The sequence below is a fragment of the Arachis hypogaea genome, chromosome 16 (genome assembly GCF_003086295.3).
Source record: "Arachis hypogaea cultivar Tifrunner chromosome 16, arahy.Tifrunner.gnm2.J5K5, whole genome shotgun sequence".
Lineage (NCBI taxonomy): Eukaryota > Viridiplantae > Streptophyta > Magnoliopsida > Fabales > Fabaceae > Arachis > Arachis hypogaea.
Window position 1 is genome coordinate 37,445,778 of NC_092051.1, and position 72,089 is coordinate 37,517,866.

General features: G+C 37.6%; 1 long non-coding RNA gene and 1 other non-coding gene across 2 annotated transcripts; both read left to right on the top strand.

Annotated features, from left to right (window-relative positions):
• The first annotated feature begins 18,974 nt into the window (after nt 1-18,974).
• Nucleotides 18,975-41,290, top strand: LOC112759077 (uncharacterized). Its single transcript, XR_011874200.1, has 6 exons — nt 18,975-19,228; nt 19,821-19,948; nt 40,173-40,224; nt 40,520-40,778; nt 40,872-40,946; nt 41,038-41,290. It is a non-coding gene; the product is annotated as an uncharacterized lncRNA (long non-coding RNA).
• A 29,671-nt stretch (nt 41,291-70,961) lies between these two features.
• Nucleotides 70,962-71,069, top strand: LOC112760568 (small nucleolar RNA R71). The gene has a single exon (XR_003181001.1). It is a non-coding gene; the product is annotated as a small nucleolar RNA R71 (small nucleolar RNA).
• The last annotated feature ends 1,020 nt before the right edge of the window (nt 71,070-72,089 follow it).

Genomic DNA, 72,089 nt, shown 5'->3' on the forward strand with positions numbered 1-72,089 from the left:
AAAAATGGAAGGAACATAAGACATTGAGGAGATGACCAGCGAGAAGCGACGCGGCCGCATGGACGACGCGACCGCGCGGAGAAGATCAAATCGCAGTGACGCGGCCGCATGGATGACGCGACCACGCGAAATGGAAAAGCACGAGCGACGCGGAGGCGTGGACGACGCGTCCGCGTGGGAAAGCAGAAACGCGAATGACGCATCCGCATGAGCGATGCGATCGCGTGACGTGCGCGATCTGCATAATTTACAGATTCGCTGGGGGCGATTTTGGGCCCTATTTTGACCCAGTTTTTGGCCCGAAACAGCAGACTAGAGCCAGAGAACAAGCAAAAACCAAAGAGAACATTCATTCTACACAGTTTTAGTTTTTAGATCTAGTTTTACTCCTCCTCTAGGTTTTCTCTCTATACATTCATAGCTCTTAGGATTTTTAGTTTCTCTTGCTTTTTGCATTGGGATATTGAGAAGAGTTATTACCTCATCAAGACTTCGTCATTCTAGTTCGTTTTCTTTACTTGGCTTACTCTTCCATGTTCCTTGCTTTGTTTAATTTTACCATTGAAATATTTTTAGGATTATTTAATACAAGGATCACTTTTATTTTTAATTGATTATTTTTAATTTTTATTTACAATGTCTTTCTTTAATTCCTTTTCATATGCTATGAATTTTACCTTTACAATGAGTGAGTAATTCCCTAACTTGATGGGGAGTTGATTGAAAGGAACCCTTGAGTTGGAAGGTTCAAGAGAAAGGTTGTAATTGGGTTATTGTTAGATTGCTCTCTAATTCCTGACACCAATCCTCCCCAGAGTGGATTGGGACTTGTGAATAGAACAGCACTCCAACTTGTTTTACCTTCCCTTACTTAGTAAAGGATAACTAAACGAAATAACTCTTAATTGTCAACTAATCTTAAGAATGTTCCATCAAGAATAGGGCTTCCATGTAATCAACTCCCAGTCAAGGCTTTTATTTACATTATTCAATTTCATCAATTTAATTTCCTGTTTACTCAACTCAACCCTTTTCAAAAACATCTGATTAATAAAATAGCACCCTTTCCTGCAACTCGTTGGGAGACGACCTGGGATTCATACTCCCAGTATTTTAAATTTCAATTTTCTGTGACACCTTTCTAAATTGAGCGGTGGGTTTCTGGTGAGTTAAGAACTATACTTGCAACGCATATATTCTAATAATTTTTAATTCACCAATTTCTGCCCGCATCAGTAATGTCCAGTCTGGTGCAGAAATAACTGGTGCTGTGACCAGCTTAGCTTTCAGAGTTTCAAATGCCTGCAGACACTCCGTGTCAAAGACAAATGGTGTGTCAGCAGCTAGCAGATTGCTTAGAAGTTTTGCAATTTTTGAAAAATCTTTTATAAACCTCCTATAAAATCCTACATGTCCCAAAAAGCTTCTGATTGCCTTAACATTGGCAGGTGGTGGTAATTTTTCAATTACCTCTACCTTAGCTTGATCTACCTCTATTCCCTCGTTTGAAATTTTGTGCCCGAGAACAATTCCTTCAGTTACCATAAAGTGACATTTCTCCCAGTTTAAAACCAGGTTAGTCTCTTGGCACCTTTTCAAAACAAGTGTTAGATGGTCAAGACAGGAGCTGAATGAGTCTCCAAATACTGAGAAGTCATCCATGAAGACTTCTAAAAATTTCTCTACCATATCAGAGAAGATAGAGAGCATGCACCTCTGAAAGGTTGCAGGTGCATTGCACAGACCAAATGGCATCCTTCTGTAGGCGAATACTCCAGAAGGACATGTAAATGCTATTTTTTCTTGGTCCTGAGGATCCACTGCATTTTGGTTATAACCTGAATAGCCATCCAAAAAGCAGTAGTATTCATGACCTGCCTTTCTGGTGGCTGTATTGAGTCTTCTGTAGTCAATACACATATGTCACCCTGTAACTGTTCTTGTAGGAACCAGTTCATTCTTTTCATTATGAACCACTGTCATGCCTCCCTTCTTGGGGACAACTTGGACAGGGCTCACCCAGGGGCTATCAGAAATAGGATAAATAATCCCAGCCTCTAGTAACTTAGTGACCTCTTTCTGCACCACCTCCTTCATGGTTGGATTTAGCCGCCTCTGTGGTTGAACCACTGGCTTAGCATTATCCTCCAATAGGATCTTGTGCATGCATCTTGCTGGGCTAATACCCTTAAGATCACTTATGGACCACCCAAGAGCTGTCTCGTGTGTCCTTAGCACCTGAATTAGTGCTTTCTCTTCTTGTGGATTCAAAGCAGAGCTTATGATCACCGGAAAAGTGTCACCTTCTCCCAAAAATGCATATTTTAGGGATGGTGGTAGTGGTTTGAGCTCGGGTTTAGGAGGCTTATCCTCTTCCTGAGGAATTTTCAAAGGTTCTTCTATTCTCTCTGGTTCCTCCAGATCAGGCTGAACATCCTTAAAAACGTCCTCTAGCTCTGATTCGAGATTCTTAGTCATATTGACTTCTTCCACCAAGGAATCAATAACATCTGTGCTCAGGAAGTCTTTTGGTGTGTCTGGATGCTGCATGGCTTTGACAGCATTCAACTTAAACTCATCCTCATTGACTCTCAGAGTTATCTCTCCTCTTTGGACATCAATGAGGGTTCATCCAGTTGCTAGGAAAGGTCTTCCTAAAATGAGAGTTGCACTCTTGTGCTCCTCCATTTCCAGCACTACAAATTCAGTAGGAAAGGCAAATGGCCCAACTTTGACAATCATGTCCTCAATTATGCCTGATGGGATTTTAATGGAGCCATCAACAAGTTGGAGGCATATCCGGGTTGGTTTAACTTCATCAGTCAAACTAAGCTTTTTGATAGTGGATGCAGGTATTAGGTTGATACTTGTCCCAAGATCACATAGAGTTGTCTTGGTACAAGCATCCTCTAATGTGCATGGTATCATAAAGCTTCCGGGATCTTTAAGCTTCTCTGGTAAGCTTTTCAGAATGACTGCACTGCATTCTTTAGTGAGGAAAACTTTTTTAATTTCTCTCCAATCCTTCTTATAGCTTAAGATCTCTTTCATGAACTTAGCATAAGAGGGTATTTGCTCAAGTGCCTCTGAAAATGAAATCTTTATTTCAAGAGTCCTGAGATAGTTTGTAAAACGGACAAATTGTTTATCCTGTTCCGCTTGGCGGAGTTTCTGAGGATAAGGCATCTTGGCTTTATATTCTTCAACCTTGGTTGTTGCAGGTTTATTTCCTACAGAAGTGGTTGGAGAAGCCATCTTAAGGGGGTTGTTATCAGCACTTGCAAGAGTCTGACCCCTTTATGGCATTTGAACGCCATAATTGGGGGCTGTATGGGCGTTTAACGCTAGATTGCCACCCTTTTCTGGCGTCTAGATGCCAGAATTGGCTGTCCCTTGGGCGTTTAACGCCACTTTTCCACCCTTTTCTGGCATTTGAACGCCAGAATCATTCCTCTCTGGGCTCTTACTGTCCTCAGAGGGATTTTGGGCAGTGGTTTGGTTATCCTTTATTAGCTGTTCCTTTCTTGGCTTCCTACTACCTTGGATAGATACATTCAGTATTTTCTCACTCCTTAATTGAACTGCTTGGCATTCTTCTGATCCAATTGTGCTTCCATATTTTGGTTGGCATTTTTAGTGTCTTGGAGCATCTCTTTGAATTCTGCGAACTGTTTTGTTATAATAAACAATTGCTGATTGAGTTCAGTAACTTGTTCTTGAGGACTAAGTTCAGTAGATACTGCTTTAGCCTCTTCTTTCAGGGAGGACTCACTGCTTAAATACAGATGCTGATTTCTAGCAACTGTATCAATGAGCTCTTGAGCCTCTTTGATGGTCTTTTTTATATGTATAGATGCACCAGCTGAGTGATCTAGAGATATTTGAGCTTTTTCTATAAGCCCATAGTAAAAGATGTCTAACTGCACCCATTCTGAAAATATTTCAGAGGGGCATTTCCTTAGCATCCCTCTATACCTCTCCCAGACATTAAAAAGGGATTTATCATCCTCTTGTTTAAAGCCTTGGATGTCCAGCCTTAGCTGTGTCATCCTTTTTGGAGGGTAATATTGATTCAGGAATTTGTCTGATAACTGTTTCCATGTTCTTATGCTTGCTATGGGTTGGTTATTTAACCACCCCTTAGCTTGATCTTTTACAGTAAATGGAAACAGTAATAGTCTATAGACATCCTGATCCACTTCTTTATCACGTACTGTGTCAGCAATTTGTAAAAATTGTGCCAGAAACTCAGTAGGTTCTTCTTGTGGAAGACCGGGATACTGGCAATTTTGCTGCACCATGATAATGAGCTGAGGATTTAGCTCAAAACTGCTTGCTCTGATGGGGGGTATATAGATACTACTCCCGTATGCAGTAGTAATGGGGTTAGTATATGACCCCAGAGTCCTTCTGGACTGTTCATTTCCACTTAGGTCCATGATGGAGAAAAGGAAATTGATGTGAATTGCAAATAAAATATATTTTTATTCTTATTTTATTTAATTAAAAACAAACCGAATAAATAAAAATAAAAAAATAAGATAAAATAAAATAATTAGAAATATAAATTTTGAAAACTAAAATAATTACTTAATTAAGAAGATTTGAAAAACTTTGGATAGGATTTTTGAAAAGAATTTTGAATTTTGAAATTTCAAAACTAAGATAAGATAAAATAGGAATTTTAAAATAAAAATCTGAATTTTTAAATGAAATTTTCGAAAATTCAATTAAATAAATAGAAAAGATAATTTTTTTGAATTTAATGAGGAAAGAGAAAAAAAATAAGATGACATCAAACTTAGAATTTTCAGATCAAAACAAAGAAAGCAAACAGAAAAACTTTGAGTGTCAAGATGAACACCAAAAACAAATTTTAAAAATTTTTAAGAAAATAGAAACACAAAGGACGCCAAACTTAAAAATTTTTGTATTTTGGACACTAATAATTCGAAAATGTATAAGATAAACAGCAACAAATATCAAACAAGAAATTTTAAGGATCAAATAAGAAAAATTATCAAGAACAATTTGAAGATCAATAAGGAATTAAGAACATGTAATTCGAAAAATTGAAAAAAAATAAAAATATACAATTAACACCAAACTTAAAATATGAAACTAAACTCAAACAAAAGACTAAATTATGAAGTTATTGGTTTTAAAAAATTTTTTTGAAAATAATTTAGAAAAAGAAAATAAGGATTCTAAAATTTTAACCAAAAACAATAATAGAAGACTCTAAACCAAAAAGATAAATTTTTCCTAATCTAAGCAACAAAATAAACCATAAGTTGTCCAAACTCGAACAATCCCCGGCAACGGCGCCAAAAACTGGGTGCACGAAATTGTGATTACACTTTTCACAACTTCGCACAACTAACCAGCAAGTGCACTGGGTCGTCAAAGTAATACCTTACGTGAGTAAGGGTCGATCCCACAGAGATTGTCGGCTTGAAGCAAGCTATGGTTATTTCGTAACTCTTAGTCAGGAAATTAGTAATAAAAATAATTGTGTTTATGAAGAATAAATAACATAAAATAAATGGTACTTGTAATTCAATAATGAGAAATAGGTTGAGGTTCCGGAGATGCTCTGTCATCTGAATCTCAGCTTTCCTACTGTCTGCTTCTCCAAACACGCACAGCTCTTTCCATGGCAGGCTGTATGATCCTCTCGAATGAAAAATACCAGGCACTGTCACCACACGGCTAATCATCTGTCGGTTCCCACTAGGGTCGGAATAGGACCCTTGTCCTTTTGCACACTGTCACTGCGCCCGACATTCGTAGGTTTGAAGCTCATCACAGTCATCCCCTTCCAGATCCTACTCGGAATACCACAGACAAGGTTTAGACTTTCCGGATCCCAGGAGTGCTGCCAATTGGTTGTAGCCTATACCACGAAGGTTCTAACCTCCGGATTCGGTCTGTGGATCAGAGTCCCAAGAGATACATACTCAAGCTGTCGCCCAATGACTACATTGAGCTCAAATAGAATGGGAGTGGTTGTCAGGCACGCATTCATAGATGTGAGAATAATGATGAGTGTCACGGATCATCATCTTCTCCGGATTGAAGTACGAATGAGTATCTTAGAATAGAATCAAGCGTGATTGAATGGAAAACAGTAGTAATTGCATTAATCCATTGAAACACAGTAGAGCTCCTCACCCCCAACCATGGGGTTTAGAGACTCATGCCGTCAGAAATACAATTTGAAGTGTAAAAATGTCATAAGGTGCTGAATGAATCTCTAAAAGTAGTTTTTATACTAGACTAGTAACCTAGGTTTACAGAAAATGAGTAACTAAGTGCAGATGGTGCATAATTCCACTTCTGAGACCCACTTGGTGTGTGCCTGGGCTGAGCTTTCAAGCTTTCACATTCATATGCCCAAAGTTGGTGTTAAACGCCACCCCAGGTGCCAGAATGGGCGTTTAACACCGAAAAAGGTGCCAGTTCTGGCGTTTTACACCAGACAGTTTTAGGCTGAATTTAGACGCTGGTTTGGGCCATCAAATCTCGAGCAAAGTATGGACTATTATATATTGCTGGAAAGCCCAGGATGTCTACTTTCCAACGCAATAGAGAGCGCGGCAATTGGGCTTCTGTAGCTCCAGAAAATCCACTTCGAGTGCAGGAGGGTCAGAATCCAACAGCATCTGCAGTCCTTTTGCAGCCTCTGAATCAGCCAGAAAATACCTGAAATTACAGAAAAACACACAAACTCATAGTAAAGTCCAAAAATGTGATTTTTGAATAAAAACTAATAAAAATAAAATAAAAAATAACTAAATTATACTAAAAACTACTTAAAAACACTGCCAAAAGGGTATAATTATCCGCTCATCAGGCGCCAAAAATCAAGCTATGGTTATCTTGTAATTCTTAGTCAAGAGATTCAATTGATATAATTGATTTTGTTTATGAAAAGTAAATAACATGAAATAAATGGTACTTGTGATTCAGTAATGAGGAACAGGTTGAGTTTCTGGAGATGCTCTGTCATCTGAATCTCTGCTTTCCTACTGTCTTCTTCTCCAAAAATGCATGGCTTCCTTCAATGGCAAGCTGTATGATCCTCTCGGATGAAAAATACCAGGTACGATCTTTGCACGGCTAATCATCTGTCGGTTCTCACTAGCATCGGAATAGGATCTCTCTATCCTGTTGCACACTGTCACTGCGCCCAATATTTGCGAGTTTGAAGCTCGTCACAGTCATCCCTTCCCAGATCCTACTCGGAATACCATAGACAAGGTTTAGACCTTCCGGATCCTAGGAATGCTGCCAATTGGTTCTAGCCTCTACCACGAAGGTTCTAATCCCACGGACTCGGTCCATGGATTAGAGACCCAAGAGATACGCACTCAAGCTGTTGCCCAATGACTACGTTGAGCTCAGATAGAATGAAAGTGGTTGTCAGGCACGTGTTCATAGACTTGAGAATAATGATGAGTGTAACGGATCATCAGATTCTCTATATTGAAGTACGAGTGAGTATCTTAGAATAGAATCAAGCGTGATTGAATAGAAAACGGTAGTAATTGTATTAATCCATTGAAACACAGCAGAGCTCCTCACCCCCACCTATGGGGTTTAGAGACTCATGCCGTAGAAGATACAATATGGAGTGTAAAATATCATAAGGTACAAAATAAATCTCTAAAAGTAGTTTTTATACTAGACTAGTAACTTAGGTTTACAGAAAATGAGTAACTAAGTACAGATAGTGCAGAAATCTACTTCTAGGACCCACTTGGTGAGTGTTGGGCTGAGCTTTCAAGCTTTCACGTGTATATGCCTCAAGTGGGAGTTAAACACCACCATGGGTGCCAAAATGGGCGTTTAACGCCAAGAATTATGCCAGTTCTGGCATTTTACGCCAGAAAGTTTTTGGCTGAATTTCAACGCCAGTTTGGGCCATCAAATCTCGAACAAAGTATGAACTATAATATATTGCTGGAAAGCCCACAATATCTACTTTCCAATGCAATTGAGAGCTCGCTAATTGGGCTTCTGTAGCTCCAGAAAATCTACTTCGAGTGCAGGAGGGTCATAATCCAACAGCATTTGCAGTCCTTTTTCAGCCTTTGAATTAGATTTTTGCTCAGGTCCCTCAATTTCAGCCAGAAAATACCTGAAATCACAGAAAAATACACAAACTCATAGTAAAGTCCAAAAATGTGATTTTTGAATAAAAACTAATAAAAATATAATAAAAAGTAACTAAATTATACTAAAAACTATGTAAAAACAATGCCAAAAAGGGTGTAAATTATCCGCTCATCAGTCAGCATTGTTCTTGAATGCCTCAATCATTCCTTAGAAGAGATCAATAATAATGTTGACCTGAAAGTTCGACTATTAGCCGCCCTCAATTTTTTGAACCAAAAAATTTTGACCGATGCCTTGACAACCTTAGAAACTTTCGTAGAAGATATTTACAATCATATTGACAAGGTCAACTCTGTCAAAAAAAGCTTCAACAAAGCAATTGAGACTTTGGCTACCCATGATAGACAGTTAAAGATATGCGAAATAGCCAAATCTTAAATTGAAGAAGTCTTATCAGAAGATCGAGTTAAGGAGAAGAATATAGTCACTAAAGTCGAGATTCTTGAAAAAGAGTTGGCTGAGTTGAAGGTAAGCAAAGCAAAGGTCAAAGCTACAAATGTAGATCTTAATTAGCGACTTCAGAAAATAAATCAGGTTCATGAATCCAAGACTTTAAGTCGTACTACTCTTATAGAAAATGTCAATCAATCAATCAAGGCCAAAGAGGACACTATCGAAGAAGCTGCTGCCTTAGGTCGAAAACAAGAAGATCTTAAGCTTAACTTTAAAACATTGTTCTGAATTATTGTATTTATTGGAGCTTTAAATATGAACTTTTCTTTTTCTACAGTCCTTTCATACTTCTATTAATGACAATGATATAAATTTAAATATTTACCATTTATATGCCCTATTTGTCGAGCAGTTTTTATATTTTTTAACTCATAAGCATTGCCATTAAATACCTTTCCGACATTAAAAGGTCCTTCCCATAAGGGAGACCACTTTCCTTTAATTTGCTCGGTCGGGAGGACTAATTTTAATACCAAGTCACCAACCATAAATATTTTCTTTTTTACTTTCTTGTTCTATGACTTAGCCATGTTATCATTTTGCCTCAACATAATGATCAAAAGCTGTTACTCGAGATTGGTATAATTGATCTAACTCATTAATCATGCTCGACCGATATTATTCGACCGGTAAATCATTTTGTCTCACCACTCTAACTGTTTGCAAATTTATTTCAAGTGGTAAAACTATTTTATGACCATATACTAGCTCATAGGGAGTCAATCCTGTGACTTCTCGGGGGAACATCTATAAGCCCATAATACTTGACTCGACGTATTATGCCAATTTTGAGGTTGTCTCCCTATATGCTTCTTAATCAAACTAATTAAAAATTTCACAGTTTTGACTTGGCCATTTGCTTGTCCATAATACGGGGTCAAATGTATCAATTTAATTCCTCTTGACTCTGTATATCCCTTGACTTGTCAACCTGTGAACATAGTTCCTTGGTCTGTAGAGTTTGAGGGATACCAAACCTATAGATAATCGATTCTTCAACAAAATCAATTATTTTGGATTTTGTAACTCTTTCATGGGTATAGCTTCCACTCACTTGGTGAAGTAATCGACCTTGACTAGAATGAATTTATGTCTCTTAATCGAAGGGGGATGAATCATTCCTATTAAATCTAAGGCCGATCCTCTAAATGGCCAAGGTTTAATTATAGCATGCAAATCTCTCGCAGGGACTCCTTAAATTGGTGTATTCCTTTGACATTGATCACAACATTGAGAAAAATTAATACAATCCTTCATCATTGAAGGGCAATACAGTTCTTGTCAAGCTCTAATGTAATTTTCGACCAGCTTGATGATCACCACAAATTCCTTTATGCGCTTCAGTCATAGCTAAATATGCATCTTTCACATTCAAACATTGGAGTAAAGAATCATTGACACTTTTCTTGAAATGATCACCTCCAACCAATACAACGATTAATGCTAAATATTTGGTTTCTCGATTTACTCTTTGATTAGGATTTTGATGGAAGTTAATGATCTTATATCTCCAATCATTTGGATCCAGGGTGTTTGCACAACAAACCCCTCTTACTTCTAAAGGAGTTAAGTTGGTTTTAATTTCGTTAAACTCCTTTATTAACTTGGGAGATATTATATAGCCAGAAGCCATTTGAGCTAAATCATTCGTGTCTTGATTCGACTCCCTAAATATGTGCTTAGTAGAAACTGAGTCGAACTCAACTAATAGTCGAACAACTATCACAAAATACTTGGCCAGATTCTGACTAATAACACGATAGTTTTTAGCCAATTGTTGAATCACTAACTATGAATCTCCCAGCATTATGACTGTTCTAACTTCTTTCTCAATTAAGAGTTCTTGGCCAATGATTAAAGCCTTGTATTCTACTTCATTATTTGATGATCCTGACTATAGTCGAAACATAAATTTAGTCGAAATATTATCAGGGGTGATTAAGACTATTCCCACTCCCAGTTTGTTTTGTTGTTTTGACCCATCGAAAAATAACTTCAAAGATTTGAGTTCAAGATACTCAATTTTGGGTTATTCATCAATCTCGACACAAGGATGATTTGCTAAGAAATCAGTGATTACTTGCCCTTTGATAGCCTTGGTAAGGACATAAACAAAGAATATTCAATTAATCCCAACATCTATTTGCCAATTCTTTCTCTTAATATTGGATAAGAAAGCATATTTTTGATAACTTCATATTTCGACACAACATAAACATTCCTTCTAATTAAATAACTTTTAAGTTTAGTACAAGATAAATAAAAGGCCAAAAAAGCTTTTCGACTGCACTATATCTAGTTTCTACAATAGTTAACATTCAACTCAGATAATAAACTACTTTCTTGTTTCCATCTCTGTCCTCTTGAGCCAGCATGCTCCCTGGAGTTGTATCCGATGCAGCAATATATAATTTTAGTGGTCGACCTTGTTGGTGCGGTCAAATACTTCTTTATTTGGTCGAAAGCCTTCTGGTGCTCCTCCTCCTATCTGAATTCTTCTCCTTTTTTCAATTTTAATAGAGGAGTAAATACTTTCGTTTTCACAGATAAATTTGAAATAAAGCGTCGGAGAAAATTTACTTTACCTAAGACAGAATGTAGTTCTTTCTTATGTCTAGGAGGGGACGAGTCGAAAATAGCTTGGCATTTATTGATGTCGATGGCCGCTGCCTTTTTCTGCACAATAAATGCCAGAAAATTTTCTGCATATACACCAAAAGTACATTTTAATAGGTTCATCTCGAGTCGATGATATCTCATCTCTTGAAAAGCAATATCTAAATAACACATATGAGCTTCTTTCGACTCTGATTTAACTACCACATCATCGATGTAAAATTTCATAAACTTACTAATAAAATCATGGAAGATCGAGTTCATCGCTCTCTAGTAAGTAGCTCCAGCATATTTCAAACCAAATGATATAACTAACCATTCATTAGTGGCAATGTCTCTAGGGCATCGAAAGGCTGTCTTTGACATATTTTCCTGGGATATGAATATTTGGTTATATCTTGAATATCCATTCATGAAGCTCAGAAGTTCACTTCCTGTGGCAGAGTCGATCAACATCTCTACAATTCGCATGTGATACTCGTCTTTTAGTGTAGTCTTATTCAAATTCCTGAAATCAATACAAACTCTTAACTTTCTATTTTTCTTAATAACTGGAACAATATTAGCAATTCATTTGACATACTTGGCTGTGCGGATGAAACCAGCCTGTTCGACCTCCTTGTTCTTCACCATAATTTTAGGAGCAAAACATCTAGGAGCTTGCTTAATTGGTCAATCATTCTCTACAAGAAGGAGCTTATGTTTGACTAAAGATCTGTCCAAACCAGGCATCTCTTCATATTGCCAAGTGAAACAATCTTGGTATTTCTTTAAGGCCTCAAATAAAGTCTTTCTTGAATTCAGTATCTAGGTATCGACTAATGTAAGTCACTCGTTCTTTTCCATCAATTTCGACTTCTTTGAGAGGATCTTGTACTTCAACCTTTTTATTATGCAAATCTTCAGAAATTAAATTGGACCTTTCAAACCATAAGGGATCGAGGTCATATATACAATCTAGTGTACGTTCTCCCGTGCACTCCTTCTTCTCAGCCATGTAGGCTAAGAGTCGAGCCCAATGGCTCAATAGATCCATTCAAGTAGCATGATGGCCAAGTTCTCCTTGGCCTTAGGGACCAATTTCATACCATGGGCCCTACATAGAAACCTTTGATAAGACTGGAATCAAATGTGCTCATATCAATATCTATCGGTTAGACACTGGTATGATATTCTTTGAACCTGACATTCATTTGCTCGACATAACAGGGGCTATTGTCAGCTTCAATTTCTTCGAACATCTTCATCCCATAGCACCAACTTCTGATGCAAAGTCGAGGGAATTGCCCCTACACCATGGATCTAATCGCTTCCCAAAAGCATATTAAACATTGCCTTGGTAGGTACTACTATGAACACTGTTGGTCGTTCGACGCTTCCGACTTTAACTCTAAGTGGGATCATTCCAAGAGCGGTTGTCGGCTTACCATTGAATCTAATAACAACCAAGTTTGTCTTAATCAAATCCTCGATTGTTTTCTAGAATAATGCGAGCATACTTTCAGGTAGCAAATTAATTGCTGCTTCCCCATCGACCAAGATGCGATTAATCACCAATCCTTCAACTTTTGCTTTAATATGCAATGGTTGAAGATGACCTTTGGTTATATTATTAGGACTTTCAAATAACCCCTCCTTCATCATGCTATTTTCTACAAATCGACATTAATCACCTAGAATTATGCCATCACAATCTCTTCGAGACAACTCCAAGGCCCTTCAGGATTGCCCTGGAAGTCAAAAGGGAGAATAAAAACTCTGGTAACATACCCAAAATCAGTTTATCCAAACATCACATCTAGATCATCCTCAAAACCAGAGTCAAAGTTTTCTATCACTTCCTCTTCTTCTTCTTTTCCTTTGGGGATCAACTTAATAGCCGATATCTCCTTTGACTCCTCCGTCTCCTGGTCTTTGCTCGAGGACACCTTGTCTCCTCTCTGTTCCTACTTCTGAGGTGACTTACTTTCTTTGCTCAATTTTGGATAAGGCCCATGTGTATCGGCATAAGAATTTTGCGTTTGGGCCACAGCTCTTGAAATGAAGGGAGATCTTTCTAGAAAATTGTGTCGAGAACTTCCTCGACCATTGCCCTTTTTACTTGCTCCTCATCTAGAGCCTCCTCTTTTTTGGACTCCAACCCAATTTCCAAAACCTCCCCTAGAAACATTGAAATTGTAATTCGTGGAGTAGTTTGAGGCATTGTTGTGTATCCATTTGTTGTTCAATACATTGGATGGAGGTACTCTAGTTCGACTCGACACCCCCTAGGATTTTTGGTCGACTGTCACCATTGTGTGCATCTATTGTTTGACGGGAGCAACTACAGGCTTTCGACCTTTAATACCTTGTTTCAGTCGAACTTGTCTTAATTCTTCCTGATGAACATGCTCTCTACTCTTTTTTATATTAGTCTAAAGCCTTAGCAGCTGAAGTGTCGAAAAAGGTACTACATCAAGAACATATAGCTACATTTCTTTCCTCATCCCTTTGTCTTAAGAAAAAATATAATAGGTCTTCTCCTGCCTTTGGATAAATAGACCTTTCTGCTTCAAACATGGCTAGCTTCAACTGCTCATCTTTCTTTACAAGTTCAACTAAAGCCATGTTAACTGTAAACGCCACTTCTTTTGTTTCATCAAAATTCAATGTGGCTTGGAAGGCATCGAAATCCACCTTCATTTCAGGCTTATCAGCAAACTTAAGTCAACTTTTGTCAATAGCCTTTTGTATCAAGTCCCTGAAACAAACACAATTGTTAGTATAATATCCAACATCTTGATATAATTTGCAAACTTTTTATTTCTAATTTCTAAAACAGATGGTATTCTTTTTCCTTCAAGGAGTAAAAGTTGTTTATCTTTTAACATGTCGAAGATATGTTCAACTTTTGTTAGGTCAAAAGAATAATTCTTTCCTCCTGACAAAGGAGTCTTATATTTTGCCAAATTAAGAGATCGACACAAATAAGGAGCCCATCTTTTAATTCTACAGCAAAAGCAGATTCACTGTTTGACTCTTTCTCATTCATGTAGTCAATGTAGTTCATCTTTTTATTGAAAAAAAGGTTTTTGTTTTGTTCGACTCTAGTTCTTCTTTTTCTTTATTCAATTTTTCAATTTACTGTACTATATCAGCCAACTGAGCTAAGTCAAGAAATTGTTAATTTACTAATTTCTTTCAAATATTAAAACCAAGCTCATTGATGGCTATCTTGACTATTTCAGGTTCAGAAATGGGTGTAAAATATTTATTTTTCATATTTTTCAACCAGATAAGATAGTCATCTATTGATTCAGTTTTTTCTCTCTTCACTGTGAATAAGTCGCACAAAATCAACTTCATATCTCCCTTAAAGAATTGATCATGAAAACTTTTTTAATTGAACCCAACTATGAATTGAATTAGTTTGTAAATTTGAAAACCAAGTAAAAGCATTCTTTGTTAGTGAAAAGAGAAAATATCTCATTTTTAAATATTCATTATTGGCCAGCTCGCTTATTTCGACTAAATATTGAGCAAAGTACTTTACAATCGATTTTTCACTTTCTCTAGAAAAATTTGTAAGAGATTTAGGAGTTTTGATTCCCCTGAAAAATTCAGCCTACAATACATAATCTGAAATGTGAGATATAAAATAAATTTGGTTTGTCACCCCTATATTTAACCCTGCTCTATTCAGGATTTGCTCAACAGCTTGAGTTATATTTTGGCCATAAGTTTGAGCAGCATTGTTTGCTCTGGTTTCATTTAATACCCTATTTGGATCTTTTTCCCTATTCAACATTAGAGGAGGATTATTAACGTGACTCCCAATAACTGAGTAAAAGGTTGATTAATTGTTCTTGCAATATCGCCGACTCATCGAGCATCTTGCTCTATTCTAGTATTGTTATTTTCTAACATGGAGTTTAACACCGTAGCCATCTATTGAATTAGCATATTTAATAAATCGTGATAGATGTCCTCGATTTGTTGTCTAAATACGGCCAACGATTTGACCGTATTAGTCGATGATGTCTCGACAGAAATCCGCCTCGACATCTCTGGGAATATAGAGGCACGTGTCCTTCCTCTTGGTATTCTGGGTACACCTTGTGTCGAAGTGAAATTTGACATTGTAAGAATAGGTTGTGACATGGGAACAATTCCCAAATATGGAGGGTTATTCATTAAGTGTTGATAGGCATTATAGTTTGCCATGCCAGGGTTATAATGGTATGTCCCGATGAAGAGATATCCTGGGAGTGGTGCTGGATTATACAAAAGGTTATTCTTTATGGTAGCACCTCCTGTGTTTTCCATGTTAGAATTTTCTATAGGTTGAGAATAATTTAGGGGCAACTCATATGGAAGTTATGTAATGGGTACAACTGTTGGAATCCCTTCTATTACAATTGAAGTTGTTTGTTGACTAAGGGTACTAATAGATGGAACGCCCTCTGTCTCAGGACCTCTTGTAAAATTTCCAATATCATGATTCAATGTATCTGTCGAAGTCGAGGCTCTATCAGACATTATCAATTTGCCACTGCATAATTCCATGCAAATTCTGACATATTACTTAACCCAAGATCTCACTGGCCATGTGCTAATTAGATTTTTGATGGTTTAGAATTCCTCAATAAATCCTCGTTGCAAGTATAGTATCTAAACCAACAAAGAATCCTTTCATGCAAAAAATTGTTTGTCACAAGTAACAAACCCCAATAAAAATAATAAGCAAAGTATTCAAACATCGGGTCGTCTCTCAAGGAATTGTAGGGAAGTATGTTACTATTGGTTATGGAAAAGTATATTTTTTTGGATTTTTGAAATAAGGAACAAGGAAAGTAAATGACAAGAAAGTAAACTAATAGCTAAGAAAGCTCTTGGCAAGGTATGAAAATTAGAAGTCCTATCCTCATTATCCTCCTCAATTGTGACATCAATTATCCATTGCTCCCACTTAGTTAACCTCTAATTATGAAGAAAAGTCAAGTGGATAAATCAATTTGATACCTCAAGTCCTAGTCAACTCCTAAGGAAAGACTAGCTTTAGAGGGATTCAAATCAACTAGCAACTTTCAATTATCAATCAACAAAGGAGCTTGATAACTCAAGAGTCTCCAATTACTCAATCTAAGCTAAGAACATAAAAAGCTAGTTTAAAATCCAACCAAGCATTTCATCAAACACTTGATGGGTGCAAAGTAAAAGCATAGAAAAACAATAGAGAATGTAAAAACTAAAACCAACAATTGCAAGCATCAATGATAACAAATAAAGGAAGAAGCAATAAACATGAAATACCTCAAATTGCATTAAAAGGGAAATCAAATCTAACATGAGAATTCATAAACTAAAATAGCAACATAAAGAGATCAACAAGAGAAATAGATAAACTAAAGTACTAGAACAAATAAAAGTAGAAGAGAAACTAAATTGCAATAAGATAAAATTCAGAATTTGAGAAGAACTAAACCTAAAATCCTAAAACCTAGAGAGAGGAAAGAGCCTCTCTCTCTCTCTAGAAAACTACATCTAAAACCTAAAATTATGTAAATGAATGTTATGTGAATGAATGAATGATTCCCCCACTCTTTAACCTCTAATCTGTGTTTTCTGGGCCGAAAACTGGGTCCAAAACCAGCCCAAAATCGCCCCCAGCGTCTTCTGTAATTTCTGCACGTGGCGCATGTCACGCGTACGCGTAATGCACGCATGCGTGTCACTTAACTGCTTGGAAACTATGGAAAATTGCATATCATTTTGAAGCCCCTGATGTTAGCTTTTTAACGCAACTAGAACCACCTCATTTGGACCTTTGTAGCTCAAGTTATGGTCGATTTAGTACGAAGAGGTCAGGCTTGACAGTTTAGCAATTCCTTTAATTTCTTGTATTCCTTCTACTTTTGCATGCTTCCTTTCCATCCTCTAAGCCATTCATACGCTATAAACCCTGAAAACACTTAGTAAACATATCACGGCATCGAATGGTAATAAGAGGGAATTAAAATTAGCGAGTTTAAGGCCAAAAAGCATGTTTTCAATCATAACATGAAATTAGGAAGGAAAATGTAAAACATGCGAATTATATAAATAAGTGTGAGTTTAGTGGATAAAATCCACTCAATTAAGCACAAGATAAACCCTAAAAATGGGGTTCATCACCATGCCAATTTGTTTGACTCAATCTTTGGTACTCTTGACAGAGTGTCAAATTGAGTTTGTATCAAGATCTCAGTTCGGGAAGTAGATACGACTGCTCTTAAAAAGAGTGAGCTCAACCCGAGAATTACTTAGTAACAGTGTTAAAACAAATTGCGTCGAAATACTAGTAGCAAATTTATGTCAAATAAAGTAAAATGGATAATGAAATAAATAATTAAATAAAGAAAACTTTGAATAAATGAAAGTGTAAAAATTTGAGTTTTAAGAAAACTAAAATAACAATAAAAATGTAAAGAAATGAAAGAAAATGGATTAAATAGAAAACAAAAGGAAACTAGAAGTTGGCTTTTAACACTCACATGCACTTGCACTCCATGCTCTTCTGTTGCATCGATGGGATTGGAAATTTTGGCAGAGGTTTATCTGTGATGATCTAGTATTTTTTGAAGAAGTCCCAAAACTCTTCTGAGTTTCTACTATTTATAGATCATGGAGATGGACATTTCATGGGTATGTTGTTCACTACCTTACTTCCTTCTTTTTCTCAGTCATAACTTTGCTTAATCAAGAAGAATCTTGTCCCCAAGTTTTGACACCCATGTCTTTTTTGGTCTTCAAATCCTATGTTTTCTTCAGCTTTCTCCTCAAATTTTGCACCCATGTTCTCTACTCAATCTAAAGGTCGAATAGCAAGTCTTGATGCTCAAGAAAAGGCAATAACTACCTTTCGACTTTGACTCTCTTTGTACCCTCTTTTTTCGACTTCAGCTTACCTATTTCTACTTTTATAATCGAAACACTTTTTCTGTAGTCAAAACCATCAGCAGTCGAAACGCTCCCTTATCGAAAAAAGAATTCTATTTTTTGTACCAACACAGTTATATAAATTTTATCGTCCAGGAAAAAAGCTATTATAAGTTTGAGTAAATAAAATAAGTTTAAAAACTGGCTCTTTTAAATTTTCGTTTGATTTCTGCCTCGAGGCAATACTATGGAGACAAAAATAAAAATATATTGATGAAGATTGAAGTATAGAAAAATTGGATAATCATTAGTAGAGCATAACTCTTTGTTTGAGTTTCACAAATAAAGGCCTCACATGAATTTAATGGTTTGCTTTGAAATTTTTATGTCTTTGAATGCACTAATTAAGATCAGCATAGTATTGGGTGATCCACCCTTTCATAATCTTAATTTCTGTCTTCTGTTGTTCGACCAACCAGTTTGGATCAATTTCCTTTGCACCCAGCATATCCAAGCAATGACATCCTAAAAATTGGTCATATTTAAAGTTGACAAATAAATAAAAAGGATGTGACATGAACGAAGTATATAAACCTATCTTTCTAATTATAATATTTATACCATGAAAAATTATTTTATTGCACTACTAGAATTTTAACATTTACTAACACTTTTTATGTAACACTTTTTAAAATGTTAGTTATACTAATAAAATTATACTTTTAACAACATTTATAAAATAAATGTTAGAAAATATAATTTTTTAAAAAAAGAAAAATAAACATCAGATACAAACGTTACCAAATAGGCAACGTTACTAAAGTTTTATGTTTGAACGCATCTTCTTTGCAGTTCATTTTCTTCACGATCGAGATCGAATTTCTTTCTCGTTTTCTTCTGAATCAAGTTTATCTATCCAAATCAATTTCTTTCTCGTTCTCTTCTGAATCAAGTTTATCTATCCAAATCATTAACCTCAATCGGTTCATATTCTTATTCTCGATCAAGGTTTTGCGATTTCAGTGCGATTTGAATCATTCTCGAAATTTTGATTCGCTTCTCGATTTCGATCTCAATTTTGGTAAGAATTTTCTCTTTTCGTTCATTCTATTCACTTTGTTTTCAATTTCTCATTCCTTGCTAATTTTGACTGAGATCTGAATCGTGCTTCAACCTAGTTTCTCGAATCTTTCGATCCTTATAGTTTATATTCAATTTCTTGCACTTGTTTCTCTCTTTGTTTTTTCTTTCTTAGTATTTGTTTCTGAAACTGTGTTCAATCCTCTTTAATCTTCACTTAATAATTATTAGTTGATTTAGATATTTAATTGGTTATTTAGTAGTTAGGTTTTGGATTTAGGTTTTAATTAAGTTGTTTAAGGGGTTGGCATCTAATGTGACAGGAAGAAAAGTAGTGAGGAAGAAAGGATTAAGGATTGATCTTCAAATTTGGGATAGTTTGTTTGAGGTGAACTATGAGTAGAACATGTTTGTGAATTTGTCTCAGTGAATATAGGTACACTACTGTGATTATCATTTGATTATGAAGTGAGCATGTAATAGTTACTCACCAATTTTAAATGAAAACTTGCGCATTACTATTTAGTTTATTATTATTCTAGTTTTTAAATATTTCATGACCCTCTTCCTTGCTGTCCTCTTTCGTATTCAAGCTTATGTTTGCTTCTGGCTTTGCTGGCTGAAACTCTCCTTCAATATTTGAGAGAATCAAGACAAGAAGCATCGTCTTCAAGTTCTTAAAGTGGAGTTATTACTACTACTACTACTACTACTTAGGGAGGTAATTAATTATACAATGTAATGGTTCAATGTATATCTCGTTGTGGTTCATTTCTAGCTGTCTTATTTTCTTGTCTCCTTCTTCTAATTAATTAAATGTTATTGGAACACAGAATGCATGATACTATATATATATAATTTGATTAAAAAAACTTATATATAAAATAAGTAAATTTAAAGAGGGAACTACCTACACACGGGTGGCGTGTATATATATATATATCACATTCCTTTTGTAATTTTGATTGGCATGGTTAGGGAAGAATTAAAGAGAGAAGAGAGGATCACAGATTTTGACATAGTCCTGCATTATTTGATTTGGCCTTTGTGACAATAATAATATCCACGTTAGTCTCTTTGGTGTTTAAAGTAGAGACTATTCTACTATAATTTCTCTAATGTTGCTTTATTTTGTACTAATAAAATGGAACACTTTGAGAAATAATGTTCTATACCTTTTTGTCTATGACACCATAGTGCAACAGTAATTACTAATAATGTTCAGTATCTCATATAGACCCATACCTATACTTCTCTTTAGCTTAATTGTTTATTTTTTTTGTTTCAGTAAACTTGATAAACATGAATAAAAAAAGAAAAATAGAACCATTTATGAATATATAAATCTTCAGTTGTCATGATTTAATGATTATTAGCAGTTTAGCAATACTCTTTTTAATTTTACTTGTGGTATGAGTATGACACTGTGGCTATGATAATGATATCAGTTAGTTGAGTAATTGACTCTCTTCACAGGGTCCTAGCTGTTCCCTTTGACAATAATTATGAAATTTTTTCTTAGGAGATTCTTTCTTATGTTTTATTTTACAAGAAGAAATAATTTCTATTTGGAGGTGTTCTTTGTTGTCCCTGCTACTAACATCCACCAGTTGGTACTCTAGGTTCATATGCACCAATAGCAGCTTCATGGCCGAAAAAGAAGATCCAAAAAGAATTTAATTTTTTGAGGTTTAAGCAATCAAGTTTAGTATTTCGTTGTGAACGCATTGAGGGAGGGCCTACATGCCAAGAATGTAAGAGAAAATATATTGTGAAAGTGCCTTCTGGACAATCTTTTGAATCTGAACCTCCAGGTTTTGATTCAAAAAGAATTTTGACCTCTATTAAAAATTTATTGGATGCTTTCTATAGGTTTTCCAGGCCTCACACGGTTATTGGCACCGTAAGTTGAACCTCTTCTAGAATTTATCTTTAAGATAGTACATGGATTGTAATACCCGATCTAACTGAAATTAATTAAATAATAAGTTAAATAGGAGCGAATACGGTTGGAAGATTTGGCAATTGGAATTTGATGATTTAAATATGATATTTGGATTCTGTGAATTTTTCTGAGTCGGAAGACATAGTTTCCTACGTAAAAGTGCGCAGTAGAATTTTGACCGGCAGTACCGGCTGAGACTTGTCTGGTACTGCAGCTGAGAAAATTGATTATGAGTAAGTAGGATTAAGAAATGAGGAATTATAATTAGGGGAGGTAGAAATATTTGAAGTGCGATTTAGAGCGCTAATCTTAAAGGTTTTGGTCCAAAATTGGGCCAACGGACAAAAATAAGTGAACCGGGCCTAAGTGGGCCCAAGACCCAACATATATAAATATTAGTTATGAGTATTTCAGCTCATTTTGCCCTAAAGAAGGGGTGTTGGGCGCTGAAATTGGGAAGAGAGAAGAGAAGAGAGAAAACCTAACTCTCTTTGATCTTCAAACCACCATAACTTGAGCTACGGAGCTTCGATTGACGAGCCGTTTACGGCCACGCGTTGCTCTTTTCATTCTCTACAATTCTATCTAAGTTTGGTGGTGAGTATTCCATTCATCTCTGCCCAGTTTTCGAAATTCCCCACTATTACACGTTTTTGGGTAGTTAGTGTTGAAATCTTGTGATTTTGGGTGTTTAGGGATACTCCAACATGGATTCTAAGTGGGTTCTATCCCTACTTGATATAGGCTGAGGTAAGAAGTGCTCAAACACTTGTAATTTGTCATTTTTATGAGCCCTAAGTTGATGTATGTATGTGATATTGGTTATGTTAGTGTATTTGGTGATGTTGGTGCACAATTGGGAGATTGGTATTGCTTGAGGAGCTTTGGTAAGGCTTGGAGCTAAGGTTGGTGAAGAATTCCAAAAAAGAGGCTCAATTGGTTTAGCTACAAGAGGTACGGTTTAAGTTTCATTTAAGTACCATGTGTTGTGATGAGAATTCCTAGGCTAGATGCCCCTAGGATTAAGTTTGGATTATGTAAATGGTTGGTGCTAATATGCATAGTTGATATGTAACGTGAATTAATGATTAGGTTGAGAATTGTGTGACCTTGTATGCTTGGTGTATTGAGAATTTGATGTACTGGGTAATGAGTATTGATTTTGTGGTTTATGAATTTAAATTGTGAAAATTGGGCCGGAGGCCAGAAAGAGGTAAGAAAAGTAAGTCGATGTGTGCATTGTATGATGGCATAAGTGATTGGATGAATTTCAGATAATGAATATATGAATGATTAGGTTGGTTATTGAATAATAAGGTTTGAGAAGTTGAAGTGTGGAATTTGGTAATTTTGGGTGAATTTATGTAGATGAGGTATGTTTGGTTCGGTTGAGATATATTATGTGATCATATATGTGATTATGATTATTGATGCCTTGATGGTATGATGATGCATTAGAGATATGTATGTTGTGATATATACTTGGGGAATGATTAAGGTTGATTTGTGGGTGAAATCACGTGATAGTGAGTATGATATTGATTATGTATAATGATGGTTGATTGGAAATGGTATTATTGGAAATTGGGATGAGGAAGGATGTATGACAAGATATTGTGTTTGTCCTTTAGCCATTTGATTGAGAAGTGTTAAAATGGTTGGATATGGTTTTGGAAATTTTTGGTAAAGTGTCAATGTGTGAGTTGAGGATGGCTTGATGTGGATTTTGGTACATTTTGATTGATTTCAAAAAGGGTTGAAATTGGCATGTTTTGGTTGATTTTGAAAAGAGTTGAAAATTGCTTGTTTTGAAAATGGCACCTTGTGGTTTTGTATGAAAACATGGTTTTTGGGCACACTTTGACGGGACATAACTTGGACTACGAATCTCTGTTTTGTACCAAATCTGTTTAGAAATGAAATTGGATCCGGGATGTCCATGCCGTTCGAAGAACGGGTGAAAAATGATTTAAAATGAGAAAGTTATGTCCGTTGGAAGATTGGGGGTTGAATCTGTAAATTCTGCAGCTTTTAACTTAGAAAATTTTTAGCAAAATGACCCTTCACGCGTAAGCGCACTTGGCACGTACGCGTCGTTCTTCAAGAGGGCACCATCCACGTGTGCGCGTGGTGTGCGCGTGCGTGTCGATGTGCTGCACCCAATGCCCAGCTATTTTCCAGAGAGTTGTGCCAGAGTTGTGCCAGTTTTGTGCCTGGGCGCAAGAGCACCCACGCGTACGCGTGGCTGACGCTTGCGCGCCGTTTGGATATTTTTCAACCCGCACGTTCGCGCGTATGACGTTTGCGTGTCGATGAGTTTTTGGCCATCCGTGCGTGCGCGTAAAGTGCGCGTACGCGTGGCCCTGTTTTCATGCTAAAGATGGTTTTTGAGTTTTTAAAGCCAAATCTCATACTTCTAAGCCTCTAATCTCATCCCTTAGGTATTAAATCATTATGATATGCCTAGCAATGAGGAAGGAACTAGGGGATGTGGTAACTTACGAGTGAAGCAAGGGAAAAGGTTATGATCAATGATGATCAGATATGATTATATGAGATATGGAGGGTGACGGTGGAAGTACCGTGTAAGCCATGAGCCGAAAGGCTATAATTATTGATAAATGGCCGGTTCTTGATTGAACCATGGACCGGATGGCTGAGTTATTGCTGCGTTACGGCAAGGCCATTATTGTTTATGGCTGAGTATAAATGCCTATATGATTAATAAATGAATGTGTTACATGGATAACAATGAAAAAAGGTTGAAATGTGATGTGTGACCCCGGGTAGTAGGCAGTGGCGTTGTCCACTTGCTCCGGGTATGAGACGGAAAAGGATGTTTATGATAAATGAGTTTAATTATGGAGTTTTGAACACATGTGTATTTGTGATACCTAGGTAGTAGTAAGGTGGTGGTTCGTCCCGCTTGCTCCAGGTTAATGTTTGAGATTTGATAACAGTGATGATTGCTTCTAAACTGAACGAATGTATGTTTTGAGATCCTGGGTAGTAGCAAGGGTTGTGGTTCGTCCCACTGCTCCAGGATAGAGATTGAGACCCTGGGTAGTAGCAAGGGTTGTGGTTCGTCCCACTTGCTCCAGGTCAGAGATTGTGACGCCTGGGTAGTAGCGGCAGTAGTGGTGAATCCACTCGCTCCAGGTTGAGCTTGTAAACACCCGCCTGGGTAGTAGCTGCAGTAGTGGTTATTCCACTGGCTCTGGGTTGAGCGGGTAGTAGCAAGGGGGTTGTAGCTCAAACCTACTTGCTCCGCAATGGGTGTTTCTGTCCAATGGTTAGCTACCAGGACATGTCGGGTTGGCTATATAACCGACAGATGATATCATCAGCCATAGGGCAGGCATTCATCATTTGCATATGTTTGAATTATTTGGGTTTGCCATTTGTTTTGGATTTCTACATCATATATGCCATGTTACCTAACTATATGCTACTTGTTCTACTTGCCTGTATTGCTTGTGTTTGTACAACTGAGAGGCCCCTCATGCTGGTGTCGGTGGGTGTGAGGGCTGTTCTTGATGGGATGAATTGATGATGCGATTACATGATGATGATGATTATTGAATGAGATAACTAGAGCTTCCTGGGTAGACGCAGTGATGTGGTTTCACTAGCTCCAAGCGAGTGTATGATGTATTGATATAGAATTGCTGAGGCAGAACAACTGGTGATGATTTTGCTTATAATTCTGAGTCTGATTCGTGGAAGAGTCAGCGAGTTGGGAAACATGTGAAACATGCATTGAATTTAGCACTCCCTTATGACAGTTGCCTATTCATGGATTAGGGAGAACCTAGGATGAATAATTGGTGAAGAAGTTTAGGATGCTTAGTGAGTTTTTATTGCAGTACATTGAATTTATTTGGCACTTTTACCGTACTGGGAACCCATGGGCCCGGGGTTCTCATTCCGTATATATCTCTTGTTTTTCAGATACAGGTCCAGGTGCTCAGAAGTGAGCTGTGGTTCGTCTGAGAGACGGCGAAGATATTTATTTTCTCTACTTTGTGTTTTGCTTAGAATCTCTCCACCTTTGTTTTGAAAAGATTATATTATGTATTGAACTCTTTTGGAACTTGCCTATAGAGGTTCTTATGTTTTCTTTTGGAGAGATTAGGATATACTGTTGTCATCTACTTTCATACTGTACCCTAGTCGGCCTAAACTTCGCGGGTCGCGACTAGTGGCTATTTACTTATGCTATAAATATCTATCTCTTAATCTCCTTTATGCCTTGCCCATATATCGCGTTCGGCTTAGCAGTTTAACTTTTCTTTGTCGAAACGTGAGTGATACGTCTTCACGATTTTATTTCTACTCTTTTCAGGCTTCTCGATTAATACTCCTTTCGAAAATTACCTATATTTATATATTAAAAATCCACCTGAGAGTCGTACCACCGTAATATCATTGACTTATGACTCGAGCATAAGGATTTGAATATTAGGGTGTTACATTATGGTATCAAAGCAGTTCGTCCTCGTGAGCCTGAGGGATGGAACTGCTTATGCTTCAATGCATACTCTGAGTCTGTGCCTGTGCTAGTTAGGGTATCTAACTGATACATCTAGCATGAAGTCCATGAGTGTACCTTTGGTACTTTGAAGCACTATACTTCCGATATTGAGACTGATCAACTTGATATCGATTGTTTGGTGTGTATAGGAACCAGATGGCACCTCGTGGACCTGGTTGGGGACGTGAAAGAGATCGTACTAATGCGCAGGAACCGGAAATCAACCCGAATAACCCGGTAAACCTTATGGCGGTGTTGGAGAATATGGCTGCTGCTATGCAGGTCACTGCGGAGGCTCTTGGGCAACAGATGAACAATAATGGCAATGGCGGAAGGGAAGCTCAGGGCCCGATGACACTGGCAACCTTCTTAAAAGTTAATCCACCTAAGTTCAAGGGAACCACCAATCCGACTGAAGCTGATACTTGGTTTCAGGCCATGGAGCGAGCACTGCAAGTGCAGTTGGTGCCTGAAGAGCAGCGTGTTGAATTCGCTACCTATCTACTCACGGGGGAAGCATCGTATTGGTGGCAAGGGGCTCGACGTCTCCTGCAACAGGGGAATGATCATATCACTTGGGATGCCTTCCAGGTGGAATTCTATAAGGAGTACTTTCCGAATTCCGCCAGGACAGCCAAGGAATTGGAGTTACTGCAGCTAAAGCAAGGTGTTATGTCCGTATCTGAGTATACAGACAAATTTGAGGAGCTATTCAGGTTTTTCCGCATGTGTCAAGGAGCTCCGGGAGGCTTCAAGGAATGAAAATGCATTAAGTATGAAGGAGGGCTCCGGAGCGACAACTTAAGTTCAGTGGGACCAATGGAGATCCGAACTTTTTCAGAGTTAGTGAACAAGAGCCGTATTGCTGAAGAATGTGTGAGGAAGGCTGTTGAGGCGAAGAATGACCGTCGGGAGTCCCACCGCAGGGAGCACAATCAAGAATACCCAACAAGGGGTCAAAAGTTTAAGGGGAGAGGATTTATACAACACTTTCCCCAAGGACGGAATAACTTTACGAAGAGTGAGGAGTCCCAAAGAAACGGTAAGGGAAAATGGGCAGCGGCTGCTTCTGATGTTTTGAGCTGTCAGAGATGCGGAAGTTATCACCCATATAGGCCGTGCCGATTGGGGTTAGGTGTATGTTACAAGTGCGGGTTACCAGGGCATGTATCAAGAAATTTCCAACAAGGAAAGAGTTAGGATGCGGGCCGATTGCGACAGTAAGATTGAGGTAATTGCAATAATCAGGCTTAAAGGATAGTGCGTGATTTTATAATATCGCATGTACAGTAAAACTGGGAATGTCAAGCTTAATATTATACTGAGAAGTAAACCAGATGGTCCGAGTAAGGATTTACCTTAATACAAATGGATAAATGCCTGAGATGTAAATGATTTTCTGTTGAGAATGATGTGTTATGTTTGTTATGTAGTTGGTTGATTTCTGGATTCTTGGTGAAACGGATTGAACCCGTGACTTTTAGTTCCTTTGATTTAAATAGATAAGGAATGGTACGGTCCTAAATGATGGATTTGGAAACATTGATTTGAAATGCCAGTCATGCTAAGTTGTGGTTGAGTACTTGAGGAAATAAGTGATGAAACTAATACTTGACGAGAAATCAAAGTGGCATAGTGGAAGCTTGCTAAAGCATTAGCATAGTATGGTAATAATAAGGAAAAGTGGGGTATGATTAGAAATGCTTTATGCTTTGAGTACTTAAAAATTTAGTGAGCTTATGCATATAATGATTCTAGATAATTGGAATTAATTGTGACTGTGAGCCTTGATGGTTCTGAAATGGATGAGGAAATTATCATTGATGCGTAATCTGATTTAGATGATGAGAGAGTGCAAGTTGTCGTATTTGAGAGATGAGTACTATGATGTTTGGTCATAGTGACCTTGGATTTAGTTTGGGATTTATAATGATTGGTTTTGAAAGACGAATGTGAAAACCATTAAATTGAAATGTTGATGCGGTACTGAGATTGGTTTGAGGAACCCGTGACGGGTGGTAAACTCCAATTTTTAGGGAGGTGCTGCTGAAAAATTTTTTCCCAAGAATTTGAAGGAGTGTTGGTTATATTTTTGAAAATGATTTTTGATCTGAGTAACTTCAACAAAAGAGATGTGTCTCGAAAGCTTTATATAGATTATTAAAGGAAAGCGGATTCTTAAGGGTTTGTCAGCTTGTTAGTCCAAACTCATTGAATTCTAAAAACGAAGAAACCTTTGATTGATTATAGTGATGTAGGATAATGGCTATGATTAACGATGATGGCAATCTTATTGATGACATGATTCGAGATTTAATAAGGTGTGAGTTGATGAGACGGTAAAAGTAAGGAACGAGGCTGTTGGTCGGCGTTGAATGAACGACCAAGACTCTCAGGGATAGAGAAATCAGAGCGCAACAACGGAAGCGTGCAGAGTAAAAAGACCTTGGAACTGTTATGTGTTGGATATAAAGGCATACTACGTGCGCGTACTCGTAGTGATGGATGGAATTTTCGAGGGCGAAAATTTCTGTTAGGGGGGTAGAATGTAATACCCGGTCTAACTGAAATTAATTAAATAATAAGTTAAATAGGAGCGAATACGGTTGGAAGATTTGGCAATTGGAATTTGATGATTTAAATATGATATTTGGATTCAGTGAATTTTTCTGAGTCGGAAGACATAGTTTTCTGCGTAAAAGCGCGCAGTGGAATTTTGACCGGCAGTACCGGCTGAGACCTGTCTGGTACTGCAGCTGAGAAAATTGATTATGAGTAAGTAGGATTAAGAAATGAGGAATTATAATTAGGGGAGGTAGAAATATTTGAAGTGCGATTTAGAGCGCTAATCTTAAAGGTTTTGGTCCAAAATTGGGCCAACGGACAAAAATAAGTGAACCAGGCCTAAGTGGGCCCAAGACCCAACATATATAAACATTAGTTATGAGCATTTCAGCTCATTTTGCCCTAAAGAAGGGGTGTTGGGCGCTGAAATTGGGAAGAGAGAAGAGAAGAGAGAAAACCTAACTCTCTTTGATCTTCAAACCACCATAACTTGAGCTACGGAGCTCCGATTGAAGAGCCGTTTATGGCCACGCGTCGCTCTTCTCACCCTCTACAATTCTATCTAAGTTTGGTGGTAAGTATTCCATTCATCTCTGCCCAGTTTTCGAAATTCCCCACTATTACACGTTTTTGAGTAGTTAGTATTGAAATCTTGTGATTTTGGGTGTTTAGGGATACTCCAACATGGATTCTAAGTGGGTTCTATCCCTACTTCATATGGGCTGAGGTAAGAAGTGCTCAAACCCTTGTAATTTGTCATTTTTATGAGCCCTAAGTTGATGTATGTATGTGATATTGGTTATGTTAGTGTATTTGGTGATGTTGGTGCACAATTGGGAGATTGGTATTGCTTGAGGAGCTTTGGTAAGGCTTGGAGCTAAGGTTGGTGAAGAATTCCAAAAAAGAGGCTCAATTGGTTTGGCTACAAGAGGTACGGTTTAAGTTTCATTTAAGTACCATGTGTTGTGATGAGAATTCCTAAGCTAGATGCCCCTAGGATTAAGTTTGGATTATGTAAATGGTTGGTGCTAATATGCATAGTTGATATGTAACGTGAATTAATGATTGGGTTGAGAATTTTGTGACCTTGTATGATTGGTGTATTGAGAATTTGATGTACTGGGTGATGGTATTTTTGTGGAAAAACGAATTTTCCAAACACCAAAAACTCACCGGCAAGTGTACCGGGTCGTATCAAGTAGTAAAACTCACTTAGAGTGAGGTCGATCCCACAGGGATTGATGGATCAAGCAACTTTAGTGGGTGATTAGTTTAGTCAAGCTAACATTGAGTGATTTGAGTGACAATTGAAGCAGCAGAAAGTAAATGACAAGAGAAATTGAAGTTACAGAAAATAAATTGCATTGAAATTTAAAGAGCAAGAAATGTAAATTGCAAGAATCTTAAATGACAAGAAATGTAAATTGCATAAAATGTAAAGGGCTGGGTGCTGGAAGCAATGTAAACAGAGAAGCAAAATTTCAGTGAATAAGAACTTAGAGCAATTGCAAGAGTTGTAAATTGCAGGAAATGTAAATTGGAAGCAATGCAACAGAAAGTAAAACTGCTTGAAGAATGAAAACAGAAAGACTATGCTTAATTTGCAGCAATTTAAAAGAAGGTTGAAGATCTCAGGAGTGGAAGAGACTAGAAAACAAGTCTAGATCTCAAATCCTTCCTTGATCCAACAAGAAAACAATATTGCAGAAGAAAAAGAAGATGAAAGCAATAAAGGAAACTCAGATTTTATGCAGAAGAGGAATAAAGAGATTTCAGATCAAGTGAAACAGAATTCCTTCAATTCTTGATCCAAAATTTAAAAACAGAAAAGAAAACTAAGAGAGAAAGCAAAATGAAAACTAAAGAGTGCACAAGTCCCTATTGGAGCTAGCCTCCTTTCTAATCGAGCTCCCTTTTGAAAATGAGAGTGATGCCTTTATATAGGCTTTTTACAGAATAAAATGACATTGAAATGAAAAACAAATTAAATGAAAATCCTAATTCTAGCTTGTTCTTGTGCCTTTGAGTGATGATGTGGGCTTTGCTTGCTTTGGATTTAAAGAGAAATGGGTTTGGTTGGCCTCAATTCAATTTGGTGAAGAATTGAATTTAATTGGAATTTTGGTTGAATTTTGGCCCATGGTCCACCTCCCAGGGGAAAGCTCGGCTCTTGGCAAGAGCTTTGGCCAAGAGCTTTGGTTCCCTTCCTTGCCAAAGTGTGCGCACGTTCCTTCCTTGTGACAAGAGAACAAAGCTCTTTGCAAGAGCTTAAAAGCTCTTGTGCCCAAGAGCTTTACTTGTCCTTGAGGTCCATGGTTCAAGTCTTGGGTGAAGCATTTGCTGGCCATTTTCCTTGGCACAAGAGTAGCGCCTAGTGTCTTCCCTTGGTATCCCTCTTCGAATCCTGGTGGAAGCACTTTGATTCATTTTTGCTTGTTTTTAGCCCTTAAAGATTCCTTTCACTCGTGCCTCAATTCTATGCCAAATATGGATTGCCATACATCGTTGGAAAGCTCTGAATGTCAGCTTTCCAACGCAACTGGAAGCACATCAATCGGACTTTTGTAGCTCAAGTTATAGCCCTTTGAAGGAGGCATGGTCATGCTGTGAGCGCCCAGATTTTAACTTAGAGAAAATTTTGCTTCCAATGCTCATTTTCCTTGAAGCAAGCCCGAAAAAGCTCTTGGGCAAGAGCTTTTAAGCTCTTGGCAAGAGCTTGGCTTTTGATTATTTGAAGTAAAGCTCTCCACAAGAGCTCTAAAGCTCTCGGCAAGAGCTTTGTGCTCTTGCTCCTTGTTTTGAGCCACGCTTTTCTTCCTTTGGGCCATGCTTCTCTTCCTTGATTTGGTCATGGGCCATGCTTTTAAAAGCGTGGCCTAAGCCTCCAAAGTGTGCTCCAACTTCAAAGTGTGCCCAAAATTCCTCTTTTCTTCTTTTTTAGCTTATTTTGTGCTCTTTTTGCTTCTTTTTCTTCTTATTTCCTACAAAGTTTATCAAATCAAAAGATCAAAGAAATATACCATTTAAGCACCAAAGAATGCAATATTTAAGCACTAATCATAAATTTCTTGTATGAAAAAGCATAGAAAAACATGACATGTTGACATGTCATCACAACACCAAACTTAAACCTTGCTTGTCCCCAAGCAAGAAAAGAATCATGCAATTAAGATTGACAATCCAAGGTAAGAAGAATAGCAAGTTAATGTTCATGGTAGGCTAGTTTTCTAAGCATGCTACAATCACAAAAGAGATGTAAATGATTGATGCTTCTATCTAGCTCAATTTATGAAATCTTTTCCTTATTTTTCTTCCTTGAAACAAGTTTTTGATTTTCTTATTAGCTTCTCCTTTTGGGTGCTTTGCCCCATGAGTTAATAACAAAGCTACGATTCTAAATGCTTTGTTTTCAAGTATTACCACTTGATACATAAGCACCACAAGCATTTGAATTAGAGGACTTCATTAAGCTCATTTTTCTTTTCTTTTCTTGACTCTCTAATCATTGATGCTCAGAACCTTGAGCTTTGAGGGAGTGCTTTTGCACTTGAGCCTAGCCTTGACTTCTAAGTGTTTTGTTTTCAAGCATTTGGCTTGATACATAAACACCACAAGTACTTAACATATTGTCATTGGTACTCAGAGCCTTCAGCTTTCTCATTCTTTCCCTTTTTCTTTTTTGCCTTAATTTGTATTTGCTTCTTCAAGGTTTTCATGATTTTCAAAAGATTTCACAAAATGTACTAGATAAAAACTTCAATTAAATAAAATCCAATGCAATTGAGCAACAATTAATCATACTAGCTTTCCAATACTTGTATGCACATGCTAAGTTCTTCTTTAATGCCTTGTTTGTTTATGATCATGATGCTTTACTGCTTTAAGCTTTACAAAACTCAAGTTTGTAGTCATAATGGCATGGCAACATGTTACAAATCAATATTCAAGCTATGCTTATTCATACCACACATGCATACAGAGAATATAAAGACAATCATGCAAAATAAAGTGCTGGAAACAAAGGAGAGGAAAAGGAACTTTACAACCTTGTAGTCCATCTTCTCTATTATTGTCATTTTCCTCTTATTCTTCCCTTTCCCTTGCCAAACTCAGAATACTTGTTCATCCTCAAGCAACAATTAGAACAATGGCTATGGGGCTAAGATGGATCATGAATGTCTTATACAATGAAATGTTAGTAGCACATGTGTTTTAAGCAAGCAAAATTAAAGATCATAATCAAGGCACAAGAGACAAAGACATTTTGATTGCATAGATAAGAAGGTGTGCACAATACATTGCATAAAAGATAAGTGGCACACCAAACTTAGTGTGACACTTTCACTTGGAATTAATGCAAGTATCTTGTAAGATTTTGAATCAAATTTTGTTGCATAGCAACACCAAACTTAGAATGTAATCATATGTCAATTTATTTGAATTAAAACTAAGCAAATGAAACTGTTATTTGTTAAGTACAATCACCAAGTCAAGAATTTGTCATGAATAAAGCTCTCTTGGTGATGTATAAACAAACATAGTGAATAAGCAAACTAAAATGAGAGCATTTAAAAAAAAATGACTAAAGACAGTAGAATGAAAAAGTGTCAAATTAAAAGAGAGAAATAAAACTGCAGAGGCATTATGATTATGCAGACAAGTAGTGTTGCTTGAATGAATTGCATAGAAAATAAGTGGCACACCAAACTTAGAATCTTGGTGTGTCACTTTCATTTTTGATTCGATGCAATCATCCAAAAAGATTGAAAACAATTTGTTGCAAGGCAACACCAAACTTAGAATGTAACCATATGCCAATTTATTGAATTTAAACAAAACAAAGAACGAAAACAAAGCAGAGAAGAAATGTTACCTATGGTTGGGTTACCTCCCAACAAGTGCTCTTTTAGTGTCATTAGCTTGACATGTTGTTCTTCACTTTCTTCCTCTTCTTCCAGTTTGTTAAGAGGAATGACCTCAAATGAGGGAAAGATTCAGCTAGTGTCCCTTGTCTTGGCCTTTCCTCAGCAAGCTTCCATTTGTAAATAGCTTGATTGAGCTTGCTTGCTGGATTAGGGACAGAATTGGTGCTCTTGCTAGTTGCCTTCACTCCTTTGAATTCAAAACTTGGTTGCTGTGTGATTATTGGAGTCTTGTATTCATCCAGAGCCTTTTGAATTGGTGGTTCCATGAACTCTTCCTTCATGTGCTTCTCTGCCTCACTTGAGTGTAACTTTTCTAGAATGACTTCCTCACTTTCTTGCTTTTCCACTTCCTCCCTTGCACTCAACATTTGCTTTAATAGCTCTTTTATGGAGGAGGTTTGTTGTTCTTCCCAAGATTTCTTTATCTCCTCTTCATATTTTTCGATCACAGATTCAAGGAAAGTTTGTGAGGGTTGTGAATGTTCATGTTCCTTTGTCACCTCAAGTGTGGTTTTATTTTCCACCACCTCATTCTTCATTGAAAGTTCACTTGATTCAGTAGCCTCCTCATCTTGTTCTTCCACTTTATCCTTCACATCCATCAATCGGTCTTTATTTTCCTTGCTTAGTGGTTCTGAGCATTTCCCTATGTTCTCCAATTGCTCATCCATCTTCTGAAGACGGATTTCTTGTTCTCTCCAGGATTGTTGTTGTTCCTTCATGAATTGTTCTTGTCTTTTCAACAATTCTCTGGATTTTTGAAGTGGATCTTCATTTTGCTCGTCCACCTCCTCCTTCTCATTTAGCGTTTGATTGATCAACACTTCTATGTTTTTGAAGGAGTTCTCTTGTTCTTTCCATGATCTTTGTACTTCCCTTTCATGTCTTTCAAACATGGTTTCAAGCTTTGAGGGGTCTTGGTTCATGGAAATTTGTGTGGATGGTGAGTTTTGGCAAGGATTTTGTGTGGAGACAAAGTCCAGTGATGAAGAATTTTCAGATGAAAAACTGGAAGGTGAGGTTGGAAAATTTTGTATAAGTGAATTGATAGTACGTTCGAGTGAAGATGGCTCTTGATAAGTGGAATATGGGCTCTCAAATATTTTCTGGTTTTGCTCCCCCCAGCCATCATTAGAATAGCAACTTGCATCATTTTGTGGTGGAGGAAGATATCCCATATGATTTTCTTGCTCATCTTGTGTCTCTGAAGCAATTCTCCATGGATTGGAGTGCTTAGAATTTGTATTTTCTTGGTGATACTCCCAGCCACCATTAGAGATTGGTGATGGTGGGCAGTATCCCATAAAATTTGTTTGATCATAAGATGAGTTGAACTCCATTTGAATTTTGGAAAACACAACACCAAGGAAAATTGAAATTGCTCATATCAGAGATGAGAATTTCTTAGTGAGGCAAAAACTCAAACACCTTGGTTTCAATCTAAAACAGAAAACAAAAATAAAGAAAATGCTTGATCTAGACTTCTCACCCACTTAATCATTGTTGATCTAAATCAATCCCCGGCAACGGCGCCAAAAACTTGATGGTATTTTTGTGGAAAAACGAATTTTCCAAACACCAAAAACTCACCGGCAAGTGTACCGGGTCGTATCAAGTAGTAAAACTCACTTAGAGTGAGGTCGATCCCACGAGGATTGATGGATCAAGCAACTTCAGTGGGTGATTAGTTTAGTCAAGCTAACATTGAGTGATTTGAGTGACAATTGAAGCAGCAGAAAGTAAATGACAAGAGAAATTGAAGTTACAGAAAATAAATTGCATTGAAATTTAAAGAGCAAGAAATGTAAATTGCAAGAATCTTAAATGACAAGAAATGTAAATTGCATAAAATGTAAAGGGCTGGGTGCTGGAAGCAATGTAAACAGAGAAGCAAAATTTCAGTGAATAAGAACTTAGAGCAATTGCAAGAGTTGTAAATTGCAGGAAATGTAAATTGGAAGCAATGCAACAGAAAGTAAAACTGCTTGAAGAATGAAAACAGAAAGACTATGCTTAATTTGCAGCAATTTAAAAGAAGGTTGAAGATCTCAGGAGTGGAAGAGACTAGAAAACAAGTCTAGATCTCAAATCCTTCCTTGATCCAACAAGAAAACAATATTGCAGAAGAAAAAGAAGATGAAAGCAATAAAGGAAACTCAGATTTTATGCAGAAGAGGAATAAAGAGATTTCAGATCAAGTGAAACAGAATTCCTTCAATTCTTGATCCAAAATTTAAAAACAGAAAAGAAAACTAAGAGAGAAAGCAAAATGAAAACTAAAGAGTGCACAAGTCCCTATTGGAGCTAGCCTCCTTTCTAATCGAGCTCCCTTTTGAAAATGAGAGTGATGCCTTTATATAGGCTTTTTACAGAATAAAATGACATTGAAATGAAAAACAAATTAAATGAAAATCCTAATTCTAGCTTGTTCTTGTGCCTTTGAGTGATGATGTGGGCTTTGCTTGCTTTGGATTTAAAGAGAAATGGGTTTGGTTGGCCTCAATTCAATTTGGTGAAGAATTGAATTTAATTGGAATTTTGGTTGAATTTTGGCCCATGGTCCACCTCCCAGGGGAAAGCTCGGCTCTTGGCAAGAGCTTTGGCCAAGAGCTTTGGTTCCCTTCCTTGCCAAAGTGTGCGCACGTTCCTTCCTTGTGACAAGAGAACAAAGCTCTTTGCAAGAGCTTAAAGTCTTGGGTGAAGCATTTGCTGGCCATTTTCCTTGGCACAAGAGTAGCGCCTAGTGTCTTCCCTTGGTATCCCTCTTCGAATCCTGGTGGAAGCACTTTGATTCATTTTTGCTTGTTTTTAGCCCTTAAAGATTCCTTTCACTCGTGCCTCAATTCTATGCCAAATATGGATTGCCATACATCGTTGGAAAGCTCTGAATGTCAGCTTTCCAACGCAACTGGAAGCACATCAATCGGACTTTTGTAGCTCAAGTTATAGCCCTTTGAAGGAGGCATGGTCATGCTGTGAGCGCCCAGGTTTTAACTTAGAGAAAATTTTGCTTCCAATGCTCATTTTCCTTGAAGCAAGCCCGAAAAAGCTCTTGGGCAAGAGCTTTTAAGCTCTTGGCAAGAGCTTGGCTTTTGATTATTTGAAGTAAAGCTCTCCACAAGAGCTCTAAAGCTCTCGGCAAGAGCTTTGTGCTCTTGCTCCTTGTTTTGAGCCACGCTTTTCTTCCTTTGGGCCATGCTTCTCTTCCTTGATTTGGTCATGGGCCATGCTCTTAAAAGCGTGGCCTAAGCCTCCAAAGTGTGCTCCAACTTCAAAGTGTGCCCAAAATTCCTCTTTTCTTCTTTTTTAGCTTATTTTGTGCTCTTTTTGCTTCTTTTTCTTCTTATTTCCTACAAAGTTTATCAAATCAAAAGATCAAAGAAATATACCATTTAAGCACCAAAGAATGCAATATTTAAGCACTAATCATAAATTTCTTGTATGAAAAAGCATAGAAAAACATGACATGTTGACATGTCATCACTGGGTAATGAGTATTGATTTTGTGGTTTATGCATTTAAATTGTGAAAATTGGGCCGGAGGCCGTGAATTTTGGGCCGGAGGCCGGAAAGAGTTAAGAAAGGTAAGTCGATGTGTGCATTGTATGATGGCACAAGTGATTGGATGAATTTCAGATAATGAATATATGAATGATTAGGTTGGTTATTGAATAATAAGGTTTGAGAAGTTGAAGTGTGGAATTTGGTAATTTTGGGTGAATTTATGTAGATGAGGTATGTTTGGTTCGGTTGAGATATATTATGTGATCATATATGTGATTATGATTATTGATGCCTTGATGGTATGATGATGCATTAGAGATATGTATGTTGTGATATATGCTTGGGGAATGATTAAGGTTGATTTGTGGGTGAAATCACGTGATAGTGAGTATGATATTGATTATGTATAATGATGGTTGATTGGAAATGGTATTATTGGAAATTGGGATGAGGAAGGATGTATGACAAGATATTGTGTTTGTCCTTTAGCCATTTGATTGAGAAGTGTTAAAATGGCTGGATGTGGTTTTGGAAATTTTTGGTAAAGTGTCAATGTGTGAGTTGAGGATGGCTTGATGTGGATTTTGGTACATTTTGATTGATTTTAAAAAGGGTTGAAATTGGCATGTTTTGGTTGATTTTGAAAAGAGTTGAAAATTGCTTGTTTTGAAAATGGCACCTTGTGGTTTTGTATGAAAACATGGTTTTTGGGCACACTTTGACGGGACATAACTTGGACTACGGATCTCTGTTTTGTGCCAAATCTGTTTAGAAATGAAATTAGATCCGGGATGTCCATGCCGTTCAAAGAACGGGTGAAAAATGATTTAAAATGAGAAAGTTATGTCCGTTGGAAGATTGGGGGTTGAATCTGTAAATTCTGCAGCTTTTAACTTAGAAAATTTTTAGCAGAATGACCCACCACGCGTAGGCGCACTTGGCGCGTATGCGTCGTTCTTCAAGAAGGCACCATCCACGCGTGCGCGTGGTGTGCGCGTGCGCGTCGATGCACTGCACCCAATGCCCAGCTATTTTCCAGAGAGTTGTGCCAGAGTTGTGCCAGTTTTGTGCCTGGGCGCAAGAGCACCCACGCGTACGCGTGGCTGACGCTTGCGCGCCGTTTGGATATTTTTCAACCCGCACGTTCGCGCGTATGACGTTTGCGCGTCGATGAGTTTTTGGCCATCCGCGCGTGCGCGTGGAGTGCGCGTACGCGTGGCCCTGTTTTCATGCCAAAGATGGTTTTTGAGTTTTTAAAGCCAAATCTCATACTTCTAAGCCTCCAATCTCATCCCTTAGGTATTAAATCATTATGATATGCCTAGCAATGAGGAAGGAACTAGGGGATGTGGTAACTTGCGAGTGAAGCAAGGGAAAAGGTTAAGATCAATGATGATCAGATATGATTATATGAGATATGGAGGGTGACGGTGGAAGTACCGTGTAAGCCATGAGCCGAAAGGCTATAATTATTGATAAATGGCCGGTTCTTGATTGAACCATGGGCCGGATGGCTGAGTTATTGCCGGGTTACGGCAAGGCCATTATTGTTTATGGCTGAGTATAAATGCCTATATGATTGATAAATGAATGTGTTACATGGATAACAATGAAAAAAGGTTGAAATGTGATGTGTGACCCCGGGTAGTAGGCAGTGGCGTTGTCCACTTGATCCGGGTATGAGACGGAAAAGGATGTTTATGATAAATGAGTTTAATTATGGAGTTTTGAACACATGTGTATTTGTGATACCTGGGTAGTAGTAAGGTGGTGGTTCGTCCCGCTTGCTCCAGGTTAATGTTTGAGATTTGATAACAATGATGATTGCTTCTAAACTGAACGAATGTATGTTTTGAGATCATGGGTAGTAGCAAGGGTTATGGTTCGTCCCACTTGCTCCAGGACAGAGATTGAGACCCTGGGTAGTAGCAAGGGTTGTGGTTCGTCCCACTTGCTCCAGGTCAGAGATTGTGACGCCTGGGTAGTAGCGGCAGTGGTGGTGAATCCACTCGCTCCAGGTTGAGCTTGTAAACACCCGCCTGGGTAGTAGCCGCAGTAGTGGTTATTCCACTGGCTCTGGGTTGAGCGGGTAGTAGCAAGGGGGTTGTAGCTCAAACCTACATGCTCCGCAATGGGTGTTTCTATCCAATGGTTAGCTACTAGGACATGTCGGGTTGGCTATATAACCGACAGATAATATCATCAGCCATAGGACAGGCATTCATCATTTGCATATGTTTGAATTGTTTGGGTTTGCCATTTGTTTTGGATTTCTACATCATATATGTCATGTTACCTGACTATATGCTACTTGTTCTACTTGTACCATATTTGTGTATTACTTGCCTGTATTGCTTGTGTTTGTACAACTGAGAGGCCTCTCATGCTGGTGTCGGTGGGTGTGAGGGCTGTTCTTGATGGGATGAATTGATGATGCGATTGCATGATGATGATGATTATTGAATGAGATAACTAGAGCTTCCTGGGTAGACGCAGTGATGTGGTTTCACTAGCTCCAGGCGAGTGTATGATGTATTGATATAGAATTGTTGAGGCAGAACAACTAGTGATGATTTTGCTTATAATTCTGAGTCTGATTCGTGGAAGAGTCAGCGAGTTGGGAAACATGTGAAACATGAATTGAATTTAGCACTCCTTTATGACAGTTGCCTATTCATGGATTAGCGAGAACCTAGGATGAATAATTGGTGAAGAAGTTTAGGATGCTTAGTGAGTTTTTATTGCAGTACATTGAATTTATTTGGCACTTTTACCGTACTGGGAACCCATGGGCCCGGGGTTCTCATTCCGTATATATCTCTTGTTTTTCAGATACAGGTCCAGGTGCTCAGAAGTGAGCTGTGGTTCGTTTGAGAGACGGCGAAGATATTTATTTTCTCTACTTTGTGTTTTGCTTAGAATCTCTCCACCTTTGTTTTGAAAAGATTATATTATGTATTGAACTCTTTTGGAACTTGCCTATAGAGGCTCTTATGTTTTCTTTTGGAGAGATTAGGATATACTGTTGTCATCTACTTTCATATTGTACCCTAGTCGGCCTAAACTTCGCGGGTCGCGACTAGTGGCTATTTACTTATGCTATAAATATCTATCTGTTATCTATCTCTTATTCTCCTTTATGCCTTGTCCATATATCGCGTTCGGCTTAGCAGTTTAACTTTTCGTTGTCGAAACGTGAGTGATACGTCTTCGCGATTTTATTTCTACTCTTTTCAGGCTTCTCGATTAATACTCCTTTCGAAAATTACCTATATTTATATATTAAAAATCCACCTGAGAGTCGTACCACCGTAATATCATTGACTTATGACTCGAGCATAAGGATTTGAATATTAGGGTGTTACATGGATCGTATGGTTAATACTTTAATTTATTTGTTTGAACCAGTTTTTTGGATTATTGTAATATTCTTATCATTTTAAAACTAATCACTTTATCTCTATTTGCATAGGCATTGAGCATAGTTTTTGTGTCTATCCTAGCAGTGCAGACTAAAAGATAAGGTATGGATCTTGGTAATAGAAATAAAAATATTGGTGACTAATAAACGCTTTTCTTTTGTACCTGTCTTCTGAATTATTCAAGTAGAATTTCTATGTGATTTATTAGTTGCTATGTGAGCAATAAGGATCAAACTCTATATCTTTTGGTAATAGAAGATTTAATATCATGTCATGAAACTGTCTCTCCTAAAAGCTTAAGTTGTTAGGTAGAGATACATAAATTGTTATATATCTATCAGCTTGTAGCATGTCATTTACTACTTTTGGTTATTTATTTATTAACTTTTGTATGCAGGAAGATCTGTTTAAATTACTTGGTGAGAAACATCAGCTCTATGAATTTCTGGATACATTCTACGTGCAATGCTCATATATGCTTTTCAACAAGGAGCATGTCAAAGCTATTCTTTCAGAAATTGTTAAACATAAAGCTGCAGAGAATGAACAACGGATACAGTCTTACATGAATATGTTGGTGGTAAGGACATGATGTTTCAGGTGCAGTAAATTATTGCATTGGGTTATTGGAAGCACTTGTATCTTCTGTTCCCAAGGTGAATTAGATAGATCCTAGTTTAATTTACTCACTTTTCTCTTATTGTTTGTTTAGTATTTACTAATGTCTACAATGTGTTCTTCATTTTAAGGTTGTAGAGAGTCCTGTTGATTCTGCATTGATCCCGGATAGGGCACCATTGTCAGCATATCAATACTTCAAAAACGTGAGAAATTTTCTGGTTGCTGTCCAGTTATATAAGAGAATGATATGGCTGCAAAATTAGTATGTTAATTGGTGTTATCTTGTGATGTTAGATGACAAACAGGGAGCACTTGAATTCCTCAAGTTAATATTAGCATGAATTTTATTATTTTGTTGTAAATACTTGTATGCAGTCGAACTGATCTTTACTATTGGGAAAGTTTGTGCAATGTAAGCATATCGAAGAAATAGGAAAATTGATTTATTGAATCAATTTAGTGTTTAAATATTTTGGATTTAATTTGTAAAGTGGGTGTAGAATATTGTAATATTTTTTATTGTTAACAAGAAAGATCTTTTGTAATATTTTTTCAATGTTAGCAAAAAAGATAAATTGTAACATTTATTAGAGTATTGCTATAGAAGATCTATTGTAACATTTCTTAAAGTGTTATTAAAAAGAGTTATTGTGACATTTTTTAAATGTTACATAAAATATCTATTGTAACATTTTTTAAGTGTTACAAAAAATATCTATTGTAACATTTTTTTAAGTGTTACCAAGAAAGGTCTATTGTAACATTTTTTATAATATTACTATAGAAGATTTATTGTAACATTTTTACTAAATGTTATTAAATCTTTAAAAGAATGTTAGTAAAACTCTTTAGTAACATAGGGTATATTTAACATTTGTTAAAATGTTACTAATATATATAGGTAATATTTTAATATGATTTAGTAACATTTTTTAAATATTAGTAAAAGTCAAGTATGTAGTAGTGTTGGTATAATGTAGAAACATACCATTAACTGTGTGGACAGCCACAAGACTATCTAATATGTTGTTAAGAATCCTGAAATTAATAATACATAAATTTGTCACGCAAATGTTTACAATTAATATTTTATAATGAGAAAAATTCAATGATTAGGTGAATTTATTATTTTTTGTCAATATTTTTAATTATTAATTTAATTTTTTTAGTCTTGTTAATCCAATAATTTATTTTTAATCGATACTTTTAAATATTATTGATTAATTATTGACTAAAAATAATAAATTCTATTAATTTTTTAAGATTTTTCTTTGTAACAATGAATAATATTTTATAATTTATATGACTTAGCCGCTTACCCGCCAATACTATAAAGATCTCTTAACCCATTTGAAAAAATGATGTTGCTGCCAAAATTTGTAAGAACTAACTTGATATCCTGTCATTAATTAGCCAAAAAAAAAATCTTATTAGTTCCTATAATTCTATAGAAATCTCGAAAATGTTAATTAGTAGTTGCTAAATGATTAATAAAGAATGGACCACCACTTGTAATACACTATACGTTAAAAACATCACTAACTTTTGAAGAAAAATGTTACTTCTATAACATTATTAGTGTAAAAGATTTTAAGACCAATTTAGTGATTTTATACATCATCTCAGTAACATCTATTATATTTTTAACCAGCTGTGTTAGGGGTCAGTATTTTTTTAGATTTTGGGTCAACAAAACAAACAACCAATATTTGAGAATAAATGAATGACAGAAGCGAAGCTTCACAATGCACACGTGAGACATATGAAAAAAATGATACTTACTATTAAATGATGACTAAGTTTGATTAAAAATGCCGTTCACTGAGACTTTCCATATAAATAAATATAGATGCGATAAATTAATAAAGATGTACTTACATGGCCTCCATAATAAGTAGTGACCCAATGGGCCGAGGGGCAACACCGATTTTTTTCTTGCAATCCCTCGCAAAGTTCTCATAATTGTAAGGGTTAGGTTCATACATGGTATTGTTTCCTATGCTGATAGGTATCACCATTTCACTACATTTCTGAATTTACAATAAAAGATTATTAAATAAATATCATTTCTTAAGATCAATAATAGGCTGGGAAGTTTGTGCTTGTTAAAGTGACACTTACTAGAGATGGTGAAAGTATATTAGAGAGTGCATGCTAAAATCATTTACAAGATCTTGTTCTTTGACAAAAAAAATCAATAATTTTAGTTGAGAGAGATTTTTTTGTGGGGGGGGGGGCAGAGAGGGGTAGGACTAGGTAATCACATCAACATTGAAGGATCTTAGGGTTTGGAATTGAGAAGAGTACCATCACTTGGAAAATGAATCTTTCTTTATTTTTATCGATAATTTACCAGAAGATATTTCGAAAAAAGAATTATTTCACTTATTCAATGACATATATCTTTCTCAAAAGCGAAAAAATGGTATGCTATATCTTTTTGCCTTTATAGGTACACGATGAAAGGGGGGCCCTGAAGGCTATAGAGGACATAGATCGCATGAGATTACGAGGTAAGACAATCTTAGTTAAAAAGGCGAAGTATAGAAGGATAATGAGGCAGAAGGAAAGAAGAGTGTACGTCAAAGAAAGAACAAGGAATGCTGATGAGTATAGGCAAACTCAATGTGGGGACAATATAGTTACTCATGCTGGTGGAAAAATGGCAATGGAGAATACGACGGTGAAGGACCCAAACGGGAATAGATGGACGAAGAAGGTTAAAGTGACAGTTGCACAAGAGAATATGGGTTGGCTAGCAAGAAGCATAGTCGGGGGGACGACCTCGACCATAGATTTCAATGCATTAAAGAAGGCAGTTAGTATCTGTATCAGGTTGTTCAAGTACGGGAATAAGGTGCATATAAGGTACTATTAACTTTTGACACCGTGAAGCATGTGGAGGAGTCTTATACCTTCAAAATGAATAATCTGCTGCAATTTTTTCATAGTGTTTGGCTATGAGAAGAGTCAGAATGATGTGAGACTACAAGAGTTTGGCTACAATATTTTGGAGTGCCGCTGCATGTATGGTCCGCAGACACGTTCAAAACTATAGGAGGACAATGTGGGGAAGTAGTACAGTGTGATGAAGTAACGGAATCAGGCTTATAATTCATCTCTGGAAGAGCTTAAATAAATACCTATATATTTGATGTTATTAGTGAATGGATTCACATAACAGTCGACACTAGTAGGTTTGATATTTTTGTAAAGGAGGTGGGACGTGAGATATATGGAACGGAGAGTATTATTGATGCACGGAAAACTTGTCTCTCAACAAATTCCCCTTCGGCAAGTGTACCGAATTGTCGTTAAGTAAAATTCACAATAGAGTGAGGTCGAATCCCACAGAGATTAACGGATTAAGCAATCAATGGTTAATTGATTATTCTAGTTAGACGATTCAGATTTGGATGATGAGCAGCAGGAATTGTAAATTGACAGAAAAGTAAAGAAAGCAATAAAGTGCAGAAAAGTAAAATGGCAAGAAAATAAAATGTAATAACTAAAAAAATAAAATAAACATTGGGATCAAGAGATATTGCAATCCTCCGGATCAAGTTCATTCTCATCTCTTCCTCAATCAATGCATTCATTGATCTCCTTGGCAATCTTAATTGATCGAATTCCAATTTCTTGGAATTCAATCTCTCAAATCTTGATCAATAGCCAATTCCTTGGTCAATTGCTCATGAGAAGAGATGAAGTATGGTCACTGATTATACCACATGCATTTCCCAAATCAAGTGTTGGAAGGATTATAGTCACATATCCATCCACACCCAATTTGGTCCAGCATGAGAAAGCATTTCTAGCATGATCTCTTCATTCCTCTTTCAAGGTTCAGAAGAGATCCAAGTATGAATAGTTTCTTTTCCAAGATAACTACCCAATTGGATGAAGATCGAAAGCCCTCTAGTAAAATCAAGAGGAAAGAAAGAAGAAGAAGAATAAGAACTACACTTAATCCATTGAATCACAATAGAGCTCTCTAACCCAATGTAAAGAGTTAGTTGATCATTGCTCTACAAAAATAGAAAAGAAAGAAAGTGCAGAAAAGTAAAGATGAAGATAAAAACTGAAAATAAAACTTCAAATTCATAAATGAAAATTACAACTAAAAGAAAGAGAAGGAAAAGTGTGTGAGGGGAGGGAGTCCGAAGACCCCTCTTCAATCCCCCATTCCAGAATTTAGTCCCCCCTTTTTAAGCTTTTCTTCAATGTAAAGACTAAGGCCTTTATATAGGCTCTCCTAAATTACAAAAATGAAATTAAAAGCAAATTACAATAAAATGAAAATTCCTATTCTAGATGCTTCTTGTGGCCTTGATTGGTTGACATTTGTGGGCTTGCTTGCTTGAGCTTTGAAGTGGACTTGAGAGAGAAGTGAGTCAAGTTGAGGTCCAGGTGCTGAAGTTGGTGCTAAAGTTAGCCACACTAACACTACAAGTGTGGCGTTAGTGCTAAAGTTATTGTGGCTAACGTTGCACTTGCTGCCCAGTTGGTGTTTTTGGGGCTTAAAAGATGCCTCTTGTTTGTACTCCAATTTCATGCCCACTATAGAGTATTATATATTGTTGGAAAGCTCTGAATGTCAGCTTTCTAACGCAACTGGAATCACCTCAATTGGACCTCTGTAGCTCAAGTTATGCTCCTTTGAAGTGGACATGGTTGCTGGCATAGTTGCTAGCGTTAATGAAAAACTTGAGTGCCAATAACGCTAGCGATCATGGCTTCATTATTGCCAGTTTCTGAAGCTCAAACTTAGTGTTCACCCCATACTATTACATATTTTTGGAAAGCCCTGGATTTCTACTTTCCAATGCCTTTGGAAGTGCATCATTTGGAGCTCTACAACTCGAGTTACACTTCTTGGAAGGTGAAGAGGTCAGCTGGCCTTACTACAGGTTGATACCATGTTCATCTTTGCACTTTTGGGGCAGGTTTTCTCCCTCAAATTTATTGTCAACCATATAGTGCCATATATTCTTGGAAAGCTCTGGAATCGTACTTTCCAATGCCACTGGAATCACCTCATTTGGAGCTTTGTGGCTCAAGTTATGCGTGTTTGAAGAAGGCATGGTCAGGCTGCCAGGTGCCACGTTAACTTCCACGTTAACTAAGTTAACGTGGGAGTTAACATGGCTCATAGTGGCTTGTGTGGCTCATTCCAACGTTAGTGACAATGTTGGGTGTCACTAACGTTGGCGATCACCTCCCTTCTTCAGGTTAGCTTCCACGTTAACTAAGTTAACGTGGAAGTTAACGTGGCTCCTTGGGGTTGTGTGGTTGCTTCCAACGTTAGTGACAATGTTGGGTGTCACTAATGTTGGTGGAGGCAAAAATTATGGGGATTATGGTTTGAGTTTGAAAAGGGATTCAGAAAGGATAGTTTCACCGGAAAATTCAAATTGAGGTCGTGGGGTCCACGTGGGTGGTATAAGGTATGATGGGCCATTTGTTTCCTAGGAAAATGGATAATAAAAGAAGTAATTATGGCATGGGTTGTTTAGGTCATCAAGGTTTTGGGCCAACAATTAAGCAAATCACACATTGGTCAATTGAAGAAGGCATGTGGGTTGGAAGGTGGGTTGAGGATGAGGCGGGTCGGAATGGTGCAACCTGGGTTGATGAAGGACCCATTGATGAAGACAAGAGCAACACTAGGGGTTCTTCGAGGAGAAACTCCTATGAGCCATTGACTGACCGTTCTACGCAGCTGATGGCGAATGCGAATGACCGATGATTGGGAGCAGCGCCTGTTGGAGCCCCAAACCAGAACACCGTTGGCGATGGGCAAATGGATGCAGGACAGATGGAGGTGGATGCGAGCAATGAGGTTGCGACGCCACAGAAGATCATGGGGGAAGAAGAATGCCATGGTGTTGCCCAGGTGCCTTTGAATCATGTCAGGGACGTTGTGAAGTGAAGAAGATGTTGTGATATCAGTGGTTGTGGCATATTGTAAGGCACAGTATGCGAATGATGGAGATTGTGACAATGAGGAGGCTAGTTTTGGAACTAACCAAGAGCATGAAAATGTGACGTATGATGAAAAGCTAAACTAGGAGAAATAGATAAAGAAAAATTAGGAAGACTTGGGAGTTAGCAGTGGAGTCTGGTGCAGTTTTACATGGAGAAGAAGATATTATGGCAACACTTTAAGCTCAGAATAAAGAAATTGCAAACAGAAGAAGGTTGGTGAAACAAAAAGAAAAAGTGAGAAGAAGTAGACCTAAGAACTGCAATAAGGTGTGTAAAAATATTTTTAAATGATTTATAATTGTTGAAATATTAGGGGATTAGGAGGTGATAGAAAGTTGAGTATGGTGAAAGAACTGAAAAAGAAATTTAGATAGAACATGATAGGGTTGATTGAAACTAAGAGAGAAGTGTTAACTAAATTTGACATAATACGTATTTAGGAAAATGACATGCTGGGATGGGAATATGTGAAATCTGTAGGTGCTTCAGGAGGTTTACTGTTAATGTGGGATAATATGTTGTTTAAAGTAAGTAATTGTTATAAAGGCTAGCGATGACTGTGTGTGAAGGGAGTGATGACTAATAATAATTTTAATTGTGCGTTCTGCTTGGTATACGGAGCGCATGTGCGAGCAGACAAACTTGTGTTGTGGGAGGAGTTGAGTTACATAGTGGGGTTGTGTTAGGTTCTTTTTTGCTTTATGGGAGACTTCAATGAAATAATGCAAGTGGAGGATAGGAAAGGAGCGAGTAGGCTACCGATGTCTGTAGAAGAGTTCAAGAATTAGGTTCAGGATATGCAGCTGGTGGACTTACCTCTTAATGATCGTAAGTTCATGTAGTTCATGGGTCGACAATGTAGCCGCATTGATAGGGTACTGGTTAGTGTAGACTGGATTGAAGAATTTTCTAGTACTCACCTGAGAGGTGGACCTCGAGTGCTATCAGGTCACTGCTTGTTGATTGTTGAAGATACAAGGGTGAGTGGGGATCCAAGACCATTTAGAAGTTTAGATTCTTAGTTCACACATGAGGGGTTTCTGAGGATGGTAAAAGAGGAATGGAGGAACTTGGAGAATGTTCAATTCACAAGCAAGCTAAAGGAGCTGACTATACCTTTGAGAAGATGGCACAGAGACAATTTTGGGGGCATAGATAATAGAAAAAAGATATTTGAGGATAAGATAAAAAAGATTGATGATATAGTAAGTGATGGCACATATGACAGTACTGTGGAGGCTAGACACAAGGCCCTGGTGAGATGGTGTAAAAAATGGTATATTCGAAAGGAAATTCATTGGAAGCAAATGTCTCGGTCTCGGCATACAAGGAATATGGACACGAATACCAGATACTTTCATCAAGTAGCCTCAGCTAAAAGGCGAAACAACAGAATTGATGCACTTTTACTTCATGGGAGGTGATAAACCCTAATTTTAGGGTTTATCTTGTGTCGAATTTGATGGGTTTTATCAATGTTTTTAACACTTATTCATATAAATTGCATTCTTTTATGATTTCTTCCTAATTATGCTTTATAGTTCAAAACATGCTTCTTTAGCCTTAAAAATGCTACATTTTAATCATCTCCTATTACCATTCGATGCCATGATGTGTTGTTAAGTGATTTCAGGATCTATAGGGCAAGAATGACTTAGAGGATGGAAAGGAAGCATGCAAAAGTGGAAGGAACATGAAGAATAGAGATTTGGAGAAGCTGGTCCCGATGCGCACGCGTGACATGACGCGTACGCGTGACAATTGCAAAATTCAGCTGACGCGCACACATGTCCTTCCGCGTACGCGTGATGTTCAGCATGTGGCTCATTTGTGTAAAACGTGGCTGGTGATTTCTGAGAGGCTCCAGGCCTAAATCCAACGTGATTCTGAATGGAAAAAGGCCAATGATTGAAGGGGAATGAGAGAAGAGAGTCATAGTTTAGTTTTTGATCATGTTTTAGGATATAATTTTAGAGAGAGAAGCTCTCCCTTCTCTCTAGAATTTAGGGTTTCTTATTTCAATATCTTTTTAGGTTTAGGTTTCAATCTTATCTTAATTTAGTCTTCTTCACTTTCTATTATTGGAGTGTCCTAGTTTATCTACTTCTCTTGTTAATTTTTTTATGTTGGCAATTTTATTTCATGAACTCTCTTGTCAATTTTAATTTCCTTTCAATACAATTTTATGTTTTCATGTCTTTTAATGTTTACATTAGTTGCTATTGTTGATTTCTTGCTTATATTAGTTGTAGCTTTTATTAATTCTTGCATTTTATGATGTTTCTCTTTATTGCATTCTATGTGTTTGATGAAATGTTTCCTTTAGCTATAGAGTAGATTTTCCTATTCTTGACTTGGGTGACCTAGAGTTGCTAATGTCCAAGTAATTGATAATTTGTTGCCATTAACTCTAGTCTTTCACTAAATCAATTAGTGAGGTGGCTAAGACTTATGGACTAGGATCCATTAAGCTCACTTGATCTTCCTCTAATTTAGAAGATGATAAAGTGGGAGTGATCCTTGTAATTATCATGTTGTGGTTGGTAACAAGGATAGTGATTCTTAACCATCAACCCTTGCCAAGACCTTTTTATCATTTAAGTTTCCTTTACTTCGTTGCAATTTACATTTATTGTCCCTTATTTAAAAACGCCAAAAATACTTTCCCATAACCAATAATATACATGCTTCCCTGTAATTCCTTGAGAGACGAGCTGAGGTTTAAATACTTCGGTTTATTTTTATTGGGGTTTGTACTTGTGACAAACAAATTAAACTTTGATTGGGGATTGTTTGTTGGTTATTATATATATTGTGAATATGTTCGCCTTTTACTTCTTTGTTAGTTTTTATTAGTTTTAGGACTTTATTTGCTTATTTTTGTCAGCTTTTGTTTTTATTTTCTATTGCTATTATGAATTTTCAACCTTTTGGCTATGAGTGTGGTTACAACTATGTTGTAGAAAATGAGAACTACAATGAAGGCTTGCATCAAGGATGGGAGAATCAAAGGTGGGAGGAGCCATATACTTATGATCAACCATCTTGGCAACAACCTCCTCCAATGTACTATGAGCAAGAACCACCCTTTGATGCATACCCATCTAATGGCTATGGTAGACCTCCTTGTGATTATCAATCACAACCACCATATGTCTATGAGCCCTATCCTCAACATAGCCCTCAACCACCTCTTCACAAGCCACATTTCACCAAACACCATCCTATGATCCATACCTCTCATACAACCAATCACCCATACCTCAACCTTGTGACCATTATGAAAGAAAACCTATAGAACCACCCACATTTCAACACAATTACTCCCGAGAACCACCATTCTCACATATACCACCTCAATACCCTACCAAAATGAACCATCTTCCTATTATGAACCTTTTCTCCCAACCAATGAACCCTCCTATCCTCCCAAGTCCTAATAGATGATTCTCTCACTTTACTACTTCATGAGCAATGTGAAGCTCAAAGAAGGACACTAGAATTTGTGGCTGCCTTGATCGAGGTAGTAAATATTCTAGTCTCGCAACGCTTGGACACTCAAAGTACTCACATGGCCACATGTGGAGAATCAATTGAAGAGCATAGCATGAAGGAGAGATTAGAAACTCTGGTGGAAAATAAGGAATGGGACTTTGTACTATAGCAAGTGGAGAAATCCATAATTGTTGAAAAGGAAGAAGTGGTTGAAGACTTAGGAGATGTTGAACCTCTATGGAAATCTAGGGTTGTAGAGTATTCCTCCAAGAAGCTTGAAATTGATGTTGAGGAGGATAGTGCACAACCTCCAAGGCATGTTCCATAGGAACAATTGGAAGGAATAGAGCAAGAGGCAAGTTCCCTTGGTGATGATGATCATGAATCAAGTCCTCCTAGTGATGAATTTACATCCGCAAGTGAACTCCTTGAGTTTGAAGAACATTCTCCCAATGAAATTAAAAGCAACGTTGAGGTAGATTTCTCTCAACCTTCGGTTTATAATTTGAGTGACGGAGAAAAATTGAGGAAACTTAGTGAGAAATGATTGAAATTGAAGCATTATGTCAAGAGGTGGAAGCCCTTCGAAAAGGATGGACGGGAGTGGAATTTGCTTTGTCAAGATCATTGGAGACTTCGCTACCTAGGTCACCATCTGCTCCTCCATTTGAGTGGGTACGACTTATTTCTCTTAGCTTTATGATCCCACTTGAATATGGGTGGTGCACGAAATTGTGTATGTCAATGTCAATATTACTATTTCTCACAAATTTGCACAACTAACCAGCAAGTGCACTGGGTCGTCCAAGTAATACCTTACGTGAGTAAGGGTCGAATCCCACGGAGATTGTTGGCTTGAAGCAATCTATGGTTATCTTGTAACTCTTAGTCAGGATATCAATTATATTTATCAGTTTGAATTGCAAAAAATAAAAGAGCATGAAATAAATACTTGTTCTGCAGTAATGGAGAATATGTTGGAGTTTTGGAGATGCTTTGTCTTCTGAATCTCTGCTTTTCCCCTATCTTCTTCTTCACGCACGCAAGGTCCTTCTATGGCAAGCTGTATGTTGGTGGATCACCGTTGTTAATGGCTACCATCCGTCCTCTCAGTGAAAATGGTCCAGGTGCGCTGTCACCGCCTGGCTAATCATCTGTCGGTTCTCACTCATGCTGGAATAGGATCCGTTGGTCCTTTTGTGTCTGTCATTACGCCCAACCTTTGTGAGTTTGAAGCTCGTCATAGTCATTCAATCCCTGAATCCTACTCAAAATACCACAGACAAGGTTTAGACTTTCCGGATTCTCAAGAATGCTGCTAATGGATTCTAGCTTATACCACGAAGATTCTGATTAAGGAATCCAAGAGATATTCATTCAATCGAAAGTAGAACGGGAGTGGTTGTCCGGCATGCGTTCATAGATTGAGAATGGTGATGAGTGTCATGGATCATCACATTCATCATATTGAAGTGCGAATAAATATCTTAGATAGAAACAAGCGTGTTTGAATGGAAAACAGAAGTAATTGTATTAATTCATCGAGACACAGCAGAGCTCCTCACCCCCAACAATGGAGTTTAGAGACTCATGCCGTCAAAAAGTACAAAGTTCAGATCTAAAAATGTCATGAGGTACAAAATAATCCTCTAAAAGTTGTTTAAATAGTAAGGTAGTAATCTAGGTTTGCAGAGAATGAGTAAACTATGATAGATAGTGCAGAAATCCACTTCTGGAGCCCACTTGGTGTGTGCTGGGGCTGAGACTTAAGCTTTACACGTGCTTAGGCTGTTTCTGGAGTTAAACGCCAGGTTGTAACCTGTTTTGGGTGTTTAACTCCAACTTGTAACCTGTTTCTGGCGTTTTACGCCAGACTGTAACATAAAACTGGCGTTGAACGCCAGTTTACGTCATCTATCATTGAGCAAAGTATGAACTATTATATATTGCTGGAAAGCCCTGGATGTCTACTTTCCAACACAATTGAGAGCTCGCCATTTGGATATCTGTAGCTCCAGAAAATCCATTTCGAGTGCAGGGCGGTCATAATCCAACAGCATCTGCAGTCCTTTTTCAGCCTGAATCAGATTTTTGCTCAGCTCCCTCAATTTTAGCCAGAAAATATCTGAAATTATAGAAAAACACACAAACTCATAGTAAAGTCTAGAAATATGATTTTTATTTAAAAACTAATAAAAATATAATAAAAACTAACTAAATCATACTAAAAACATACTAAAAACCATGCCAAAAAGCGTATAAATTATCCGCTCATCACAACACCAAACTTAAATTGTTGCTTGTCCCCAAGCAACTAAAAATCAAATAGGATAAAAAGAAGAGAATATACAATGAATTTCAAAAACATCTGTGAAGATCAGTATTAATTAGATGAGCGGGGCAATTAGCTTTTTGCTTCTGAACAGTTTTGGCATCTCACTTCATCCTTTGAAGTTCAGAATGATTGGCATCTATAGGAACTTAGAATTCAGATAGTGTTATTGACTTTCCTAGTTCAGTATGTTGATTCTTGAACACAGCTACTTTATGAGTCTTGGCCGTGGCCCTAAGCACTTTGTTTTCCAGTATTACCACCGGATACATAAATGCCACAGACACATGACTGGGTGAATCTTTTCAGATTGTGACTCAGCTTTGCTAGAGTCCCCAATTAGAGGTGTCCATGGTTCTTAAGCACACTCTTCTTTTTGCTTTGGATCTCGACTTTAACCGCTCAGTCTCAAATTTTCACTTGACACCTTCACGCCACAAGCACATGGTTAGGGACAGCTTGGTTTAGCCGCTTAGGCCAGGATTTTATTCCTTTAGGCCCTCCTATCCACTAATGCTCAAAGCCTTGGATCCTTTTTATTACCCTTGCCTTTTGGTTTTAAGGGCTATTGGCTTTTTCTGCTTGCTTTTTCTTTTTTTTTCTTTTATTTTCGCTATTTTTTTCTGCAAGCTTTTGTATTCACTGCTTTTTCTTGCTTCAAGAATCATTTTTATGATTTTTCAGATTATCAAATAACATTTCTCCTTTTTCATCATTCTTCAAGAGCCAACAATTTTAACATTCATGAATCAACAATATCAAAAATATGCACTGTTCAAGCATTCATTCAGAAAGACAGAAGTATTGCCAGCACATTAAAGTAATTAAACTATTTTAAAATTCGAAATTCATGCACTTCTTTTTCTTTTTCAATTAAAACCATTTTTCATTTAAGAAAGGTGATAGATTCATATTCATAACTTTAAGGCATAGACATTTAGACACTAATGATCATGTAACAAGACACAAACATAAACATAAAGCATAGTAAATGAAAAACAGAAAAATAAGAACAAGGAGATTAAGGAATGAGTCTACCTTAGTGAGGGTGGCGTCTTCCTCTTCTTGAAGAACCAATGGTGCTCTTGAGCTTCTCTATGTCTCTTCCTTGTCTTTGTTGCTCCTCCCTCATAGCTCTTTGATCTTCTCTAGTTTCATGGAGGATGATGGAGTGCTCTTGGTGCTCCACCCTTAGTTGTCCCATGTTGGAACTTAATTCTCCTAGGGAAGTGTTGATTTGCTCCCAATAATTTTGTGGAGGGAAGTGCATCCCTTGAGGCATTAGTGGTTATGGAAAAATAAAAAAAAAGCACTGCTTTTTCCACACCAAACCTAAAATGTTTGCTCGTCCTCGATCAAAAGAAAGAAAGTAGTAGAAGAAGAAGAAAATAGATGAGATGGAGAGGTGTGAGTGGTTTGAATTTGAGTGGGTGGGTGTAGGTGGGTTGTATGATGGTTTTGGAGGAGTAATGGAGGTGATTGGTGGAGGTTAATTTGGGGAAGAGTGTTATGGAAAGGTGTAATAAGGAGAGAAGAAGAGGTGGGGATCCTGTGGGGTCCACAGATCCAGTGGGGTTAAGGACTTAACATCCCTGCTCCAATTAGGCGTGTAAAACGCCCTTGCTGTGCAATCCTGGCGTTTAACGCCAGACTGCTGCCTGTTTCTGGTGTTAAACGCCCAAATGTACCTTGTTTCTGGCATTTAACGCCAGGTAGATGCTTGCTTCTGGCGTTAAACGCCAGCTTGGTGCCTGTTTTTGGCGTTAAACGCTAGACAGATGCTTGTTTCTGGCGTTTAAACGCCAGACTGTTCCTCCTCCAGGGTGTGCTATTTTTAATGCTGTTTTTCATTCTGTTTTTGATTTTTCAGTTGTTTTTGTGATGTCACATGATCATCAACCTAAGGAAAACATAAAATAGCAATAGAAAATAAAGAGATATAGTTAAATAACATTGGGTTGCCTCCCAATAAGCGCTTCTTTATTGTCTTTAGCTGGACCTTGCTGAGCTTTTAATCTAGCCTCAGCCTTGAGCACTCTTGCTCAACATTGCCTTCAAGATAGTGCTTGATTCTCTGTCCATTAACAATGAACTTCTTATCAGAATCAATGTCTTGAAGCTCCACATAACCATATGGTGATACACTTGTAATCACATATGGTCCCCTCCACTGGGATTTCAGTTTCCCGAGGAATAGCCCGAGCCTAGAGTTAAACAACAGAACCTTTTGTCCTGGTTCAAAGACTCTAGATGACAGCTTTCTGTCATGCCACCTTTTTTATTTCTCTTTATAAAGCTTGGCATTTTCGAAAGCAGTGAATCTAAATTCCTCTAGCTCATTCAGCTGGAGCAATCTTTTTTCTCCAGCTAATTTGGCATCAAAGTTTAGGAATCTGGTTGCCCAGTAGGCCTTATGTTCTAGTTCCACGGGCAGATGACAGGCCTTACCATACACAAGCTGTTATGGAGAGGTCCCTATAAGAGTCTTGAATGTTGTTCTGTAAGCCCACAGAACATCATCCAAGCTTCTTGCCCAATCCTTTCTACGAGTACTTACAGTCCGTTCCAGGATTCTTTTTAGTTCTCTATTAGAAACTTTAGCTTGCCCATTTGTCTGTGGATGATATGGAGTCGCCACCTTGTGGCGAATCCCATACCGGACCATGGCAGAGTAAAGTTGTTTGTTGCAAAAGTGAGTGCCCCCATCACTGATTAGTACTCTAGGGACACCAAACCTGCTGAAGATATGTTTCTGGAGGAACTTCAACACTGTTTTAGTATCATTGGTGGGTGTGGCAATGGCCTCTACCCATTTTGATACATAGTCGACTGCCACCAGAATGTAAGTGTTTGAGTATGATGGTGGAAAAGGTCCCATGAAGTCAATTCCCCATACATCAAACAACTCAATCTCCAAGATTCCCTGTTGAGGCATGGCGTAACCATGAGGCAGATTACCAGCTCTTTGGCAACTGTCACAGTTACGTACAAACTCTCGAGAATCCCTATAGAGTGTAGGCCAGTAGAAGCCACATTGGAGGACCTTGGTGGCTGTTCGCTCACCTCCGAAATGGCCTCCATATTGTGATCCATGGCAATGGCATAAGATCCTCTGTGCTTCTTCTCTAGGCACACACCTACGAATTATTTCGTCTGCACATCTCTTAAAGAGATAGGGTTCATCCCACAAGTAGTAGTTTGCATCAGTAATTAATTTTTTCTTCTGTTGCCTGCTGTACTCCTTGGGTATGAACCTTGCAGCTTTATAGTTTGCAATGTCTGCAAACCATGGTGTTTTCTGAATGGCAAACAAATGCTAATCCGAAAAGGTTTCAGAGATCTCAATAGAGGGGGGAGACTCCCCTTCTAATGGTTCTATTCGGGATAAATGATCAGCCACTTGGTTCTCTGTCCCTTTTCTGTCTCTTATATCTATATCAAACTCTTGCAGAAGCAACACCCATCTTATGAGCCTGGGTTTTGAATCCTGCTTTGTGAGTAGATATTTAAGAGCAGCATGGTCAGTGTACACAATCACTTTTGATCCTACTAAGTATGATCTAAACTTGTCAATGACATAAACCACTGCAAGCAATTCTTTTTCTGTGGTTGTGTAATTTTTCTGGGCATCATTTAAAACACGGCTAGCATAATAAATGACATGCAGAAGCTTGTCATGCCTCTGCCCCAGTACTGCACCAATGGCATGGTCACTGGCGTCACACATTAGTTCAAATGGTAATGTCCAGTCTGGTGCAGAAATAACTGGTGCTGTGACCAGCTTAGCTTTCAGAGTTTCAAACGCTTGCAGACACTCTGTGTCAAACACAAATGGCGTGTCAGCAGCTAGCAGATTGCTAAGGGGTTTTGCAATTTTTGAAAATTCCTTTATAAACCTCCTGTAGAATTCTGCATGCCCCAGAAAGCTTCTAATTGCCTTAACATTAGCAGGTGGTGGTAATTTTTCAATTACTTCCACTTTAGCTTGATCCACCTCTATTCCCTTGTTTGAAATTTTATGCCCAAGGACAATTCCTTCAGTCACCATAAAGTGACATTTTTCCCAGTTTAAAACTAGGTTGGTCTCTTGGCATCTTTTCAGAACAAGTGCTAAATGGTCAAGGAAGGAGCTGAATGAGTCTCCAAATACTGAAAAGTCATCCATGAAGACTTCCAGAAACTTCTCAACCATATCAGAGAAGATAGAAAGCATGCACCTCTGAAAGGTTGCAGGTGCATTACACAGACCAAAATGCATTCTTCTGTAAGCAAATACTCCAGGACATGTGAATGCTGTTTTCTCTTGGTCCTGAGGATCTACTGCAATTTGGTTGTAACCTGAATAGCCATCCAAAAAGCAGTAATATTCATGACCTGCTAGTCTCTCTAGCATTTGGTCTATGAATGGTAAAGGAAAATGATCCTTTCTGGTGGCCGTGTTGAGTCTTCTGTAGTCAATACACATGCGCCATCCTGTAACTGTTCTTGTAGGAACCAGTTCATTTTTTTTATTATGAACCACTGTCATGTCTCCATTCTTGGGAACAACTTGAACAGGGCTCACCCAGGGGCTATCAGAAATAGGATAAATAATCCCAGCCTCCAGTAATTTGGTGACCTCTTTCTGCACCACTTCTTTCATGGCTGGATTTAGCCGCCTCTGTGGTTGAACCACTGGCTTAGCATCATCCTCCAATAGGATTTTGTGCATGCATCTAGCTGGGCTTATGCCCTTAAGGTCACTTATGGACCACCCAAGAGCTGTCTTGTGTGTCCTTAGCACTTGAATTAGTGCTTCCTCTTCCAGTGGATTTAAAGCAGAGCTTATGATCACTGGAAAAGTGTCACCTTCTCCCAGAAATACATATTTCAGGGATGGTGGTAATGGCTTGAGCTCGGGTTTAGGAGGTTTCTCCTCTTCCTGAGGAAGTCTCAGAAGCTCTTTCACTTCCTCTGAACCCTCCAAATCAGGCTGAACATCTTTAAAGATGTCTTCCAGCTCTGATTCGAGACTCTCAGCCATGTTGACCTCCTCTACCAAAGAGTCAATGAGATCAACTTTCATGCAGTCTTTTGGTGTGTCTGGATGCTGCATGGCCTTGACAGCATTCAACTTAAACTCATCCTCATTGACTCTCAGGGTTACTTCCCCCTTTTGGACATCAATGAGAGTTCATCCAGTTGCTAGGAAAGGTCTTCTTAGAATGAGAGTAGCACTCTTGTGCTCCTCCATTTCCAGCACTACAAAGTTAGTGGGAAAGGCGAATGGCCCAACCCTGACAATCATGTCCTCAATCACGCCTGATGGGTATTTAATGGAGCTATCAGCAAGTTGGAGACATATCCGGGTTGGTTTAACTTCTTCAGTTAAACCAAGCTTTCTGATAGTGGATGCAGGTATTAGGTTGATGCTTGCCCCAAGATCACATAAAGCTGTCTTGGTACAATTACCCTCTAATGTGCATGGTATCAGAAAGCTTCCGGGATCTTTAAGCTTTTTTGGAAAGCTTTTCTGAATGAATGCACTGCATTCTTCAGTGAGGAGAACACTTTCAGTTTCTCTCCAATCCTTCTTATGACTCAAGATCTCCTTCATGAACTTGGCATAAGAAGGTATTTGCTCAAGTGCCTCTGCAAATGGAATCTTTATTTCAAGAGTCCTGAGATAATCTGCAAAGCGAGCAAATTGCTTATCTTGCTCTTCTTGGCAGAATTTTTGAGGATAAGGTATCTTGGCTTTATATTCCTCAACCTTAGTTGCTGCAGGTTTATTTCCTATAGAGGTGGTTGGAGAAGCCTTTTTAGAGGGGTTATTATCAGCACTTATGTGTGTCTGATCCCTCACTGGCATTTGAATGCCAGGGTTAGAAGTTGGAGTGGCGTTGGACGCCCACTCCTTACTTGTTCCTGGCGTTTGAATGCCAGAACTGAGCTTTTATTGGGCGTTTGACGCCAAATCCTTGCTTGTTTCTGGCGTTTGAACGCCAGAGTTATTCCTCTCTGGGCTCTTACTGTCCTCAGAGGGATTTTGGATAGCAGTTTGTTCTTTTCATGGCTTCCTGCTGCCTTGAAGTGAGGTATTTAATGTTTATCCACTTCTTAATTAAACTGCTTGGCACTCTTCTGTTATTTGTTTTGATAACTATTGTTCTGTTTGCTTCAACTGTACCTCCAGATTTATATTAGCCATTCTTGTGTCTTGTAGTATCTCCTTGAATTCGGCCAGCTGTTTTGTTAGAAAGTCTAATTGCTGATTGAATTCAATAATTTGTTCTGCAGGTCTGAGTTCAGCAGTTATTGTTTTAGCCTCTTCTTTCATGGAAGATTCACTGCTTAGGTACATATGCTGATTTCTGACAACTGTATCAATAAGCTATTGAGCCTCTTCAATTGTCTTTCTCATGTGTATAGATCCACCAGGTGAGTGATCTAGAGAAATTTGAGCTTTCTCTGTAAGCCCATAATAGAAGATGTCTAAATGCACCCATTCTGAAAACATTTCAGAGGGGCATTTTCTTAGCATCTCTCTATATCTCTCCCAGGCATCATAAAGAGATTCATTATCTCCTTGTTTAAAGCCTTGGATGTCCAGCCTTAGCTGTGTTATCCATTTTGGAGGGAAGTATTGATTCAGAAATTTTTCTGACAGCTGTTTCCATGTCCTTATGCTAGCCTTAGGTTGGTTATTTAACCACCTCTTAGCTTGGTCTTTTACAGCAAATGAAAACAGTAATAATCTGTAGACATCCTGATCTACTTCCTTATCATGTACTGTGTCAGCAATCTGTAAAAACTGTGCCAAAAACTTTGTAGGTTCTTCCTGAGGAAGACCGGAATACTGGCAACTTTGCTGCACCATGATAATGAGCTGAGGATTCAACTCAAAGCTACTGACTCCAATGGAGGGTATACAGATACTACTCCCATATGAAGCTGTAGTGGGGTTGGCATATGACCCCAGAGTCTTTCTGGACTGTTCAATTCCACTTAGATCCATGATGGAGAAAAGGGAATTGATATGAATAGCAAATAGAATATATTTTTATTTTTATTTATTTTTTATTTTTTTTAAAAACCGAAATTAAAATAAAATAAAAGAAAATAAATAAAAAATTAACTATAATTTCAAAAATTTAAAGAAAAATAAATAAAAGAAAATTGAAAACTAAATTAATTAATTAAAAAGATTAGAAAAAGATGTGGGTGAGGATTTTCAAAAAAATAAAGAGAGAAAAATTGGTTATGAAGTTTTGAAAAAGATATGTCTTAAATTTAAAGATACTTGTAAGAAAATAAAATAAAATAAAAAAGAAAAGATATGAAAAAGATTTGATTTTAAGATTTGAGATTAGAAAAGATAAGATAAGCTAGGTAAGAGAAGATAAGGAATTTAAATTAGAAAGTGTTGAAATTTAAATTTTAAATTTGAAAATTAATTTTGAAATTTGAAATTTGAAATTTGAAATTTGAAATAAGATAAGATAAGATTTTGAAAAAGATATAATTTTTTTTGAAAAAGATTTGAATTTTGAAATTTTAAAACTAAGATAAGATAAAATAAAAAATTTTAAAATAAAATATGAATTTTTAAAAGGAAAATTCGAAAAATCAATTAAAATAAAGGAAAAAGATATTTTTGAATTCAATGAGGAAAGAGAAAAACAATAAAAAGACACAAAACTTAAAATTTTTAGATCTAATGCTCCTTATTTTCGAAAATTTTGGAGGGAAACACCAAGGAACACCAAACTTAAAAATTTTAAGATCAAAACACAAGGAAGACTCAAGAATACTTTGAAGACTCACAAGAACAACAAGAACATGAAGATAGAACACCAAACTTAAAATTTTTAGAAAACAAAAATAAAATTTTCAAAAACTAAAGAAAAATCAACAAGAAAACACCAAACTTAAAGTTTGGCACAAGATTTATTCAAAGAAAAATTATTTTTGAAAAAGTTTTTAAAAAGAAGATAGCCAATTACCAAGAACTTAAGCACAACGCTCTAACTAATTGAGCTATAAATTTAACGTGTTTTAATAAGATATTTAATAAATAAAGATTTTTTTTAAGATACTAATAATTCGAAAATGCACAAGAAAAACAAGAAAAATCACAAAACAAGAAAAACTAAAGATCAAACAAGGAAAATAAACAAGAACAACTTGAAGATGAAGAAAGAACAAAGAACACAAATTTCGAAAATTTAAAGGAAAATAAAAACATGCAATTGACACCAAACTTAAAACATGAAACTAGACTCAAACAGAAAAACTCACTTATTAATTTATAAAAATTGTTGAAAAAATTAAAAAGAGAAAATAAGGATTTTTAAAATTTTAACCACAAAAACAATAATAGAAGACTCTAAACCAAAAAGAAAAATGTTTCCTAATCTAAGCAACAAAATAAACCGTCAGTTGTCCAAACATGAACAAACCCCGGCAACGGCGCCAAAAACTTGGTGCACGAAATTGTGTATGTCAATGTCAATATTACTATTTCTCACAAATTCGCACAACTAACCAGCAAGTGCACTGGGTCGTCCAAGTAATACCTTACGTGAGTAAGGGTCGAATCCCATGGAGATTGTTGGCTTGAAGCAATCTATGGTTATCTTGTAACTCTTAGTTAGGATATCAATTATATTTATCAGTTTGAATTGCGAAAAATAAAAGAGCATGAAATAAATACTTGTTCTGCAGTAATGGAGAATATGTTGGAGTTTTGGAGATGCTTTGTCTTCTGAATCTCTGCTTTTCCCCTATCTTCTTCTTCACGCATGCAAGGTCCTCCTATGGCAAGTGGTATGTTGGTGGATCACCGTTGTCAATGGCTACCATCCGTCCTCTCAGTGAAAATGGTCCAGGTGCGCTGTCACCGCCCGGCTAATCATCTGTCGGTTCTCACTCATGCTGGAATAGGATCCGTTGGTCCTTTTGCGTCTGTCACTACGCCCAACCTTTGTGAGTTTGAAGCTCGTCACAGTCATTCAATCCCTGAATCCTACTCGGAATACCACAGACAAGGTTTAGACTTTCCGGATTATCAAGAATGCTGCCAATGGATTCTAGCTTATACCACGAAGATTCTGATTAAGGAATCCAAGAGATATTCATTCAATCGAAGGTAGAACGGGAGTGGTTGTCAGGAACGCGTTCATAGATTGAGAATGGTGATGAGTGTTACGGATCATCACATTCATCATATTGAAGTAAGAATAAATATCTTAGATAGAAACAAGCGTGTTTGAATGGAAAATAGAAGTAATTGTATTAATTCATCGAGACACAGCAGAGCTCCTCACCCCAACAATGGAGTTTAGAGACTCATGCCATCAAAGAGTACAAAGTTTAGATCTAAAAATGTCATGAGGTACAAAATAATCCTCTAAAAGTTGTTTAAATAGTAAGCTAGTAATCTAGGTTTGCAGAGAATGAGTAAACTATGATAGATAGTGCAGAAATCCACTTTTGGGGCTCACTTGGTGTTTGCTGGGGCTGAGACTTAAGCTTTACACGTGCTTAGGCTGTTTCTGGAGTTAAACGCCAGGTTGTAACCTGTTTTGGGCGTTTAACTCCAACTTGTAACCTGTTTCTCGCGTTTTACGCCAGAATGCAACATGGAACTGGCGTTGAACGCCAGTTTACATCATCTATCCTTGAGCAAAGTATGGAGTATTATATATTGCTGGAAAACCCTGGATGTCTACCTTCCAACGCAATTGATAGAGCCCATTTGGACTCCTGTAGCTCCAGAAAATCTATTTCGAGTGCAGAGAGGTCAGAATCCAACAGCATATGCAGTCCTTTTTCAGCCTGAATCAGATTTTTGCTCAGCTCCCTCAATTTTAGCCAGAAAATACCTGAAATTACAGAAAAACACACAAACTCATAGTAAAGTCCAGAAATATGATTTTTATTTAAAAACTAATAAAAATATAATAAAAACTAACTAAATCATACTAAAAACATACTAAAAACAATACCAAAAAGCGTATAAATTATCCGCTCATCAATGGGCTTGAAACGGATGGTCAACTTAGGAGGATTTATGGAATGAAGCGTAAGAGAAGGATGTTTAGTGGTTGGTATTGCAAATTAAGACTCATCAAGGTTGAAATTTCAAGAATTAGATGCAAAGATTGGTTGAGTGCTAATTCGAATGGGTCTAGAAGAAGAGTTTGGTACCTCATTGAGAGTTCATCTTGCCTACTACGCGAGTGGAACCACAAAGATCAATTTGAAGACAGGTGTGAAAATAAGATATGGGATCCTGGATCACACCATGAATGCTGATTTTTGGAGCTCATATATTGTGAAGACCTTGGTGCACGAAATCGTGATCGTTCATTCCTTGGTAACGGCGCCAAAAACTTAATACGCACGTTCATAATCTTAGTTCTTTGTCACAACTTCGCACAACTAACCAGTAAGTGCACGGGGTCGTCCAAGTAATAAACCTTACGTGAGTAAGGGTCGATCCCACAGAGATTGTCGGTTTGAAGCAACCTATGGTCATCTTGTAAATCTCAGTCAGGCGGATTCAATTGGTTATGGAGATTTGATAATTAAAATATAATTAAAATATAAAATAGGATAGAAATACTTATGTAATTCATTGGTGAGAATTTCAGATAAGCGTATGGAGATGCTTTTATTCCTTCTGAACCTCTGCTTTCCTACTACTTTCATCCAATCATTCATACTCCTTTCCATGGCAAGCTGTATGTTGGGCATCACCATTGTCAATGGCTACATCCCGTCATCTCAGTGAAAATAGTCCAAATACACTGTCACCGCACGGCTAATCATCTGTCGGTTCTCGATCATGCTAGAATAGGATTCAGTAATCCTTTTGCGTCTGTCACTACGCCCAGCACTCGCGAGTTTGAAGCTCGTCACAGCCATCCCTTCCCAGATCCTACTCGGAATACCACAGACAAGGTTTAGACTTTTCGGATCTCAAGAATGGTCGCCAATAATTCTAGCCTATACCATAAAGACTCTGATCGTAGATCAGAAGGCTAAGAGATATGCATTCAAGCTTGCTTTCATGTAGAACGGAAGTGTTTGTTAGGCACGCGTTCATAAGTGAGAATGGTGATGAGCGTCACATAATCATCACATTCATCATGTTCTTATGTGCAAATGAATATCTTAGAGAAGAAATAGGCTTGAGTTGAATAGAAAAACAATAGTACTTTGCATTAATTCATGAGGAACAGCAGAGCTCCACACTTTAATCTATGGTGTATAGAAACTCTACCGTTGAAAATACATAAGAACAAGGTCCAGGCATGGCCGATTGGCCAGCCCCCTAAACGTGATCTCAGAATGTAAAATTATTCAAAGACTAACCAGAGATGTGAAATAAATCACTAAAAGTAGTTTTTATACTAAACTAGTAGCTAGGGTTACATAAGATAAGTAAATGATGTAGAAATCCACTTCCGGGCCCACTTGGTGTGTGCTTGGGCTGAGCATTGAGCTTTCATGTGTGGAGACTCTTTTTGGAGTTAAACGCTAGGTTATAGCCTGTTTGTGGCGTTTAACTCAGATTTGCAACCTGTTTCTAGCGTTTAACTCCAGAATAGGGCAGGGAGTTGGCGTTTGAACGCCAGTTTTCATCATCAAAACTCGTGAAAAGTATAAACTATTATATATTGCTGGAAAGCCCTGGATGTCTACTTTCCAACGCAATTGAGAGCGCTTCATTTTAGTTTCTATAGCTCCAGAAAATCTACTTTGAGTGCAGGGAGGTCAGAATCCAACAGCATATGCAGTCCTTTTTCCGCCTCTGAATCAGATTTTTGCTCAAGTCTCTCAATTTCAGCCAGAAATTACCTTAAATCACAGAAAAATACACAAACTTATAGTAAAGTCTAGAAATGTGATTTTTATTTAAAAACTAATAAAAATATAATAAAAACTAATCAAATCATACTAAAAACTATGTAAAAATAATGCCAAAAAGCGTATAAATTATCCGCTCATCACAACACCAAACTTAAATTGTTGCTTGTCCCCAAGCAACTGAAAATCAAATAGGATAAAAAGAAGAGAATATACTATAAACTCCAAAATATCAATGAAACTTAGCTCCAATTAAATGAACAGGACTAGTAGCTTTTTGTCTCTGAACAGTTTTGGCATCTCACTTTATCCCTTGAAGTTCAGAATGATTGGCATCTATAAGAACTTAGAATTCAGATAGTGTTGTTGATTCTCCTAGTTTAGTATGTTGATTCTTGAACACAGCTACTTTATGTGTCTTGGTCGTGGCCCTAAGCACTTTGTTTTCCAGTATTACCACCGGATACATAAATGCCACAGACACATAATTGGGTGAACCTTTTCAGATTGTGACTCAGCTTTGCTAAAGTCCCTAATCAGAGGTGTCCAGGGTTCTTAAGCACACTCTGTTTTTGCTTTGGACCTCGACTTTAACCACTCAGTCTCAAGCTTTTCACTTGACACCTTCACGCCACAAGCACATGGTTAGGGACAGCTTGGTTTAGCCGCTTAGGCCAGGATTTTATTCCTTTGGGCCTTCCTATCCACTGATGCTCAAAGCCTTGGATCCTTTTTATTACCCTTGCCTTTTGGTTTTAAGGGCTATTGGCTTTTTCTGCTTGCTTTCTCATTTTCTTTATTAATATATTTTTTTTTTCGCCAATTTTTTTTTTCTTTTTTTCGCATTTTTTTTTCTGCAAGCTTTGTTCTTCACTACTTTTTCTTGCTTCAAGAATCAATTTTACGATTTTTTAGATTATCAAATAACATTTCTCCTTTTTCATTATTCTTCAAGAGCCAACAATTTTAACATTCATAAACAACAAATTCAAAAGACATATGCACTGTTCAAGCATTCATTCAGAAAACAAGAAGTATTGTCACCACATCAAAATAATTAAACTAGTCAAGGATGAATTTGAAATCATGTACTTCTTGTTCTTTTGTGATTAAAAGCATTTTTTATTTAAGAGAGGTGATGGATTCATAGGACATTCATAGCTTTAAGACATAGACATTTAAACACTAATGATCATATAGTAAAGACACACACATAAATAAAACACAAAGCTCAAAAACCGAAAAATAGGAAAATAAGAACAAGAAGATTAAGGAACGGATCCACCTTAGTGATGGTGGCGTCTTCCTCTTCTTGAAGAACCAATGGTGCTCTTGAGCTCCTCTATGTCTCTTCCTTGTCTTTGTTGCTCCTCCCTCATAGCTCTTTGATCTTTTCTAATCTCATGGAGAATGATGGAGTGCTCTTGGTGTTCCATCCTTAGTTGTCCCATGTTGGAACTTAATTCTCCTAGGGAGGTGTTGATTTGCTCCCAATAGTTTTATGGAGGAAAGTGCATCCCTTGAGGCATCTCAGGGATTTCATGGTGAGGAATTTCCTCATGCTCTTGTTGAGGTCCATGATCTCTTGTTTGCTCCATCCTTTTCTTAGTGATGGGCTTGTTCTCATCAATGAGGATATCTCCCTCTATGTCAATTCCAGCCGAATTGTAGAGGTGGCAAATGAGGTAAGAAAAGGCTAACCTTGCCAAAGTGGAGGACTTGTCAGCCACCTTGTAGAGTTCTTGAGGTATAATCTCATGAACTTTCACTTCCTCCCCAATCATGATACTATGGATCATGATAGCCCGGTCACAGTAACTTCAGACCGGTTGCTAGTAGAAATAATTGAGCGTTAGATGAACTCCAACCATCCTCTAGCTATAGGCTTAAGGTCCGGTCTTCTCAATTGAACCGGCTTGCCTCTTGAGTCAACTTTCCATTGAGCTCCTTCCACACATATGTCCATGAGGACTTGGTCCAACCTTTGATCAAAGTTGACCCTTCTAGTGTAGGGGCGTGCATTTTCTTGCATCATTGGCAAGTTGAACGCCAACCTTACATTTTTCGGACTAAAATCTAAGTATTTCCCCTGAACCATTGTAAGCCAATTCAATGGATTCGGGTTCCTACTTTGATCATGGTTCCTAGTGATCTATGCATTTGCATAGAACTCTTGACCCATTAAGATCCCGACTTATTGAATAGGATTAGAGAGAACTTCCCATCCTCTTCTTCTAATCTCTTGTCGGATCTCCGGATATTCGCTCTTTTTGAGCTTAAAGGGGACCTCAGGAATCACCTTTTTCTTGGCCACAACTTCATAGAATTGGTCTTGATGGACCTTTGAGATGAATCTGTCCATCTCCCATGGCTCAGAGGTGGAAGCAATTGCTTTTCCTTTCCTCTTTCTTGAGGTTTCTCTGGCCTTAGGTGCCATTAATGGTTATGGAAAAACAAAAAGCAATGCTTTTACCACACCAAACTTAAAAGGTTTGCTCGTCTCCGAGCAAAAGAAGAAAGGAAGTAGTAGAAGAAGAAGAAAATGGAGGAGATGGAGGGAGAAGGTGTATTCGGCCAAGGGGGAGAAGTGGTGGTTGTAATGTGTGAAAATGGAGTAGTGTTGAGGGGTTTATATAGGGGTGGATTGGAGGGTAGGTTTCGGCCATTAGGGTTGGGTTTGGGAGGGAAAAGAATTTAAATTTTGGAGGTAGGTAGGGTTTATGGGGAAGAGTGGATGGATGTGAGTGGTTAAGGGTATTTAGGGAAGAGGTATGGAGGTGATTGGTGAAGGGTATTTGGAGAAGAGAGGTATGAAAAGGTGTGAAGAGGAGAGAAGAAGAGGTGGGGTAGGTGGGGATCCTGTGAGGTCCACAGATCCAGAGGGGTCAATGACTTAACATCCTGCTCCATTTAGGGGTGCAAACGCCCTTAGAATGCATGTCTGGCGTTAAACGCCAACTTGCTGCTTGTTTCTAGCATTTAACGACAATTCCATGCTCTGTTCTAGCGTTAAATGCCAGTCTGGTGCTTGTTTCTGGCGTTTAATGCCAGCTTGATGCTTCTTTCTGGCGTTAAACGCCAGTTTGATGCTTCTTAGTGGTGTTTAAATGCCAGTAAGCTCTTCCTCCAGGGTGAGCTATTTTTAATGCTGTTTTTCATTCTATTTTTGATTTTTCAGTAGTTTTTGTGACTTCACATGATCATCAACCTAAAGAAAACATAAAATAGCAATGAAAAATAAATAGATATAATTAAATAACATTAGGTTGCCTCCCAACAAGTGCTTCTTTAATGTCAATAGCTTGACAGTGAGCTCTCATGGAGCCTCACAGATGTTCAGAGCATTGTTGGGACCTCCCAACACCAAACTTAGAGTTTGAATATGGGGTTTCAACACCAAACTTAGAGTTTAGTTGTGGCCTCCCAACACCAAACTTAGAGTTTGACTGTGGGGGCTTTGGTTGACTCTGCAGTGAGAGAAGCTTTTCATGCTTCCTCTCCATGGTTACAGAAGGAGAACCTTGAGTCTTAAATACAAGGTAGTCCTCATTCAGTTGAAGGACCAACTCTCTTCTGTCCACATCAATCACAGCTTTTGCTGTGGCTAGAAAGGGTCTTCCAAGGATGATGGATTCATCCTCATCCTTTCCAGTGTCTAGGATTATGAAATCAGTAGTGATGTAAAGGCCTTCAACCTTTACTAACAAGTCCTCTACTAATCCATAAGCGTGTTTTATTGATTTGTCTGCCATCTCTAGTGAGATTCTTGAAGCTTGTACCTCATAAATTCTTGCAGCTTGTACCTCATAGATTCCCAGTTTCTCTATTACAGAGAGTGGCATGAGGTTTATCCCTAACCCAAGGTCACACAGAGCCTTTGAAGAACTGAAGATTGATGGTTTAGAGGTTATAGCAAACTCTCGTTGTAAGTATAGTTACTAAACCAAGCAATCAACCTTTCTTACAAACGTTTTGGGTGTCACAAGTAACAAACCCCTTAGAAATTGTTAACCGAGTATTCAAACCTCGGGTCGTCTTCTCAAGGAACTGCGAGGAAGTATGTTCTTATTATTGGTTATAAAGGTTGTAATCGGGGTTTAGAAGGTGAGAAGCAAGTAATTTAAATGATGAGTGAATTAAATGACAATTAAAAATAAATAATAACTGTAAAACAACTTTTGGCAAGATAAGGGAAATTAGAAGTCCAACTTAGCTATCCCTCTCAACAATAATGAAAGTTGTATCTTAATTCCACTTGGTCAACCTGTACCAGGGCAAGGAAAGTCAAGGGACTAATTGAATTGACCTTTGAATCCTATTTATTTCCTAAGAAAAGGTTGGAATTACTTAGGTTCAGCTCAATTAGCAAGATAACGATTATCAATTATGTTGAGTTTAATAACTGTTGAGTTACTAAATTCTTAACCAGAACCAAAAGGAGAAAAAGTAAAATTGCTGGAATAATAAAAATATCCTTAGATGGGAAGCAATGGTAACTTAAATCAAAGGGAACAATCATAAACTGAAAATACCTCAATTATCATTAATTCAATTAACTGTCTGTAACATGGAATAATTCATGAATCAAATTATAATAATCAATTCAAATGTTGGAATAAATAAATGTAGAACTAAAATAAAAGAACATTAAAACCTGGATCCAGAGTTACTCCCAAAACAAGAAGAAGTCCTAAATCCTAAAAGAGAGAGAGAATCTCTCTCTAAACTAAATCTAAATCATGAAAACTAGAAATTGGCGAGCTCTCCTTGAATGGATGCATTCCCACACTTTATAACCTCTGGTCTATGCTGTCTGTACTTGGATCTGGGCCAAAAAGGGCTTCAGAATTCGCTGGGGGCGTATTCTGTAAATTCTGATACGTGGTCTCTGTCACGCGTCCGCATGGGTCACGCGGTCGTGTCATTTGGAGCCTTTCCTTGCCACGCGGTCGTGTCAGTCATGCGACCGCGTCATATGCGTTCTGCTTAAGGCACGCGGTCGCGTCAGTCATGCGGCTGCGTCGCTACTGATTCGTGCTTGGCACGCGATCGCGTCATCCATGCGATCGCGTGAATATCAGTTTCCTTCAAAGCTCCGTTTTGCTTTCTCCTTCCATTTTTGTATGTTTCCTTTTCCATCCTTCAAGTCATTCTGCCTTAGAAAATCTGAAACTACTCAACACACTAATCACGGCTTTGAATGGAAATAAAGGTAATTAAAATAATTAATTTTTAAAGCTTGGGAAACATGTTTTTCACAATATGACATAATAAGGAAGGGAAAGTAAAACCATGCAATTAATGTGAATAAGTAGGTGAAGAGTTGAATAAATTACTCTAATTAAGCACAAAAGAACTCATGAAATATGGGTTTATCAGCCTTCTCAGAGGTCATGGTGCCTATGGTACAAGGTATGAAGAACTTTTCGGGATTCGGTTTCTTCTGAGGCAATGTCTGCCTTATCAATGCGCTTAGTTCATTGGTGAACAAGGGGGGTTCATCCTCCCAATTATCATTACCAAATAAACTGGAATTCAACTTCATGATGGCTCCTAGATATTTAGCAACCTGCTCTTCAATGATGTTTTCATCCTCTTCAGAGGAAGAATAGTCATTAGAGCCCATGAATTGTAAAAGGAGGTTCAATGGAATCTCTATGGTCTCTAGATGAGCCTCAGATTCCTTTGGTTCCTCAAAGGAAAACTCCTTATTAGTCAGTGAACGTCCCAGGAGGTCTTCCTCACTAGGATTCACGTCCTTCTCCTCCTCTCTGGGTTCGGCCACACCAAGTAAGGTTATGGCCTTGCACTCTCTTTTTGGATTCTCTTCTGTATTGCTTGGGAGAGTACTAGGAGGAGTTTCAGTGACTCTTTTACTCGGCTGGCCCACTTGTGCCTCCAAATTTCTAATGGAGGACCTTGTTTCATTCATGAAGCTTAGAGTGGCCTTAGATAGATCAGAGACTATATTTGCTAAGCTAGATGGATTCTGCTCAGAATTCTCTGTCTGTTGCTGAGAGGATGATGGAAAAGGGTTGCTATTGCTAAACCTGTTTCTTCCACCATTATTAAAGCCTTGTTGAGGCTTTTGTTGATCCTTCCATGAGAAATTTGGATGATTTCTCCATGAGGGATTATAGGTGTTTCCATAGGGTTCTCCCATGTAATTCACCTCTGCTATTGCAGGGTTCTCAGGATCATAAGCTTCTTCTTCAGAAGATGCTTCTTTAGTACTGTTGGATGTATCTTGCAATCCATTCAGACTCTGAGAAATCATATTGACTTGCTGAGTCAATATTTTATTCTGAGCCAATATGGTATTCAGAGTATCAATTTGAAGAACTCCCTTCCTCTGAGGCATCCCATTACTCACAGGATTCCTTTCAAAAGTATACATGAACTGGTTATTTGCAACCATGTCAATTACTTCCTGAGCTTCTGCAGGCATTTTCTTTAGGTGAATGGATCCACCTGCAGAATGGTCCAATGACATCTTTAATAATTCAGACAGACCATCATAGAATATATCCAGGATGGTCCATTCTGAAAGCATGTCAGAAGGACACTTTTTGGTCAGTTGCTTGTATCTCTCCCAAGCTTCATAGAGGGATTCACCTTCTTTCTGTTTGAAGGTTTGAACATCCACTCTAAGCTTGCTAAGCTTTTGAGGAGGAAAGAACTTGGCTAAGAAAGCCGTGACCAGCTTATCCCAAGAGTTCAGGCTATCTTTAGGTTGAGAGTCCAACCATATTCTAGCTCTGTCTTTTACAACAAATGGGAAAAGCATAAGCTTGTAGACCTCGGGATCAACCCCATTGGTCTTAACAGTATCACAGATTTGCAAGAATTCAGTTAAGAACTGAAAAGGATCTTCTGATGGAAGTCCATGAAACTTGCAATTCTGTTGCATCAGAGAAACTAATTGAGGCTTTAGCTCAAAATTGTTTGCTCCAATGGCAGGGATTGAGATGCTTCTTCCATGTAAGTTGGAATTCGGTGCAGTAAAGTCACCAAGCATCTTCCTTGCATCTCCACCATTGTTATTATTTTCGGCCATGTCTCATTCTTTTTCGAAAATTTCTGTCAGGTTCTCTCCAGAGAGTTGTGCTTTAGCTTCCCTTAGCTTCCTCTTCAGAGTCCTTTCAGGTTCAGGATCAGCTTCAACAAGAATGTTCTTATCCTTGTTCCTACTCATATGAAAAAGAAGAGAACAGAAAAGAAAATATGGAATCCTCTATGTCATAGTATAGAGATTTCTTATGTGAGTATAAAAGGAGAAGAATAGAAGGAGGAGAAGAGAAAAACACGAACACAGAGAAGAAGATGGGGTTCGAATTATGAGTAGAAGAGAAGTGTTAGTAGATAAATAAATAAATAGAATGAGATGAGAGAGGGGGGAGAAAATTCGAATTTAATTTAAAAAATAAAAGAAAAATATTTTTGTTTTTATTTTAAAATGCAGTTAGAGTTTGAAAATTAAGAAAATGAGTAAAATTAAAATTAAAAATTAAAACAATTAGTTAGTTAGAAAAAATTTTGAAAAAGTGGATAGGAGTTTTCAAAAATTAGAGAGAGAAAATTAGTTAGGTGGTTTTGAAAAAGATATGATTGAAATAGAAAACTTTAAAAAAAAACAAAAAAATTCCAGTAGTTAATTGAAAAAGATTTGAAAATC